Genomic DNA, 72,089 nt, shown 5'->3' on the forward strand with positions numbered 1-72,089 from the left:
CTGCCCCCAAATGACCTGTTTCCCTGTCTTTTAATTTCTCCACCAGATGGAGCATTTGCTGCTGGTGTGGCGGTGCAGGGCTGACTAGGCCCAAAATAATCTTTTAACCCCATATTGTCCAGTGGGCGGGGGGGAGGAGTTGTATATCCCACAAGTATCCTTAATTCTGAGGGATTTTAAAGCACTTTAGGACCAGGAATCACTACATTGAAAGGCAGTCATCTCTACGGTAGAAAGTTGCAGGCATTTCCAGAGAACAGCAATACTGTACAACACTGCACAATAAAATGGGAAGAAGACTACCACGGAAAATTGATGTCAGTGCAGTTGCAGCAGGTATGAATTATGTTTCTTGTACAATGTTTGCAATGATGGCTATATTCCCCCATATTCAGCTAGTGAATCTACTCAGTATGGTATGGTGCTGAGGCAGAAAATTCTTAAGGGAGCCCCTTGTCAAAATTCTGACAGCACATCACTGCCCTAGAGTGAAATATCTTTTCTCTAAGTGCAGTTGCAAAGAATGTGGAAGCCACTGACAGTGTTTAAATAATAAGCTCCCAAACCTGATCCCATTGAAGCCAGTGGAAGTTTGAGTCAATCTACTCCCCCTACAGATCATGACAAGCAAATTAGCTTATTAAAAAAAAAGTTGCTATAAAAGTATATATAACCTTGCTCTGGTTCTTTTGTTGATAGATTCAACTAGCAGGTGCTGAGAACCTAAAAAGAAGTGCAACTTGATTCCTTCTGATTCCTAGACCTTGTGGCAGTTGTAACTTGTTAACTCCACCCTGGGTTTATAGTGGTATGGAGTAATATAAAGTCTGAGGGTCAGGAGGTATGGTTGCAGCATGTAGAGACATACCAGAGCACGCTTTGACCAGGTATGTCTACACATGCTGCAAACCTACCTCCCAATTGTAGTGTAGACACACCCAGAGTCTGATCAGTTGTCAGGAGAGAAACTTAGGAATACTTTGGGGAGCAGACTTGAGCTGGAGTTTATTGTTTATTTTGTGCTAACTTATTAATAAAGCCAAGCCCCGGGAATTTTCCCCACTCAGCGCACGTTGACTGGGTTGTGGGACAGGGTGGGTACTTGTAAGCTGCTCACACCAATATTGATTGAACCTGCTAGCAACTGCACAATATCCAGCGCTAAGTCAGCGGGCTTGTGAAAAAGAACAAGTAAAGGAATTCAAACACACAGTTGGGACACCGAGTCACTCATCAAACAGGAGCCTGACCTATTTTTGCTGGCTCAGATCTTTACTTTGTATAAAGTAGGCACTAATCCGGTGGCTTTTGCTGTTCTTCGGGCCATGACAAGGAGCTCCTCCAACGTACCATGCTTAGAAGTGTATCACCTACCCCCATGTGTTATCCCGTTACCCAGAAAACAAACAGAAATCCTGAGCCTGTACAAAATGTGTTCACTGCCCCACTCTGACAGAATTGTGCTATTTACTTCAGAATAATTTGTGTGACTCTAACATTGTGTAGGTCTGACATTTGCTGTCTGCAGTCCAACAGCGCAGCCTGTTCGCTTTTCTGAGCCAGTCCAGAAAGCAAGGCCAAAGCTGTATTGAGCAAAGACGAGATCTAGATCATTACAGGGAGGGGCAGTCAAGGGCCAAATTAGCTCAAGGATTCTGTTATGGAATGTTCCTTGAGGGAAATAACATGTTCTTATAGTAGAACAAAATGGCAAAGAATGCCAAAGATAAGTTTTAACCAAGGACTAGAATCTGATCGTGTTTATATGAATGCAAATGCTGAGTAACACCAATAGTTACTCCAGATTCACCCCAGTGTAAAAACCAAAATGGCTTTAAGTGAAATTGGAATTTGACCTCAGGCTGTTGTGATTCCTGTGGCTTATTTGCCACCACATAGGCATTGTGATTAAGGAATAAGAAAGCTCCCTCAGTTCAACCAGGTTTGTATAATGATTATTCTGCAGAAGAGGCAGTGATTTGACTCAGATCAAAATGAAATCAAGCTGGAGGAGGAAATTAAATCTGTTTACAGCCATGCATGTAGAAAGATGCTCTTTGTCTCCCTCTAAGCAGGCTCTCACATGCCAGCATCCTTCCCTAATGGCAGGGCACCGAGAATTAAAAGCATAGATTAGTATAAAAAAGGATTGAAATGAATCCCTGTGGAATAAATTAAATACCTCACCCTTGAAAGGTGATTATGTTCTTTTCATTTGTGAAATAGGCCCGTTCACACTTACAAAAATAACATTGCCATCACCTTTTGCAGCTGAGCTAGGTTAGTTTTAACTATTTATAGTTGTCATTGTTCTATGTACTGCCGTGACTGGCTATCATAGCATTTCGTGACAGCCATAGATCAGCTCCTATGAGATTGTGAACTCAAAATTAGACTGAAAATTCATCAAAGCAGGGATTGCATCTTTCTTTGTGTTTGTTAGTACAGTGCCTAGCACAATAGGGCCCTAAACCCCACTAGGGAATCAAGATACCACTGTGATACAAAGAATAAATCACATTATTCTATTAGCTAGGTTTTAGAGATAGGCCCACTCCACTGGATCTGAATACTCTGATGGTTGGGGAGATTTGGAACATGAACCCAGATATGGCTGCCACTTTTCTCTATTTGTTTACCAAACTGTCTATCAGCTTCTTACACCATGCATATCTCCATGGTATTTGACACATAGCATCTCTGTAATGAGTTGAATCAATGACCTGGGTCTGAAAACTGCCTCTCGCTCCCCAAGCTTTGCATCCCAGGCCCATTTCTGTTGAGACTAAATGTGATGCTTTAGTGTCAATCAAGCATAAGGACAGCTACACTGCTGAGTGCTGCACTCTGAAGTATAATTGGTACAGCCTGCTAAACTGACCCATTGATCTATCAAAGAAATAAATCCAGGGTCTTGACCATGTCTGAAATGATCGTTAAAGCTCTCATGGCTGATGTCCTGGCTAAGATCATAGAGTTTGTTGGATTTTTAGTCCAATAATAAATCCTCAGATGAAAGGTGACAGTAAGCACCAGCTGTTGTTATTAATGATCATGACAACTACAGCAGATGCTTAAGCTTTAATTATTTTATATTTACTGTATATTCTTTGGTACTCATGATAGATCAGTCTGGTAGGAGATGTCTTTTGTATGTGGGATCCAACAAGAATGACCTACATTTGACCTACCTTCCCTTCCACAAGAAAATAATCACTATCAAAGCAGCTTTGTATCTGGTGTCATATATGAGTCAAATGCATGAAAAAAGGGAGAGCCCATTTTTGTCCCTGACTTTTTCAGAAAGGTGAGGGGACAGCACAGGCCTAGCATGACTTTGGATACAGAGGGTGTGTTTTGACTTCAGCCCATATTTCTAATTAGAGAGCCAGTTCCTGTGGTTGCTCTGGGATTGATAGTTATCTTGGGTAGCAACTAGCGTGATAGACACAACACAACAATGAAGTGGACTCTAGGAGGGAGAAAAGAAAGGAGTGGGTGGAATTAGTGTGTGACCGTCAGGGTATGAGGCCCAGTCACTGGACCTATGAAATCTCTGCACACTTGAGGTGTGCACGGGCCTCCCAAATAAGCTTTATTGTTTTAATTTTGGGAAAGAGGGTAAGGGAAGCATTTAGCACCACATTTCTCCGTTCCCCAGTTAGGGTGGCCAGGTGCCCAGTTTTCAACCAGAAAGTCCAGTCACAAAGGGGACCTGATACTGTCCGGTCAAATCTCCTGACCAGACACACAAAGCCCGGTCACTGCAGGTGGGGGAGGCGGAGAGGCACCAGGTCATCACCCGTGCCAGCCCTACTCAGCAGGGGCCACCTCCTGCCTGCATCAGGAGGCTGCAGCCTGCAGCTCCCAGCTGCAGCTCCGCAGGCGAGGCCCTCCCAACCCGGGCAAGGGAGAGAGGGGAATAGCAGCGAGCGATGGGGGAAGACGAGTGAATGGGTGGTGGTGTCTTGGGGGGAAGAGGCAGGGCAGGAGAGGGGAATCGGGAGGGGGGAAGGCAGGGTGGAGTAGGGTCCGGCACTCCTGCTGGGGTGTCTGGTTTTTAAATATTACAAAGTTGGCAACCATATCCCCAGTGGCAATTCCAGCTAATTCAACTGGTTCCTACTGGCTTCAGCTGGCAATTAGGTTTTGGAACAGAACATCTATTAGTTACTCATTTCTGGAGCAACTGGTCCTTAAGATGAAATCACTGAAGGTTAATAGAAATTAACAACGGAGGCCCAGCGAGCCCAGGTGAAGGACTCTAACATAGTTTTCTGAAATTTCCACTAGGGTTCGCCAAACTGGCAATAATTCTCTGGTTCTAGAATCTGAACATGAAATATCAACCTCCATAAACAGCTCTTGCAGAGATCTCAGGGAAAGCTTATTTCCCAGGCCCATACTTACATCATACCTCAATGTTCCCAAGGTAGAATGCCGAACTGATGCTAACTATGCCCTGCCCCACCCTATCCACAAGCTGATCTGAAGGGCCTTGACTGTAAATCACAGTGTAGAATGGAATAATCTCATTCCTCAGTACTTTTATTTCTTTCAAGCTACAATTAAACATTTCTAATTTCTAAGCTGCTTTGGAGAATAAGGATAATTAGTAACAAGGCACATGTGTTAATAACAGGCAATTATAACCCACTGGGTTATAATTTATGTCTTATCCTTCTGTGTGAAATAATTAATATAGTATAAGATGATTTATGGCTAAGTGCTTAGACGGCAAAGTTAGCTGTGCATATATAATGAAGCCCAGCTAAATGATTACCTGGTACAGGGACAGGAGACTTACTAATAAGTCTGTACTTCTCTCACAGGCTAAACTGTACTTAGAACTGGAGTGAAGCACTTTTTAGAAGAATTCTTGATATAGATTAATAGACTTCTTGACACTAAATATTCTGCGCACCTGAAAGTAAAATGCAATGAAAAATTGTCATGGTAAAAATGAAAGGCTATTAAATGAATAGGCTGCAAGCTTAGCTGTAAGAAGACTGGTGTGACATGTTCCCTAGGCTGGATACTGCCTATGAGGCAGGCAGCTGCATTCTGCTGCAGCAGTAGCTTTTGAGTGGCCTTTGTAACCCTAGGCAGAACATACTGCAGGACTGCAACCTAGATATCAGGAAGACTTGGCTCATAGTAGCAAGGTCCAGATCAGAGAGGAAAAGTCAGAAACATCTAACCATGCACTAATAGGAATGGTCCTTCTGGCCATCAGCACCTCCTATGACTTCAACCCACTAGCATCACCTTTGTCTTATCCGGATTTAACTAGTCCAGCTCACTCGCCGCCATGTCACTTCTCAGTCAGACAATGGAAAAGCAAAGACACAGCACCATCTGGGTCTGACCATAACGTGCAGCGGCCATCCTCACTCTGATGGTATTGCAGGCCCAGTCCCCTCATGAGCTTGCCCAGCAGCCTCATAGTAGAGGGGGGGCTGACAAAACAGAGCCATCCACAAGAGAGCCATTGGAGCAGACAGACATTTGCCCTAACCACCTCTTCCAACCTGTTATCCCTATAGAAGAGGAAGGCCCATGTAGCTACGATGGGATTTCAGCCTCTCTAGTACTCTGGCAAGACATGGGAGATGGGCAGTGCTGTCTTCAGAGACAGCTAGAGAGAGGTACAGGCTCCATAGCAGAAAAACAGGAGGGCCTGATCTGTTTCAAAGTGCTTTTACTCTGGTTTCTTATAGAATGTTAGTTACCTAAGCCAGCCCCCTTCTCCTTCCTTCCCACTACAGGATGGGCACCTATGGAGTTGTGACCGGTCTGGTGCAGGACCAAGCAATGCTGTAATGTTCATTCTGCACAATCACAGTCTGAGGCTGCCACTCTGATCCCTGGACCAGGGCAGGGTACACACTCTCCAGCACACACACTTGAAGTATTTGTACCTATACAATCACGCGTCCATCACACAAACACTTATGCTCATACAGACACTGCAGGATCTCACCAAAACCAAACAAAACACTTGGAAAGATGAGCTCATAGGTGCCCGGCTTGCCCAAGAGTAACTGGAAGGGTGTCTCTGCTCTCTGAAGCAAAACAAAGGCTCTGCTCTATTTTATGGATGCCATCTGTCGCCCCAAGCCAAAGCTCTGTCACACAGACATCTGCGTGTGCTGAAGCCTTTGGCACATTTTCTGCCCAGACAATGAGGAGACATGACCTGCCTTCTCAAAGCATAAGGGCATCTTCAAACATTTAACATAGGGCTGGTGGGAAGTCATGGAGGCTTCTCAGAGGGACAAGATCACTGAGATACTGAGTTCTTAGTGCAACGATACAATAGACTCTCCATTGCACTTGGCATACACTTGGTCAGTATACACCATTCATTATAAAGGATAAATGGAGTGTGGTCGAGTGCCTAGGGAACTGGAGGGGAATCAGGACACTATGCTTCTATTCCTGGTTCTGCCATTGACCTGCTATGTGACCATGGGCAAGCCATCCTTCCACCCTTTGTGTGTCTTGTCTATTTTGGTGGTAAGGTCTCTGGGGCCAAGATCATCTCTTGCTGAGTGTGTGCAGCCCCTAGCACAATGGAGCCCAGATCTCAGCTGGGGGCTGTAGGCCCAGCTGTGCTACAAATAATAAATACAAAATGCATAAACCTAATGTACTGAAGCCCCATAAAGACTGAAACAACATGGCATTTTTGTATTTTTTGGTGCACTCATGCACTGTTGCCTTGCAGAGGGTATCAAAGAGCAAATTAGTGCGGATGTAAAATAGAAGAGTGGTGTGTTTCTTTCCCCTGCAAACGAATCATCCTGTCGCCAAGCAGAGATATTTCCTGCATTATGTAAGCCTCTCTCAAATTGTCAGTATTTCCTGTGGCGCCTGCATTGTAATGATTGCCTGCGTCCTCACCTTCTGCAAGCGTCAAAGGAACTGCCAGCAGATTTATGTTGTAATGAAAGCCACTCTGCTGCATTCAGTGCTCTAACTATAAAGTGAAGGGAGAGGAGACAGCATAGAAAGGATGATTAGTCAGGGTCTGGACTGCATGGACTTCTAGGGGAATGGCCACTGGAGTAGGATTTCTGCCACCTTTTTCATAAACTCTACCACCCGCCGGACCCAAATATAACCCCCGCAACCAAACTAGTGCTGATGTGGGGAAGAAGGGGAAGCTGTCATATTTCTATCATCATGTTGCCCCGGCTCCTTTTGTGAAACTGGCATTTCTAGCAGTGCTAGAGTTGGGCTCACTGCTGGGATTCTGGCTGGCCATTGCACCGGGACATGAGGTGATCAGAAATGTACTTGCACCATCCCCGCTCTTAGCACTCCCATGCGGGGCCAGTCACAAAATGGCACATCGTGTCTAGTTTCTAATTCCAGTCCTCACAATGGTTCAGCATTCCAAAATACGCTGCTCTCTGGCCTTGTTTTTGTGGAAAGAAGGTGGAAGGCCCATGGCTAATAAATCATTATGTAATGTTGTAATATTGTCATATAATATTGTCGTTTATCTCCAGCAATGGCACCTGATCAACTGTGCCTACAGCACACTAGCTCTGCCGATATTCCCATCAAAATCAGATTCGCCTCTTTTTGTCGGTTGTCTTCATTTTGCTGCTGTTGTCGTTAAAGTGCAGCTGCTGGGGCAGTGTGCATGAATGGTAACTACCTTAATTGGATGACATATCTTCCATGGCTGACAGCGCTTGCGTTTCTGGTGGTAATTGTTAATACGCTGCTTACGCTAACGTGGTATTAAGTATCCTAACAGATGGAGAATGTGCAGGGAAAGGATTCAAATAAGCAGATACAAAATGCATTTGTTTATTGAGTTATGCTTTTTTCCTTGCCAAAGAACAACCATATATTTTTAGCCTGAGTGACTTTTATTTTAGAGGAAGGGAAAACAACAAAAGTAACATCTCCGTAAGAATGAGAGAGCGAGCAAAGTAACATGCCACATGAGCACGGCTTCCAAAAATGGCAGCTGACGCCTAGAAATGTAAAAGTGCAGTACCCAGAAAACAAACTGGAAACGTTTCCCAGTTACATCCATCAGGGACTAGACTTTCCAAAAGAGCTTAGCTCCCATTTCCATTTCCAAATAACTGTTCGGGGTCTCAAAATGGTGAAAGCTCAGCTTTTTGAAAATATGGCTCCGTGTGTGATTGGTTTCATTAAGTCATAGAGAGCTTGTCTTTGGCAATTTACTGAAACCTAGACCATAGTACCCAGAGCCTGCTGTCTGCAGTTCCCCAATTTGCCTGCAGTCCAGTGCCCTGCCTTCTGAGGTTAAGGATGACCTTTGGCCTCTGCAGTCACACCCCACACTCTTCCCCAACAGCAGCCCCAGTTACACCACAGATCATTTTTCTATAGCATTTCTCAGGGACGGGGGCTCTTGGGAGGACAGGGGTAAGCAGATAGCTACAGTTCTAACAATTACAGAAAAACAAAATCAGTATGTAATTGCTTCATGTCTCACTTTATCCAGCACAGGAGTTCTCAACCAGGAATACACATACCCCTGGGGGTATGCAAAGGTCTTCCAAGGGGTACATCAACTCATCTAGCTATTTGCCTCGTTTTACAACCGGCTACATAAAAAGCACTAGTGACGTCAGTACAAACTGAAATGTCATACGGACAATGACTTGTTTATACTGCTCTATGTACTATACACTGAAACGTAAGTACAATATTTATATTTCAATTGATTTGTTTTATAATTATGTGGTAAAAATGAGAAAGTCAGCAATTGTTCAGTAACAGCGTCCTGTGACACTTTGGTATATTTATGTCTGATTTTGTAAGCCCGTAGTTTTTAAGTGAGGTGTAACTTGGGGGTGTGCAAGACAAATCAGATTCCTGAAAGGGGTACAGTAGTCTGAAAAGGTTAAGAGGCACTGATCCAGTATGTACCCAGTCCCATTAAAATGCTTGCGCTCTGTGGTCCTATGCGTAATAGGTCCGTGGTTTTCATAACTGAAGTCTAAAGGCTCTATCCATTTCCATTCAGGGAGATGTACAGCTCTGCACTGTCTGGACAAAACTTGGTATGAAATCAGGATTTGTTAAAGAATAATCTGGGTATTTGGCTTCCCATTCAGCAATTACTTTCCCCAGCTGAGCATGAGTCTGAAACAAATGAGGTAACAAGGGAAAGGCTGAACAAGGTTACGGGCTGTTCTTAACTAACAGCAACATGGAGAAATAAATAGATTCTGGGGAAAAACAGGCACAAAGACCACAACCTGGCTATGAACCAATTCAAAGGTGGGCTGGGAAAGGGGTTGCTGGTCAGACAGAAAAACAAAGGGAAATATGGAGCTCAGATAACAGCACCGCAAAAATGGTCATGCTCAAGTAAGTTTAGTAGTTTGTGATGCAAATTAGTAATAATTTGCTTTATCTTAGTATCTTGTGCTTGTGAAACATCTTTTAGCAGAGGGTCTCAAAGCACTTGACAAAGCAAATTAGTACCCCCCCAGTACCCATGTGAATAGGAAAGCATTATTATCCCAATTATTCAGATGTACAGAAAGCTTAGGAGATTTGCTCATGGTCGCACAAGAAGTCAGTGGCAGAGCCAATTGTCATGCTCTCTGGAGTGGCTCACAACTGTGAGTGCTGACCTCAGGGCAGACTGTCGCAAAACAAGGATAGACACCCCAAACTGGTGACATAGTCCATAAATTAAATTTCACCAAGCCAGTAACAAATGTGAACTCCTGGATCCCTATACCATTCCTACCATGGAGTCACAGGCAGTCCCCTTAGACTCTCTCGTCTATCTTGCCACCCACGCAAACTAAACTTCGTGATGAAAGGTCACTTAAACCTAAAATCACACCACATCAGGTTGTTCCCAGTCCCAAGAGATCAGTCACTTACCCCAGATCGATTGGTACCGTGAATCTTACCCCAAAGACAAGGCTGGTAGCAAACTAATTATAGGTTTAATCGCTAAGAAAAGGAAATGAGAGTTATTGAAAGGTTGAACCAGGTAAAATATAATAACAGGTGAGTCACAGTTTGTAATTCCAAATGGTAACAGAGCTGTAGTAATTGGCCAGTTTCCCAAAAGTCTCTTGGGGCTACCCAGAATAACGCTGGGGAGCTCCGTCTTCTCGCTCAGTTATTCTGCACTGTCAGAATCCAAACAGTCGGGAGATGAAGGATCTTTCTTTGAATCCATATTTATCATCTTCTCACACAGAAAACAAGCTGACAATGGGCTTTTCCTTTGACGATGATGACTGAGGAATGCACTTAGCCTTTGAACCGCCGACCATCGCATAATGGCCATTTGCTTTGAAATTAGCATTTTCTGTTTAAGATTTTAAGTCCTTTGTTAGCATTTCACAAGCTTTCTTTGATGCTTGATCAGTTATTTAGTTACAGGGGTATTTACCATGTAAATGTTTGCTATTACATTATGACAGGAACAGATATGTGAAAACAATGCATGTAACATCCCATTAGTTTTATGAAGTGTAAACACTAATCACTTTGATCTATACTAATGCACAAGTGAATTGACCTGAATCCACACTAGCATGACCTGGTTTGCCAGTGTCAGACCAGTAATTAAATTTCTTACTCCTGCTCCTGTGTTCTAACCTCGCTCTCAGTGGGGTATCTGGGATCCTGCAAAACATTACACATTCCAATGTCTAGACTATAACCAAAGCTGGGGGGATACTTCATGTTACCCAGAACAGGTTTGTATCTACCCCAGTAACACTCTCATGCATCACGATCTCATCTGATTCCCAGGGTGCAGGCACATAAGACGGGACATCAATTTGCAATCAGCATTTCCAGAGCCATAACATTTCAGGGACAGCAGTTATGTAATTCAGAGACAAAATTCCTATGAACAGTATTACAAACACAGTGCCCTCACGTTATGGTTAGCTGACAATATGGATACAAATATACCAATTGATCAAAGTACCTCCCATGTTTAGAAGTTCCCAATGGTCATTTAAAGGGGAATTTCATTCATCTCTGCTTTCAGTTGCCATTACAATACACTTATGACACTACAACAACTGGAATACCCAACAGGTTAGTGCAGCTAGGAATAGTAGATGTGCAAGGACCAGTTGAGAAATGGTGTGTGTACATGCATGCAGTTCTCAGGGCTTTCAATGGGGCTTCTGTCTGCTGACAGCAAGACTGAGTTTGGCCTCAAATCTACAATGATCACTCCAATAAGTTATAAAAAATACCACGCTCCTTGTGCAGTATTATCATACTAAGGATGGATATGGTCTGTATGATCCTTAAGCAGAAAAAATAGCTATATTTCAAGAAGCAATACACATGATCTGTGGCCTTGTCAATCATAAACTATGGACGAACTGAACCAATGAGAGGAAACATTATCCTCATGCTTGTGGAAGTGATAGTCGTTATGTCACACTTCCCTCTATACTGGGCTCGCCTCATGTGTCTGATCATCTAGCAGGTTGGGAGGCCAACTTCAGATGCTTTTCATGTTGACTACGAGTGACCAGCAATTCTGTTCAACTCAGTGTATTTCATTCGTTGAGACTGCTAAGCAGTCAGATTTTTCTCAGTGTAATCGGAGTTAGGCTTTATGGTGGGATTGTCAAAACCACTCAGTGCTGGCTGGCTTAGCTCTGCTTCCATTGGGCCAGTTTCTCTTTCACACCAGGGCCCCTCTGGGTATGTTCACAATGCTGCTGGGAGTAAGCCTCCCAGCCCAGGTAGACAGACTCGTGCTAGTGGGGCTTGAGTTAGCATGTTGAAAACAGCTGTGTGGAGACTGTGGCTTGGGCTCTCAAGCCCACCTGACCCCCTAGGTTTTGAGAGCCCAAGCTGCAGCCCAAGCCGCAACATCCACACTGCTATTTTTAGCGTGCTTGCTCGAGCCTCGCTACTGTGAATTTATCTACACAGGCTGGGAGTCTCGCTCCCATCTGCAGTGTACACATACCCCCCTAAGCACTCTTTTCAGTGCCGGGGCTGTCTACAAGTATGTCTACATCACAAAAAAGGTGTGTGCTTAACTCAGGTTAGCATACACATATTAACTAACTCAGGTTCAAGTAGCAATGACGACACAGAAACTCAGCTTTTAACTCGGGTTAGCAGCTCAAGTTCAAGGAAAGCCTGGGGCTGAAATCAAGCTGTCTTTAGTGTAAGATCCAAGTTAGAAGTTGAGTTACCTTGTCTTCATTTATATTTAACCCATTAGCGAAGGGTGGGTTAGCTAACCTGAGTTATGAACCCACAAACTATTTCAGTGTAGATATACCTTCAATAGGCCTTAGTGTAAACGAGACTCTGGCATATCAGCTTCAGTGGTAAAACTCCCATTGCCTTCAGTGGGAGCAGATTTAAGTCAATGCTGAGCAATTTTGAAAATACCACCCTACTACTGTGGTCTTATCCTGAGCCAGTTTTATGACTGCTTCCTACCACACAACACGACTTTTCACTGCAAACACAATATTGTCAAGGTTCACAAAGGGTTAATTTAATTATTGAAAATAGTTGAGAAGTACTAGAGGAGAATCTGGCAAACACCTTAAGTACCCTACTCCAAAGTAGCATCAAATATTTTCACTTCTGCTCACGTTAACAGCCTGCCTGCATCAACAATTTTCTTTATGACCTTATGTCTGTTGGGAAAACACACTAGCATCTCTATTGTCATTGGTCCACTAATTCACTTATGTAACATTCAAGGCAAAGTCCCTTTTTTTTTTGTTTTGGTTTGTTTGTTTTTCCCTTAATTCTGACTCATATGTTGGTTTAAAAGCTAAAAAAATGGGGGCTGTGATTAAAAATAGTGCTTACTACTAATAAGCAGATAACGCAGGTTTGGATTTTTTTTTGTCTTTTCTCCTTCAATGATTCTCTAAAAAGAGTAAGACCAGTCAGCACATCCTTAATGGAAACACTGAAATGGAGATAAATCTGATGTTAACCCATCATCACACTACAGCAAGAGAGCCTATGTTCTTCTTGCAAAGCAGTACAGAGGGCTTTTCATTCCAGTAATGAGTGGGAACAAGGGTCATATGCTGGGGTAGGAAGTTAGTAAGAGTCGTGCATTTGTGCATTTCAGGAAGGGTCAGGGAGAAGGAAATCTCTGAGGGGAAGACATTTCCTTGGCTATCTTCACAGTCCAGCCAGAGTGGGACACTTTTCACCCCCGCCAGTGTCACTAAAGTTATAGCCCCTGTCATGAGTGAAGCAGGCAAAGCCAGCTACAGAAATTAAAAACAAGCCAGACTGCGAATAGCGAATTCTCAAAGAAAAGTACCCTGTAAATTTCTCCTGTCTCGTTGCTTCAGTCTCACGATGCAGACTGTAATAGGAAATGAAAGTAGGGAAAATATCATAGCGATGTTCAAACTGCAGCTTCACAACCCTTCTCATCACTGGTGTTTAGATACAGTGCCAAAAAGACCACCATCTTAAAAATGCCTAAGATAGACAGAAACAGAGGAGCCTGAGGCAGAAGAGCCTAGAGAGCAACTCAGCAAAGACCCCAGGGTTTTTTTTTAAATCACTATCATCATCCATATTTATTCAAGAGAGAACACTAAATTTACAGTGAGCCAGAGTCTGCTGTGCCTATTTTCTGCTCTGTACAGCAGAGCTGGGGAGGAGGAGGTGGCTCCCTGATTCTCAAGGCGAAGCTGCACTGTTTTGGGCTCCAGCACAGGTTAGAAGGGCCTTGAGGCTGCTCTAAATTATGCCAACTGTCAATGGTTCCTCGGATAATATCTGTCACCTGACATAGCCAAAGCACTGAACTCTCTGAGCAAACCCCGGCTCCAACATCTCCCCGGGCCTGAGAGCGGGGGTGCAGATCTGGCATAGGTAGCCTCTGAGCTGAGAGCTCGCCCATGCTTGGGAATGTCTTAGCTGGCCAGAACAGGCTACTTTCCAGTTCACAGCAGCGTGAAGGGGCTAGAACACAGCTGAGAATCTGGCCCAGTGTGGTTAATTAATAGCATCGCTGCATTGTTGTTAAACTAGTCTGCTCACTGTGAGCAGTAACAACTCTGAGGCGAGTACAGATTCAAACCCCTAGGCTCAAGAAACTAAGCATAAGGAACAAACCATTTGCAGCATTTCAGTTAATCCAAAATGAATCCATTTATTCTAATGCCCAAAAGCATTTTTTGCATCTGATCTCTTAGCTTGATGATCTGCAGTGCAAGAATGGCAAGAGATTGACGTTTCTCAAGACAGTATGCTGGCCGGGGAAAGGAGGTAGGAGGCAAAACCACTGAAACCATCAGTTCAGTGCACAGCAGCAGTAAAAGAAATAATGAGAGAGGCCGGGGAAAGAACACAAACCAAGAGGTGGTACTCACACTATAGGCTATATGGCAGTGCTCAGATTCCCATCTGAAACAGTGTACAGCATGGGGCATTAGTGTTACACCTGAGCATTGAGCAGCAACAGTGATGCAGGGATCAAGGATCAAAATTAATAAAGAACTGGTTGGGCAAGGTGGGGTTCGTTCTCCCGCAAAAGAGAAGCCTCCAGGGTGACTTGTGGACAGCAGTGATGGTAAAGCCACTCCCCAAGGTATGAACATAGACTTTGCCCTGCCTCTACAGAACCTCTATTAGCTCCCAGGCATGGAGCGAAGGACCTTCAGCTGAGGCTCACAAATAGGCAGCTACAAGAGGCCATGTTCTTTGTAACAGTCTCTTTTAAAACTTAGAGCAGGAAGAACAAATCAAAGCATTTGCCACATGAAACAAATCTATACAGATTAAAAATAGAAAAGAGCAAGCAAAAAATCCACCTGTATGAACAACATACCTGATCTCTTTAAGGGGCTACTCCACTCTCCCAATAGTCTGGGATTTCCCAGATCTGTGAAGAGGGCGGAGCCCAAAGTGTGCATCAAGAGTCCAGCCTCCATCTAAAATATACTTCTGAAAAATAAAGCAAGCCATTTTAAAGGATGAGATTTCTCATCAAATTAATGATGGGAAAGGTTTGGCACGAGTCCACTTTAGTGCCTGTGCAGGATTATTCCATACAGGACATTTACTAGTGCTTTGACCAGTCTTGCTCTAAATGTCCTAAGTGGTGGAGCTTCCACTCCTACCCTTCGGAGATCTTTCCACTGCCAGGAAGCTTTCTTAATTTGAGCCCGTTGTTCCTAGTTCTACACCCTGATTACCACCTTATATAATTCATCTTCCTGCCTAGCATTCATACCCTTCAAAAATGTGCAGGTGGTTATTGTATTCCCCAATCTTTCCCCGCACCCCTAACAACCCGGTCAGCTAATGTTTAGCCAAACTATATAAATTTGCTAAAGTGAGTTTAATTGTTCCTTGGTCCTCATAAATTGATTGCTGTTGCTCCTCTCTCAACTCCAGCAGGTTTGTGTGTGTGTCTTTCTAATAATTTCAGTGGCCAGCATTGAAAGGTTTATAATGGTTAGTTTTCCCACTCCATAAGATATTGAATCTTTTCAATTTCCGCTGCAACATATGTCTTTTTTTAAAAGCTATATACAAATTTCTGTGTAAAACTAAACTGTAAAAAAATAGATTGCAGGTTCAGTTAAATACAAAGCTGCTGCTTATGCAAATTTGCAAAGAATGTACAAGGACCCTCAGGTTTTGTGAAGCTCATCTCACACTTGCCAGTTGTTTACATCCCTACATGTTCATGAATTCTGCATCAGTTGCAGAATTTATTTATTTATTTATTAACAGAACACAAGTTGAGTGGTGATATTCAACAGTCTGCAGACAGTCCTGTAGTCCATCAGAGGGCACTGCAGTAACCCCAGGAGATTCTGCCATGAAAGGCATTAGGACTTACTTCTTCGTCATAGTACATGGTTCTGGCAGAAATTAAAAGAATGCTCATTAGTAACCTCACTTTTCTTTCCAAAAGGATGCCAGTTATGTCACTTTGTGCATACACGAGATCCGATAGCTCTGGAAAGTCACATAGTCAATCAGAATAGCTACAAGACTAAATGATAATAAACTTCTATAATGCTGGGTGTAATATACAGCAATCGATGTGGCTTTCCCTCCTGTGGGTGAAAATGGTCATAAACCTTGATTTACAAGACATTGCAACAAGAATATAAATGCAAACACACAAGCTTTTTCTCCAGCTAGTTCTCCTGCAGGGTTAAAGGAATACACATGTTTATAAGCCCAGAGCATGCCCTTCACTGGATTTTGCAGCATATGGTGCTGATGAAGTGCTCAGTGATCCTAAAATGACCATACTCTGGAGACAATCTTCAAATTTCTAAGGCCCTGCAATAGCCATGGAGAAGAACTCAGTCAGCTCAGAACTCCATATTACTACAGAACAATCTATATATACCACTCACCGCCAGCTTTATCGGAACTCCATCTAGGGATACACATGCTAGATGGACAAACTCTATATCTTTTCTAGGTTTGGGAAGGGAGAAGCTCCTATATTTAAGGTTGGATGCAAGGGCCACAGTTGCAGCACCTCTCCTTGCTTCAGCCTTGTCCCAGCCTGAGACATTTTAGATAAACACTGCACATGGGGCTCCTGTTTCTGTACCAGTACTGCACTGCTCCAGCAATTGTAAAGCAACCATAAGCTGGCATAACCAGCCAGCTGAGCGTAGCAAAGCAGCCTGACACACACTCCTGAATGTGGAAGTGTGGTCAAGTAGATGGTGCAGTAGAGACACAGAAGACCTGGGTTCTATTTCCTGCTCTACCACTAACCTACTGTGTGGCCTTAGGCAATTCACTTCACCTCCCTGTCCCTCTGTTTCCCCATCTGTAAAATTAGGATAATGATACTGCCCTCATTGGTAAAACACTTTGAGATCTGCTGAGGAAAAATGCTAGATAAGAGTCAGGTGGCATTATTAATGGAGATATAGTTTACGTTCAGAGAATGCATGAATATTTTCCTTGGACCAAATTCATCCCCTTATTTCAAGGGAGTTACAGTGCAGAGGAAATTGATCTCTTGTTCTTTGAGCCTGGTCTGCAAGGAGACTGTAATTGTTTCTATGATCATTGTAGCCCAAGTTGTGCTCTCAGTTACACCCGTGTAAATCTAGAGCAACCCCACCTGACTGGAGTTAGCCCAGATATCTAACAGTAGTTGGGGGCAGTCTTCAGTTCCCACTGTCGACAGAAAAGTGGGAGTTCATGTGTATCAGTCAGAGAAGTTTGGACCATGTGGCCACTACACTGCCTTCTTTTTTAGGAGAGTATCCAGGAAAGCTCATTGTTTAAGGCAGCACTCGAGCTCCACTCCATATGGATTTGCACTCTGCATGATGCTTTTCACTAACATTATGGGTTTGGGATGTTTTCCGGCGAAGCACGAGAGCCAGGTACAGATCAGCATGGCTGCAGCCGCTCCACCTCCCATGCAGTAATATGCCCAGCCAAGTCTGCAGGTTCCTGCAGAAGGAGAAAGAAGAGGCGAAATCAGGAGCCCAGTACATGTTGTAGTGCTGTGTCAGTCATGAAACAGCCCTGTATTATCTCTGCACCTCCCTGGCCTAGTGGGGAAAAGATGAGGGTGCAGCCTGGCGCATGGGGTACCTGGATAAACTTTTAATGAAATCATCTTTACATCCAAGGCCCTTTGTGATCTTTCAGACACTATGGAGCTGCTGACTCCTGCCATCCTTCACTTCCCACTCGTTAGATTTTCAAACAACTCCCTTTGTGCTTTCTCCCATGCTGCTTCTCAGATGAGCTTCCTGTACACACCCGCAAAGCCACGGCAGTGTTCCCCTCCAAATCTCGCCTTAAAACACTCCTCAGCAAACAAAACAAAAGCTCAGCAATGGTTTGGTCAGACCACTACCTACCATGCCAACTAATATCACCTCATTGTTTCCTTGTGCTCCCCGTCTCTCTGTTTGTAGCCGTCTCCTGTCTCTTGTCTTATATTAGAGTGTAAGCATCCTGGAGCCGGTACCCTCTTCCTGTAATTTGTTTGTCCATGATTGAGGTGCTTAGGTGCTCCCCAATACAAATAAATAATAATACATAATCTACCTGTTTATTGTCCTGCTTTCATCCTTTCCATGGTAAGACAAATCAGGGTTGATTTCAAGTATATAGAGCCTGATTTAAAATATATCTATCTCATAGAACTGGAGGGGACCTTGGAAGGTCATCGAGTCCAGTCTCCTGCCTTCACTAGCAAAACCAAGGTTGTTGGGGTTTTTTTTAGTCCCCACTATTTTAGTCCAGTTCTACACTTATTCCTAAAGTTAGTATTATTATTTATTTGTATTGAGTAGCATCTAGAGGCCACTGTGCTAGGAACTGTACACACATATAACAATGAAACGTCCCTGCCCCAAAGAGTTTATAATCTAAGCAGAGAGCAGTAGATTTACACCAGAGTAAAGCTGGGGTAATTCCATGGTGAATCTGGTCCTATTTTTTTCAATGCATCTTTTCTTTTCTTTCTGTTTGTTTGTCTGGTTGATTGGTTAAAACTTTACTATTTTATACTTAAATCAAATCAGTGACAGAGCTGGCACCGCTTTTCCAATGGGAACCATGGCATCTGGTTGCCGTGAGCTGGGGAGACACTCAGGGCAAAAATCACACTGTGGCATCTGGTCACTTTGAGCGGGTGAGACAAGCTTGAGGCAAAAGTTAAACAGCAGCCAGGAGGAAAATCCAGGTCATTAACACAGTCAGTGGAGGCCTAGGGATTAGCTTCTCTTCTCAGATGCTCATGGCAAATTCTTATATCCTGCATTATGGACGGAACTCCCTCTGGGTTCTGCATGAGTGGATAGAGAGGAGCGGCCAAGTCAAGATCTGCTACATCGGTCTGAGTTGAGAATTTTGCCCTGAAAGCAGAACAAGTTCTAAGAAGAGGAAATAAATCCTCCAGTTTTGGTGCTGGAAATCCAAGTTCCACTAAGCAGACAGATCGCTATAAAGACATTTGATAAAGCTTCCACACCTGGTGTCACTGCTTTTGTACAACACCAGAGCAGCCCTAACTGCAAACCCCCAGCAGAAATTTCATCCAACAGAAAATTAGAGCACCAGCAACTGTGAGGCAAAGTTAAGTTGCATAAAATGATGATCAGGGAACTAATTTTTCTATTGAGGGAATTATGGCCTAGCCATTAGAAAGCCTTCAACACAAGCATGTATATGACAAGATCAGCCTCAATGCAGAGGGATGGGGAATAGGTGAGTCCCTGAAGCTCTTTCTCCTATTATTGCTCACTGTAGGCCAATGTACACAAATGCAAAGGAACCTGGTGTTGGTGAAGACAATTGTATTCATCGGGCTAGCCCCAAATGTAGTTTATTACCAGATATGGTACAGGCCATGCTCGTTTATAACATATGTGATATTATAACATGTTATAACATTGCCTGTGATACTATAAACCTCCAGGTTCCTGCCTTAATTCCAAATTAGATAGTAATATTCATCTGTCCTTGAGTTCCCTTCACCGACCAATCAGTATCCATGAATCCTGAGGTTGGATAGACAATCAGAAAGCTGAAGGGGAGGGGGGAGGGGGAGACAAAACATGGTCCAGGAATGGAGAGAATTGATACCATAGTGGCACTCGTGGTTGTGTGCTTTACCCAGTAATACCTTGTCATAATTTCAGTAGTTACTAGGGCAGACAGCTGAAAGCAACCGTAACTAACACGTGGCATATTAATTCACATTAGCACTCTACATTAGGTCTTTTGCATGCTGAGAGTAACTCATGTCCACACTGCAGTGCTGGCGTCAATGTCATATTAGCGGGAAGGAATGTAGTTCATGTTGAGGGAACATCTACAGCAGGTGACAATTACACTTTAGTATGAAAGATTTTACAATTTCTAGAGTCACCAAATTACACAAATTGGCCTTGGTTGTACACGCTGGCTGAAGCTAAATCCTTTGAAATGATGCCGTGTTGCTCAGTGGGCAAGACTCACTCCAAGGAACCCTCTTTTCAGTCATGTGCACTGCAGTACAATAAACTCTGCCAAATTCAGGGCCATGAAAAACGCGTCACAGACCGTGAAAGCTGGTCTCCCCTGCCTCGCCCTCTCCAGCCATGAAATCTGGTCTTTTGTGTGCTTTGACCCTATACTATACAGATTTCATGGGGGAGACCAGCATTTCTGAAATTGGAGTCCTGACCCAAAAGGGAGTTGCAGAAGGGTCACAAGGTTATTTTAGGATGGGCTGGTTACAGTAATTGCCACCCTTACTTCTCCGCTGCCTTCAGAGCTGGACAGCACAGAAGGAGGAGTAGCAGTACTGCAACCTCCACCACACACAATAACCTTGCAAAAAACACCCCACACACTCTGTTTTGGGTGAGCACCCCTACAATTCCAACACGGTGAAATTTCACATTTAAATAGCTGAAATCATGAAATGTAAGATTTTTTTAATCCCATGACCATGATATTGACCAAAATGGATGGTGAATTGGTAGGGCCCTAACAATAAGGTTTGCCTGTGTCATGCAGTCTCATAGTCATGAAGCCCAGCCACATGGAGCAATTGGACAAGCCAGGGAGAAAGGAATCTCAGTAGTCAAACACACAATGCCCTAGTTTAAGAAAGATCTGAGCTGGATTATTCACTCCCATCCAAAAAGCTGTTGTACTGGGTTGGGCAGATTGTTTTCCCCTTCAGGAAGCATGAAAGCATTGGAGCTGGCACAACAGAATTTGCAAAGATCCCTTAATAGGAAGGAGTGATCGTTGAACAGATCAGGCTGAAAATGAAGGACTCCACCACACAATTCACGTCCTGCACCACATTTCAAATCCTTCAAAGTGCGGGGCAGTTCAGAGCCGGAGTTTATGCCAATCTCTGATTTAAGGTAATCTGCTAAGGGACACCCTCCACCCGCCTGCTGCCTCTCTCCTGCTCAGTAGGCATCCAGTCAGTAAAGATGGCAAATGTCAGAATTAAAAGTAACATCTCTCCTAAACTGTTATCCCCTGCTTGTGAGCTAGGTATTATTATTATTATTATTATTATTATTGTGTGACCAATTCAGGCCCTCTGCTGTCAGACATCCTGCACTGCCTAGCCAAAAACAATTAAAAATCCACTACAAGGTATTATAATGCAAACACGGTGATCAAAAAGAGGCTTTAGCCAATGTACATCCCCATGGTTCAAGGGACAGATGTGCAGAGCTTCATGGGATTCTACGGATAATTTGCACTGATGAAGGAAAGTGCTGGCTTCTCTGCTTGAAAACAGCAAGCATTCAATAGAGGTCATCCTTCTAGGCTGGATTGTTATTGGCAAAAGCAGATCTATAAATACCTTGCACATTTTTTACTGTTCTTAGAGCTAGTCTCTGAACAAGGCAAGTAATGTGTAGTTTGATGTTCTCTGCACTGTTGTGCCAACGGTCAGCTTTGTTGATTTAATCCAGCAAACTGTGCTGCTATTTGAATATTCTTTGTGTAACTCAGGACTATGTCTAGCCCTGTTATTCTGTTGGACTGTGGTTTATTTCATATATTCATGTATCTGCATTGTTTACCCAGTTTGTTCAAGTCCTTCAGGAAGGATTGCTCCCCACAATTACTGAAAAATCTATCCTTGCACTACAGCGAGCCCAAGATTAGTTGTTTCAACATCCCTTTCTGAATCTGATCTATGGGCCCAGTCATACCTTTTTGCATAAAGATGTGCACAGGGGGAAAAAAGATGCACCAAAACAATGCAGCTCCATAGGGTATGGATCTGAGTATCCAGCCTAAGCTAAGTAAAGCTTAGCTGTGGAAGTGGTCTGGGCTCAGGGCCGGCTTTAGGAAGTGCGGGGCCCAATTCAAACATTTTCAGCGGGGCCCTGGCAGGGATGACTAAAAAAAAAAAAAAAAGCCTTTTGTTTCTTCCACGTATTATTTACTTTCCATAACTATATAAATAATACAATTATATATTATGTACATTGCATCATATATGCTGTTGATTGCTTATTAATGACCGCCATTTCATATGTGTGGGTTCCTGCCACTCCCTGCAGGTGTGCACATGTGTGGGTCCCAGCTGCTTCCTGCCCCCCTCATTGAAGCAGGTGTGCAGGGTTACTGCCCTGGGAACTGCAGGGCAGCAGTGGACATGAGGCTGGTTGGAGGCAGGGCAGGGGCTGACTGGAGGTAGGGTCTAGCTGCAGGCAGGGCAAGGGGTGCAGGGCTGGCTGGAGACAGTGGGGTGTGGGGTGGGCTGGCTTCAGGCAGGGCCGCAGGGGGATGCAGCAGGGGTTGAGAGGGCTGGAGACAGAGGAGTGCGGAACTGGCTAGCTTCAGGCAGGGGGGTGCATCAGGGATTGGCTGGAGACAGGGCAGGGGGTGCGGAGCTGGGTGTGGGTAGGGCAGGCAGGGTGTGCAGCGATGGTGCGGGCAGGGCTGTGTGTGGGGCTGGCTGGCTTTGCGCAGGGCCACAGAGGTGTGTGGCAGGGGTTGGCTGGAGACAGGGCAGGGGATTTGGCAGGGGCTGGCTGCAGGCATGGGGTGCAGACCTGGCTGCAGGCAGGGGGGGCAGGGCTGGTGTGAGCAGGGCAGGGAGTGCAGCAGAGGCAGCTGGAGCCCTTGCCCTTTAAAAAGCACCCAAGGCTCCCACTATCCCAGGGCTCTGGGGGTTATTTATAGGGCCTGGGGCTCCCCTGCTTCTACCCTCCCCCCTGGACCTTTTAAATAGCCGTAGGAGCCCTGGAGAATACATGGGGGCAGCGGGGGCTCCGGTGGCTATTTAAAGGACGGGATGGCAGAGGCAGCTGGAGCCCCGGCCCTTTAAATAGCCCCTGGAGCCCCTGCTATCCCAGGGCTTTAGAGGCTATTGAAAGGGCCCAGAGCTCCAGCCAGGAGAGCAGGGTGGCAGGTAGGGCTTGCGCTCTGGCCGGGAGAGCGGGGTTGCCGGGCGGCTTGCCACGCTCTGGCCAGGGCTCTAGCAGGGGCCGCGGCGGGGCTCGCCCCGCTCCAGCCGGGGCTCCGGCGGGGAGAGCGGGGCGGCGGGGCTCGCCCCGCTCCAGCCGGGGCTCCGGCCAGGAGAGCGGGGTTGCAGGGCGGCTTACCCAGCTCCGGCCGGGGCTCCAGCCAGGGCCGCGGGGCGGCTTGCCCTGCTCCGGCTGGGGCTCCAGCCGGGAGAGCGGGGCTGCGGGGCTTGCGGCGCTCCGGCCGGGGCTCCAGCTGGGAGAGCCGGGCTGTGGGGCAGCCGCACTCCCACTGGCGCTTTGGTCAGGGGAGCGGGGCCCTGGAAGACGTCGGAGCAGATCGCAGCCAGGGTAAGCAAAAAACATTTAAAAGGCGCTTAACGCGCGGGGCCCTCTTAGGCGCAGGGCCCAATTCCGGGGAATCGGCCTAAAGCCGGCCCTGTCTGGGCTCATAAAAGGATGAGCAAAAGTCTGCTGAATGTGCTTCTGATCTGACTGCCATCTGATGATCCAGCTATGCTGAGCAGTTGAGCAAGCAAAGCAAGGGTGCGCAGCACACAGGAGAGCTGCTGATGTGACTAGCCATGCAGGTTTCCCCAGTCGGGGCTACAACAGGTGGTGAAATAAAGCTCAGTGACACTCCCTTGATTAGCTCTGGACAAACACGACAAACATTGTCCACAAATATTCTTTTGCATTTTGAAATGAATTCCCCTTTGGCTGAGTCTCTGCTTATCAGGAATGCTTCAGCGAGTGATATTTTTGGCAGCGATGTTTATGGAGATGGTGAATTGTAAATGTTTCAAATTCCCAATCACCAGCATTCACACTAGCAACATGTTTCAAAGAGCTACATTCATCCAGTCGGGGAGCAAAATGGGCCCCTACCAATCAAAACAGCTTGCATGTGCCCATGAACAGATCACAGAGGAATAACAAAGACATCACATAAATTATGGGTTATGAGTTAGTTATTTGCCCACCTCTACTCAAGCTCCAACCATTAGATGAGGACACAAGACTGAATGCCCCAATCTCAGTCAGTCCTGATGTCACATGGACATTGGCACTGAGGTGGCACTCACATGTGATATGCAATTGTGCATGTATGTAAAGGCAGCAGATTCCCCCCCACCCCCAAAGAACATACACTTTAAGGCGCTACAGTGTATACACATCTGACCAAGTCTTTACCTCACTGATGTGCTCTTGCTCCATTGATGTGTGCGAGACTGCGCCTGGGAAGAGAACCACTTAGTGACCCTGCTCACAGCTACAGTCCTGTGCCTCCACTCAAGACAGACAAGTGTAACCCTCATCCACCCAGAGATTTGCCTCTGTGTTGTGAAAAGTGGGTGTATAAAACCTGCTGGAAGCAGCTTTAACCTATATACCATGGGCACCATTGTAACACTGTGATGGCATGTGGGACGCATGTGGGATAAAAGATTTTCCACCTCTTTCTGCCACACCTCCAGAGCATGTGACCCTCACATGTAAGCCCTTCTCCAGCTGTACGCCCACTCACAACTCGTGACAGGAACACAGGGAATCGTACCTGGTGTACAGGGCCAGCTCGAGATTTTTTGCAGCCCCAAGCAAGAAAAAAACAAAAACCTCCGAGAGCGCAACTGCCGAAGCAAAAAAAAAAAAAAAGTGGCCAAAATGCTGCCCCTGAAATTGTGCCGCCCCAAACACATGCTTGGTTTGCTGGTGCCTAGAGCGGGTCCTGCTGGTGTACCTCACCTTCTGTTTACTCTAGGTCCTGTTTCCTTGAGGCACATGGCACAGGTCAATTCGTTCCTGAAGTATTTTATCCTACAAGAGTGGGGGGAGGTGAAGGAGTTGTAAGAGAAAGAGAAAAGGTTTCCACAACAAATAAGCTTTTAAGCTAAGTCGGGAAGGGATAAAAAGCTCATCTTGTTCCTCTTTGATAGGTATCATTGCTAATAGGCTCTCACTGAGTCACTCCATTCGAGTGTTGAGATTTGCTGTGACAGGATCACTCATAAAAGTTATTAAATCATCACTCAGAGATGGGCCTGACATTTCAATCAGAGACTTTGCTTTTATTCCAAGTTGCAAATCTCATTGATTTGGAATGTGGCTATATTTCCTTAGATTCAGCAGTTCATTAGACTGCATTGTTAACATTAAGCGAACTAAGCCACTGACTGGCATTTTAATCTCTTGCTCATCTCTGGTTTTTATAAAAGTCCTTATCACCATGGTATCTAAGCACCAGACAGAATCAAGGATTGAAAGCGCAAATCACAGAAGTGTTTTCTTCTATCCCTTCCACCCTGCTCTGCCCAGTCATTAGTATATTCCTGTTCCCACAGGATTGAATTGGGATTAAAAGAAAGCCCTGGTAAAACCATCAAACTCTGCCCTCAAACCAATCCACAACCACCTGAAATGCCCCTGGTACTTGATAGTCGATATCTGAGTGTATCCAACTGCAACCTCCCTTCCAACTATGCTAGAAACCATCTTGTGCAAAACATTTTGCTGGCATCTGACAGCTACAATGAGCGTGTGCAATGAGTCCATACACGTGTTGGGATGGAGACCAACGGACACCCAAGACTTAAAAGTAAATTTAAATACTTTTGTAGCAAAAAAATAAATAAAATGCTGTTCCAAAAACAAGTCTGAGACCCTGGATTGTTAATAAGATTCATTAGTCATTCAGATACCACAGTGATGGGTATGGTATAGGGATAGATGGATGTCTAAGTTTAAAAACTAGAGTAGATGGGAATCTTCCATCAACATTTTTTTTCTTTTATGGAAAATAGAGTTTCCGGGAAGATTTCTGTTTTGCCAAAAAAAGCCCATTAGGAAAATCATAATGAAATATTTGTTTCTGATCAGGAGGACCCAAATTGAAACATTTTGGAAGTTTGAACTGAACTGAAACACTTCATTTCCAGTCAGTTCAACATGAATGTGTCCACCTGAGCTGTCGCCGGGCCTCACGGAAGGTATAGTTCTGCTGTCTCCTGCCCCAGACTGGATTATAACTCCCATAAGAAATTCTGAGAATTTCTATTTTTGACCAGCTGTACCTCAAACATCACAATTCAAATATTTTAAAGACAATTTTAAAAGCTTATTTACCTGTTGGGATCTGAATTCAGGCACTCTGGGTTCTGTGCGTTTCCCACAACATGTGATAAAATCATAAGCACCTAAGACCTGATCCAATGCCTATTAAAGTGAATGGGCCACTTTCCATTGACCTGAATGAGCTTTGGATTAGGGCCCTAAACAGGTCACCTATATAATTTCCTAAATGGATTTAGATGCTGCATTAGAGACATCAGCAGGCTTGCAGAGGCAGTACAAAACACAAGTCTTGGCAGGTAGATAAAGTAGGAATGCATTTTGAAATATTTTGTGTTACAATGTATTTAGTTGCAATGTTAGGTCTACACACACACACACACACACACATACACACACACACATTCTGTTAAGGACTTAAGAGTTTAGCTTGTTTTCCATTTTTTTTTTAAAAAAGGCTTAAATGCTAATATTTTAAAGGTGACAGGTAGGCCAGAGATAGTGGGCAGAGGAAGGATGGCCTCTGGGTAAAGCACTGGACTGGGCCTCAGAAGAGTTGGATTCAGTTCTCATCCTGCCTATAGTCTTCTTGCAGGACTGTGCATCTAGCTGCAGTTGGAATGTTTTTGGATTTCAGTTATCTAATCAGCGAGTGGATGGGCACCCCAGAAACATGGCTCTGGATCTGGTGGTTGGTGAACCACACAATCTCCTTAAAACTCTAACACAACCCTTTGGCACAGCCATTGCTGTGTGCTGTACAATAATGTTTTCCTAATAATGGGTACTCCTGGAGAAATTCTGTTCCACTGCACATGTGCAAAATTCATGTCTGGTGCAGAATTTTTTCTTTCTGCACAGAAAATACATTCTGCCAGAGAAGTGCCCTTCACCCACCTGAGGCTGCTGTGGTGCTAGAACAGACAGTAGCAGCTGACCAGCAGTAACAGTTGGCAACTAGCTGCATTAATCGCAGCACTCTGCCCACAGATCCAGGTACGGGATATGCGGAGAAGACAGATGGGGACACACAGGGCTGCTGAGGAGTCACAGACTGGTGTTCACAAGTGCTAGAGGGGGGACAGACTGGGGTGGGAGCTGAAGAGCTTGTGGGGTGACAGCATTGAGCCAGGGGCTGAATGGGAGAGAGCTTTAGGACCACATGGGAATGGAGGGTAGGAGGCTGCAGGACCACATGGGGACGGGGGGGTAGGAGGTGCAGGGACACACCGGGATGGGGGGGGACTGAATGGGAGAGGCTAGGGGTCTGTCAGGGTCATATGGGGGAGGTGCCACAACTCCCTCACAAATCCTCCCCCAACTCCCAAAAAAACTGTTCCAGACTTCTCCTACCTACACCCAATAACCTCTAGGTTCACTCCCAGATCCCTTCCCTCTCCCTCAGCTCCTCTGTTACCTCTGACTCCCCCAAGCCTTTGCACTGCTTCTGAGGGGAGCAGGAAATACATTTCTGTATTGCAGTTTAAATTAATTCCTCAAAGTTCTGTATTAATATGCCTAGGAAGAAATCTATTTGTCACAAAAAAAAACCCCAACATTTCCTGGATTTTTTTTTGTAATAAATTACCAAAATAATTGAAACTGGTATAATTACACTGTGTTGTTTTGACAAAATATGCAAAATTTTGCAGAATTTTAAAATATAGTGTGCAGAATTTTTAATTTTTTAGGGCAGAATTCACCCAGGAGTAATTGGGCCAGAGTCACCCATTATAGTGTACAGCAATTGAGTAGTACCCTTTAAATCAGAGGTGGGCAAACTTTTTGGCCTGAGGGCCACATGGCGGTTCTGAAAGTGTATGGAGGGATGGTGTAGTGTATTAAATTGCTCCCCATAGGAATGTGCTACTTATGGTTTACTGCTAATAGCTGCTAGTCCTGGTGCTCTGAGCAGCATGGTAAGGGGGCGGGGAGCGGGGGGGTTGGCTAAGGGGCACGGGGCTCCGAGGCGCAGTCAGGGGACAAGGAGCAGGGGACGGTTGGATGGGGCAGAGGTTCTGGTGGCAGGGGCGGTCACGGAGCGCGGGGGTTGGATAAGTGTGGGAGTCCTTGGAGACCTGTCAGGGGCAGGGGTGCGGATAGGGGTCGGGGCAGTCAGGGGACAGGGAACAGGGAAGATTGGATGGGGGTGGGGTCCCGGGGGGGCAGTTGGGGTGGGGGTCCTGGGAGGGGGAAGTCAGAGGACAAGGAGCAGGGGGGGGGGTTGGATGGGTCAGAGGTTCTGAAGAGGGCAGTCAGGAGGTGGGAAGTAGGAGGGAGCGGATATGAGGCGGGGGGGATTACAGCCTTCCCTAACCAGGGTGTAGTATATTAAATTGCTCCCCGTAGAAATGTGCTACTTATGAAGCACCAGGACTGGCAGCTGTACGTAAGTAGCACATTCCTACGGGGAGCAATTTAATACACTCCACCCAGTGGGTCACGCAGCCGTGCTGCCTAGCAGGAACTCACAGCCCCGCCGCCCAGAGCACTGACGGCACAGTGAGCTGAGGCTGTGGGGGAGGGGCCAGGGGCTAGCCTCTTCAGACAGGAGCTCACGGGCCGGGCAGGATGGTCCTGCGGGCTGGATGTGGCCCGCCGGCCGTCTTTGCCCACCTCTGCTTTAAATAGTTTGGGCGCCCTCTAGTGGGCTCCCTGTCTTCTATTGCAGAAGCCACCAGAGCGTAAGAGAGTAGTAATTTACACGCAATGCCAGGCATTTTGTGTGCGCTAACGGGATTGTCTATACTGGCAACTCGCTGTGTAGTCACGGCAGAGCTCTAAAAAAAACCACCTCCATGAGGGGCGTAGCTCCCAACACTGGGAGCATGGTTCCCAGCGTTGGTGCACTGTCTACACTAGCGTTTTACAGCGCTGAAACTTGCTGTTCTCGGGGGTGTTTTTTCACATCCCTGAGCAAGGAAGTTGCAGTGCTATAAAGTGCCAGTGTAGACAAGCCCTATGTTGGACCAAATTAATCTATGACCTTTGATGGAGTTACATGCCGGAGGAGACACCTTCTTTGTTAGAACTGCACATTCACTCCATCTGCTGGGAAAAGCTTCCTTCTTACCAGACCTACGTCAATGTAAGCCTGTTCCCAAGCCAGACCTAATTCGAAAGCATTTCCATAATGCTGTGCAGCTGGGTTTGGCATTCAGGTGATTCAGCTTGTCTCAAGGCAGTTCCCTTCAGTGCTGGGAGTTCTGATTTCATGACACGACACAAATACATTTTGCATTAGCAGTAGCAGCGGAGCTCAAAGGAGGCTGAAGGTCCCATCTGTTCAGAAAAGTGACTGTTGAATAAGTGCTTCAGCGTGTGCTGAAGTTTAAACATATTTTTCCATGCAGCCAAGCTAAATGATGGCAGGGTTAAGGAAGCTCTCCCCCGACAGCACTCAAGTACTAGTAATTTTAAAATGAAAAGCCAACGGCCTTGAGAGGAGTGACTGCCAGAAAGCACAGCAGAATGGCAATCAATGGGTGAGAGTAGGGGGACCGGCATATTTTGCCGGACTCTGGATACTACAGAGATAGGCACATTCCAAGCACTCGGCTAGGCAGAGACAAACAGGAAAGTCTCCTCCCTCCTCTCCCCAGAGAATGGAGGGTAAGTCAGTGGGAGAGCTGGATAAAAAGATGAAAGGGGAATTTTTAGAAAGATTTGAAGTTTTCAAACAGAACTGAATAGTTCAATAGTCACCTTCCCCACCCTCCTTTATTTTTTTTCATTTCCATTTTGCTGTTGAAAAAGGGAAAGAGGCAGGAAAAAGAGAAAACCCCAAACACTGTTTGTTTTTGAACAACAGGCCATTTTTCAAGTAAATCATTTGTGTTTTTTATATTTGAAAAATGGTGACCAGCTCTCATCAGGAGCATTCATGGGAGTTTGAACCCACTGAGTAGGGTCTGAAGACCATGCACAGGATCTCACAAAGGGCCACTGCCGTTTCATGCCAGTCTTTGGTGCATGCAGACGGATAACCTATCTTCAGCAATCATAATACATAACGCTTCAGAGGAAGATGAAAGATGCATCAAGCCAGTGGTGTATGAGTGTATATGGAAGATGGTACTTCTCTGGGATTCAATCTACACTCAGTCATCTGACACCCTGAAACATGAAACGTGATCCCTTTATTATCATATCTTGTAGTCTACAAATGCTATTAAAGAACATTAATTATCCATCTCATTACTGAAATCTACAGCACTGCCTTAATGTAAATGATCCTACCTGTCTCACTTCCACTCCAGAAGGGATTGTTTTGTTGGGTGGGCAAAATCATTCCATTAATTAAATGCTCTGTAATTGTATAATGCGCTTTGAGGCTCATGGAAGGTGCTATACAACAGTAAGAACAACATGCTGCTATAAAACACAGGCAGAATAGCTAGAATTATATTAGACTAACTAACTAGTAGAACTACTTGAAAAATTCCCATCAAAACTGTTTTTGACAGACAGGGCCGGTGCAAGGATGTTTCACACCCTAGGCAAAACTTGCACCCTGCGCCGCCCTAAGGTGCCCAACCTCCGCCCTGAGGCATTCCCCACCCCAGCTCACCCTTGCTCTGTGCACAAGCACCCCGAGCATGCCGTCACTGCTTCACTTCTCCCGCCTCCCAGGCTTGTGGTGCCTAAGCTGATTGGTGCTGCAAGCCTGGGAGGTGGGAGAAGTGAAGCAGGTCACCCCTGCCCCTACTCCTCCCCGAGCACGCTGTCACCTCTTCACTTCTCCCGCCTCCCAGGCTTGCGGCGCCAAACAGCTTAGGCGCCGCAAGCCTGGGAGGCGGGAGAAGTGAAGCAGCCACGACGTGCTCGGGAAGGAGGCGGGGCAGGGGTGAGCTGGGGCAGAGAGTTCCCCTGCGTGCCGCCTCGCCCTCTTACTTGCTGCAGGTGGCCCTCCCGCGCTCCCCTGCCCCAGCTCCCTCCGCCTAAATACCAGCGGCGACCGGGGTAGCCGAAGATCTGGCCACCACAGTCGCTGCTGAAGAAAATGCCACTCCCCAAATCCCAGTGCCCTAGGTTACCACCTAGGTCGCCTAAATGGTTGCACCGGCCCTGTTGACAGAAAATTGAGTGAAACTTTTCATGTTAAGTGCCTGCTTTCCACAGAAAACTACTAATACTTTTCAAGGAAAAAATAAACATCCAAAAACCAAAAAAATTCTTCCAAAAACTGAAAATGTTGATTTGGAAATGTTGTGCAGTGCCTTCTGGGTTACCAGGCTGGACTACACCACCCACAATGCACCAGGGTGACTCAGCAAGAGCATGGTACCATGGTGCATCAAGGTAGATGTAGTTTGGACAAGGAGGCCAGCCTATAGAGAAGAATGGGGGTATGAGAAATGCAAACTACAACTCTCATGCACCATAGCAGCATTTCCAAATTTTAAAAAAGTCAGTTTCCATCTGAATTTATTTGGTTTTCAATTTTTTCTAAAATGTAAAAAATGTATGTGAAGAAAAAATTCATTTTCTAATCAGCTCTACTAACTAGCAGACACACTGCAAGAAAACAAGGCACAATCAATATCAATTTGTTAGATTTGGCACTTTGATTAGACATAGAGAAGAACCTCAAAGATACGAAAACCAGAGTTATGGACTGACCAGTCAACTGGATACCATGTGAAATTGGAAGTATCCAATCAGGCAGCAGTAGAAACAAAATTTATAAAAAAGCAAATCCTGTACTGTGCCTGTATTGCATCTTAGGGGTAGGCAGATCTGGGCTGCCTGTCCCCACCGCTATCCCTGTCCCCACCCTCATGCGTGGGGCACACACTTACACTAGGAGTTGAAGAGGCTGCAATTCAAAGCCAGGCACAGGACTGGGATCTGCGCTGCTTTTGTGTAAGCCATGGGTGCTGTTTTCACCCGCACTTCCCCTAGCTGGTGGGGGGGGGGAGGCTGTTTTCACCAACACCACCCCCGCCAAGAGGGGGACTCGCTGTTTTCACCCCCACCCTCAGCCAGGCGGGGGACAAGCTTGCCCTGCCTGGGAAAGAAGCTGCCTGCAAGGAAGCTGCCTAGCTGCCTCTGGAACCTGGCCCGGAGTATGAATTTCTGAAGCCGGAGCTGTGTTTTGTTCAGAGTTAAGAACATTTTGGAGTTACGGGCAACCTCCATTCCCGAGGTGTCCATGACTCTGAGGTTCTATGTAGTTGTCTGCATTCAGCAAGGCTCGTATGTGAAAGAGACAATCCACCAGGCAGAAGAAAACCCTGATGGTTCTGGCTTCTCCTATTCCCCATTTCCTAAAAACAAACAAAAAAATTACTGTGTAGTCTTTGCTTCTGTGGAAAAGGGTTTCGAGAGCCCTTTGAATATCCACAGCCTTGTTGGATAGATGAGAACTGGCAGTCAGTAACACTCAGAGGCAGATTAGAACTAGAGTGGAACCCAGAATCAATACCTCCTGACTCACTCACCACATAAGATCAACACCTCCATCCAAAACACAATGCTGATCGAGGCAGTTCCTTCCCCATCTGCTGCTTGCTTGTAGCAAAGAGGAGGGTCTCTTTAGTGCAGGTGTGGGCAAACTTTTTGGTTCAAGGGCCACATCGGGGTTGCAAAATGTTATGGAGGGTCAAGTAGGGAAGGCTTTGCCTCCCCAAACAGCCTGCCCCCAGACCCCTATCCAGCCCCTCCCACTTCCCGCCCCCTGACTGCCCCCCCTCAGAACCCCTGACCCATCCAACACCCACTCCCGCTCCTTGTCCCCTGACCGCCCCCTTCCAGGACCACCCCCTGCTCCCTGTCCCCAACTGCCCTGATCTCTATTCACACCCCCGCCCCCTGACAGGCCCCCCCCCGGGACTCCTATGCCTATTCAACCCCCTCCAATTCCACCCCCCGAACCTCCACCCCATCAAACTGCCCCCTACTCCCTGCCCTCTGACTGCTCTCAGGAGCCCCTGCCCCTGCCCCTTATCCAACCCCCCTGCTCCCCACCCCCTTACCATGCTGCTCAGAGTGGCAGGACTGGCTTATCAGAAAGCCTTGGAGGTGGGCGTGTGCAAGCCACGCAGCCCTTCAGGAGCAGCAGGCTAGAGCGCTCCCTGCGTGGCAGCATGGCTGCAGGGGAAGGGGGGACAGCATGGTGGGACTGGAGGCTAGCCTCCCCAGCTGGGAGCTCAGGGGCTGGGCAGGATGGTCCTGCGGGTCAAATATGGCCGTAGTTTGCCCACCTCTGCTCTAGTGCCTTCCTCCTAAGGCAGGCAAATCACCTCTGGATCCTTTCACAGGTAAAGTGCTTCATGCTCAGCCCTCTGGGACTGATCACAAGCAGAGATGGTCTGCTCAGCAGCAAGGCAGATCAAGTCACAGTGGGAGGTCTCACACAGCGTTGGAGCCCAGTACTTCATGTTGCCAAATTTGAAGGCCACAGACCCTGTTGCTCCATCAACTCCTAAAAGTCAATTCCTTGGAAGTGGGCTGTAGCCCACAAAAGCTTATGCTCAAATAAATGTGTTAGTCTCTAAGGTGCCACAAGTACTCCTGTTCTTTTTGCGGATACAGACTAACACAGATGCTACTCTGAAACTTTTAGGAGTAAGTCCTCTAGTTGTTTTTTAACCTATCTTTGTTTGAAATTACACATGCTTCACTGTACCACACTTCAGTTTTAATTACCTATAGCGGGGTGGTCCCACACTCCTGCCCAGAAGGTCTTAAAACAGCCCTGGCAGAGGGCTGGGGCAGGGAAAAAACTATGCTGATTGGGGAAGTAAGCACAGCTGGGAGCCACGCCCCAATCAGGCCACAGCTGGCCTGTATGAAAAGTCTGGGAGCCAGGAGCTCAGCAGTCTCTCTCTGAACACTGAGAGAAGGGCCTGGCGGCAGGAAGGTTAACCAGGTATCTGGAGTGGAGCAGGGCTGGGGAAAGGCCAAGGGAGTCAGGAAGCTCCAGCCTACAGGCCTGGTAAGGCTCATTAGGTACTGGGTCACAAAGGCAGCCCACAGATAGTCAGAGGCAGCAGGTCTGAACCCCTTTGCCTGTGATGAGTGGCTTATACTCCAGTCTGCCCCAGTGAATGGGGGTTAGGTGGAGATTGGGCAGTAGCCAAGACTGAGGCAAAGTAGGGATAGTGGGTGGGGGTTTCCCAGGGAGGGGGACACCCAGAACTGTGGGGGTACTGCCAGGGGGCAGCACCCAGTTAAATGGGCACTGGGGTTCTGGAAGGGACATGGGGGCCAAGCAGCAGTGGGACACCAGCCTGCAGAGGGCGCTCCAGAGGCTGGAAAAGAGCTAATTCCCAAGATGACCAGCAGAAGGTGCCACAGGGGTGAGTCCTGCATATTTACATTACCCTTCTAGCCAAACAAACAGTGCTCGAAGTACCAATAAAATATACACGAAGTGCCACTAGAACAATGGGGGAACAGCTTGTGTGTTCACAGGACATCAAGGAACAATTGATCTCAGCCAGAATAAGCAGACCTGTTCCCTTTGAAGGAACTCTGAATGTACCAACAGACCCTCCATCTCTGTATTCTCTTAATACACATGCCAGCAGAAGGTAGATGGTATAAATTGTAAAGTGGCAACTACTGGAGCTACCAAACCACAACGAAACAGACCGAAGATCCAGGGAGCACATCCATGAAGGGGGCATTTTTTCAGGATTTGACTAGGCTTTCAAGCTTGATATTGGCTGAGAAAAGCAGCCTGGTAGCCCCTTAAGAAGCTAGGGTGCTAGGAAAAAGCAATGGGAACCTGGAATTCTCATCAGACCCTGTCTGCACTAAGAAAATTCATTATTACTTTGCTCTCCTGGAAACAGCAATGGCGAATAGTAGTAATATCGAGTATGTAGTTTTACCACCCTTCCTCTAACCATTACCAGAGCTGGTTTTCACACAGCTGTCTTCTTTCATCTACATTCACTCCAGAGCCATTTGTCCTTCCTTTGACAATAAAAATCAGAAGTAGAAACCAGCTGCAAGGAAAGAGAGCAAAGAAAGCAGGATGAGTATAAGAATGCTGCAAGATTAAGAGACTGGAAGGTCTGGAGCAGCTGATTAAATTATCTGGCTATACTGACATCTAGAGTTTACTTAGGATACAGTCAGGTGTAGTGACATGCTGCTTGTTCCTTCGGAGGTGGGGAAGTGTGTGTTCAGTAAAGCACTGCGAACCCACAGCAATGGAGGATGCATGTATGAGAGATGCCCCATATACCAGTGGCTCTCAATCAGTGGTCCGGGGACCTCCAGTTTCAGGGGGGCCTCCAAGCAGGGCCAGCATTAGACTCACTGGGGCCTAGGGCAGAAAGATGAAGTCCCACTGCATGGGAGTAAAGCCCAGGTCCCTGAACCCCACCATCCAGGGCTGAAGCTGAAGCCTGAGCAATGTAGCTTTCTGGGGGCCCCTGTGGCATGGGGCCCCAGGCAAATGCCCTGCTTCCCAACTCCTAATGCCAGCCCTGACTTGTATATGTAGAAAACCAGTTATTGTGACACAGGTGGGCCGTGGAGTTTTTTTTAGCATGTTGGGGGGGCTCTGTATCACAGTCTTTCAGATATGAAGTATATAACAGCCCCTCACTCGGGACTACAGCTTTCGTCTGGATTTCTCTATGAATGTACTTTTTGTAATCTTTGGGAATGGAGCCTGGAGACAGCCTTGAAGACTGACATGGTCCAAGAGGCACAGCACAAGTGCGAGCAATGCAAGCATTCCACATTGCAAGATCACCCTGAGCTCGAAACCTCTGTGCATCATTCTGAGTCCCCTTTGACAAAGCTTATTCCTAAGAGCTTTTTACTTCTTTTACTTTATAATAATACACTTGATTTTTTTTCCCAGTGTCATCACCAAGCCTATGAAGAGTTTCCAAATGAATGATGCCACTTGTCTATCTGAGATTAAAGACAGGGAGACAATTCCTGGGGCTACCTCAGTCCAGTGGCTAGAACTAGCAGATTCATCCCTATACTGATGCAGGCACAGAGGGGAGGCAGACTGCACCTCCACTATTCGGATGCTGTAGGGTCTGGTGCAGTCCCCAGTGCAGGCCAGAACTTGTACCCCTCGCAATGGGCAGTGTGGGCCCCTGCAGGGGTGCAGAATCAATAAGGTGCAGCTCCACCCTGGCCACAACTCTTACTTCTATTTGCCTCCTTCCCTGCCAGCCCACCTCTGTGCCATCCCCATGCCTCTCCCCTCCCAGCACAGAATGCCCCTGCGTGATACTGCATGATTGAATATGACCATTTATATTGATATTACCACTGTTATACAATTGCAACAACTCCTGTACAAAGTATATACTATGTAAGGTATCAATGGAAAAGTTATGATTTGCTATGTATGATAGAATAAGGGCCTCGCCAAAAAGACTAGGCCCTCCATGGCAGAGGCTGCCCCCACTGCTGCAGCCCCGCCACCGTCCACGGCGTCCCTCCCTACTGCTCCCTCCACCAGCTCTGCAGGTGCTCCTCCCCCAACCCCCCAGGGCATACGCCCAGGTGGCGGTGGCCCCCACACACACCTGCCTATACATCATCTCTCCCGGCCACCACATCTGTTCCCATCTCTGGCGGTCACGGCCCCTTTCCCACCGTGACCAGGAAAAGATGATAATAATAATAATCCTGTCTATATGCATGTATCATCTTTGTATCTGAAGTTATGAATATTGGCCACATTTCTATCTCAAATGTGTTTGTACACGAGTGACATCTCTCAGATAGAGTTACCTCTGGCGACACAAATGTGTGTTGATGGCCCATTAAGGTCACTCAGCTCTAACAATGGGCCATTGAAGAAATGTGCTGCCCAGATAGCTCCTCCTAAGGATGCCTCAGACAGCCAGGGGCCAATGGCCGTGCCAGTGAGTCAGCAAAGCATGTAAGGACATGTGATGAGGACATGTGACCTGAGACTCCATTTTCTCCCAGACCCTAGAGTCTATCTTGGGTTAGTATCTGTCCATGCACATGTGGGCTTTGTTTGGAACAGTAAATTTTCATGCATATGGCAGAGGATATAAAAAGGCACCTGAGACATCTCCATTGTGTCTTCATTTCTCTGGACTGGATTTCTAACAAGGAAGCTTTGAACAAGGACTGAGGACCCCCAATCTATTTGGGTGATTCCAGAGAGACTTTTGCAAACCAGCAGTTTATTCCACCACTGCCAGAAACCTGATACAAGGACTTTCCTATCACTTGCACATATATGATCTATTAGCCATTTATAACTCTCTTCTTGTCTTCTATTATTAAATCTGTAGTTAGTCTACTAAGGATTGGCAGAAGAGTGATATTTGGGTAAGATCTGAGATTCATACTGACCTGAGGATATGTGTCTGATCCTTTGGGATTAGAGAGAACCTCACATATGGTGAAATGGGTTTTCAATAACCCCTCACTATATCAGACTTGGTTGTCTGGATGGGAGCCAAGGGGTGGAATGCCTACAGGGGACTGTGTTTGGCTTCTGGTTAGCCAATATGGTGCTGCAAAAGTTCTTTTGTTACAGGCTTGATGAATCTAATTATAGAATAAACCACCCTTTTGGGGATTGTGCTATTCTGTGCAATCTGCCTTGAGTGTGGAGTTCTCAGTGAGGCCCATTCCAGGTACCCAGTCTCACACTGCACCCATAACTGCTATAGATCCTGCTCCCTGCCTTAGCACAGGGGGTCCCTGCACCATGGTGTTCCTAGTGATTCCCAACATTCTGTTACCTTTGCACCAGCCAATGGGCATCACAGGGCCACCGTGCAGTTATGAAACAGCTGGGCCCAGAAACTGCTGGAGCTGGGTAAACTCAGAATAGAAAGTATTGCAAGCGTTCTTACAACTCAAGCCAGCCCAATCCATCCCACCCCACTGGTATTTGTCCTCTCTGTACAGACAGCTTAAAGGTTAACACCAACATTAGAAATAAATACACTTCTATAACCAGCTGTCCTTTCTGGACAGCTGCCTGAAACACAAATTCAGGATGTAATTGGGTTACCAGTTGCTGACTTGAAAAGCCTTGTAATAGCACAGGAAACGATGGGAGGAGAGGTTGATTGTGCCTTTCTTGACTTTTCCCAGAGTGTGCCAGATCCCAAATGTAATTTGGAGTACAGTAGCTACACGGATCTATGGTCAGAAGCCCAAAAGAAGAGACGTGTCTTGACAATTCAGCATGTTTGGGCCTCTGAGAATTCTCTTGCCCAGGATATATGTAGCCAATTAGGCAGAGATTTAAAAGGAAAACCAATCAACCAAATCACTACTTCTTGTGCTTGCTGTGGATCTTCATGTGCAATATGACAAGGATAATAGTGCTGAGACAACCTTATGACTTTCCTGAATATTTCTCAACCTTAATGATACATTCATGTCACTTTTGAGAAGAGATCATGTGTATCATGCCCAATTTCCTGTTCATCGGTCTTACGTCACGTCCTTAAAGCAAGGCTATGCTCAGAAAATAGACTGTGCGAAAAAGGAACCTTCTTACTCAATAGATATGTAGATGGAGTCAGATCTCCATGTGTAGATGGAGTCAGAGCGGCTTACAATAAAGACCAGGGCTAGGATGTTCAAAAGCTCTAAGGGAGCCAGCCAATGGGAGTTGGGTGTCTTTCAATGGGAACCAGGTGTCTAACTCTGTTTGAAAATCCCAGAGTAAAATAATTTAAACAACTTTCTACTTCAGTGAGCAACTGAGAAAAGTCACTGGTTTTATTTTCGAACTGAATATTGTGAATTGTGAATCAATTTGGAACCTCAAAATGCCTCTTTCCCCTCCCCCTTCCCCAAATCACTTTTCCAAGTGTTGCTTCACCTTAAGGTGAGAGCTTCTCCATTGAGAAGCTCAGATACCATGGGAAGAGATGCGGTACAAGGGCCTAACCAGAACAGACCGTGTATCTGACATTAACAAGCAATCAGCAGTACCTCTGAGAGCAGCAGACAGCAAGTTAAATGCTATTTTATGGCTTAATTTGATTAAGAAAAAATAGGAGAGATGCTTTGATCGTCTGTAATTGGCCTCAGCCCATTCATCATAAGCTTCATGCCCCTGTGATCCATGTACACTGCTACCCTGATCTGTTGCTATCTCAGAGGAGTCAGCAGCAAAGAGAGCTCTACCAGAAAGAAGTTCTTCTCCTCCTTTCTCAATCCTCCCCGTGTGTTTGATTAGGACAGCACATTGTACTCAAGGGAGCTGAGACAGTTTACAGAAGAACTCCACTGTCAGGAATAGTTTTCCATGGTGCTGCTCCTCCTGAGAGGGAGGTTTTGCATAATGTTATCCGTTCAGGGTGCATTCTCTGTCCCTTCAAAGCCACAGTAGAAAGTGATCCCCTGATAGAAAGGATTATATTCAGCATGTCTAGATCAAATCACCCACAAGGCCCTGATTCAGCAAAGCCCTTGAGTGCATGCGTAACGTTAAGCATGTGCTTGAGTCCTGTTGAGTCAATGGGATTTAAGCATGTGCTTAAAGATAAACACACATCAGACGCTTTGTAGAATCGAAGAAAGGATCCCCTTCTGCCTTAGAAAGGAATGAGATGTCTCTGGGGTACTGGGTGACACGGGGATGATAATGCAGTATAGAGTCTTTAACTGGGTTGCCAATTCAAATCTGACTCAAATCAATAGTTGTTAGAGTTGAGCCAACACCCAAGCCCTGCGTCCAAGCCCAACAGGTTTTTTGAGGGGATGGGTTCAGCTGTGAATCCTTAGAGCCAAACCATCTCTCTATGATTTTGATTCCCGATCAGATGCCAACGCTGGGACCCACTTTGAAGTCCAGGTTCAGATGCAGCCCACAAGGGCTGTAAACCTCAGGAGATCAGCTGATCTCAGAAACTTCGACCACTGGGGAGCTGAAATCTCATGAGAACTACTCAAAAGTTTTTAACACCTTATACCCAAACCCCAGTTCAGCTCCAAACCCAAACACCAGTCCTAAGCCCAAACCTAAAACAGATTCAAACACAGCCACTTCTAAAAATGAGCAAAAGTTAATATCACTGGAGAGCTGCTTATTGGCCTATGTGAAATGAATTTGTGGTCTTAGTGGACAAATGTCCGTATTACAGAAAGAGCCTCCACAGTTGATGCTAATTGCCCTCATTGTCAACTCTCCCAATGAACAGGCCCAGGAGCGAAGAGGGTTGCCAGTTTTGGTTGGACATATTCCTGGAGGTTTCATCACGACATAATCTTTAATTAAAGATTATTCTTTAATTTCCGGATACTCCAGGACAATCCTGGAGGTCTGACAACTCTAGGAGAGAATGAGCCATGGAAACTGACCTCCTCTTGTCACAATCCAATGACCCTTCCCCTTAGGCTCTCCAAAGACTCTCTGGCTGAAGCTGCTAATGTCGCTCAAGCACAGTATGGCGCAAGACTGGAGGGGAAATGCCTTAAAAACAGTGCATAGTCCAAATAACCACAGTAGGGCCACAGCAAAATACCTGGTGGGTGGCCCCGAACCTCCCCTGGGCCCCATGGAAACAAACCCTGTTCCTCCTGTGGTGGCCTAAAAGCCCTTTAACAAGTATTAGCAATCCCTAATCCCTGAACTCAATATTGTTGTTGTAACCTCCTAAACCAAGCAAACAATATCCATAACAAAAGCCAAAAAGGGCTGTAACAAAACAACTAATAATTTTTAAAAAATTATTCTTTGTGCCTCAGTTTCCCCAATAAATGAATTTGCAATGTCCTTTTCCCCTCCCTTTTGCTTTGTTAACAGGGCAAGGCAGTAATAGCAAAAGCCCAAGAACACCCCGAACAGGAGTGGTGGACCTGCTCTTGCTGCTTCAGGCCTGCAGAATTCGTTGGTAAAATACAATGTATGTTTGGTGGCACATATACCTCTACCCTGATATAACGCAGCCCTCGGGAGCCAAAAAATCTTACTGCGTTATAGGTGAAACCGTGTTATATTGGGTAGGGAAGGCTGTGCCTCCTTAAACAGCCTGGCCCCGCCCCCATCCGACCCCCACCTACTTCCTGCCCCCGACTGACCCCTCAGAACCCCCAACCCATCCAACCCCTCAGCCCTGGTCTGGCAGTCTTAACACACTGCTTAGAGCCGTCCCTAGAGGGATGCGGGGTCCAGGACAAATAAGCCTCCCTGCTAGTCTCCTCACCATCCACCCAGTGCTCCCAGCCGCCGCTCGCCTCCTCACCCCACCTACCTGCCTGCCCACCGCTCGCCTCCGTGCTAGTCTCCTCACTGTCTACCCAGCATGCCTCCCCCATCCGTTGACAGCTGCTCTCCTCGCCGTCTTCCCGCCTGCCTGCCTCCTCACCCCCCTCCTGCCTACCGCTCACCTCCCCATTCGCCTCCTCACCCCACTTGCCCACCTGCCTTTACCGCGTTGTATGCGAACCCGTGTTATATCGGGTTGCGCTATATGGGGGTAGAGGTGTATCTATAAAAATCCTCAGGTGTCCTCTTTTGTTAAGTTTACTACTGTCCAAAACTGGACCTGGTTAAAAAAAAAAAAAATCAATCAATTATCCACTGGCAGGAGTGAGGGGGAGGGCAGTTGTTGCACATCATCCTAAAAATGTAACACCATGTATTACTTGGGTATCTTCCCCAGGGAGGCCCCCTGCCAAGAACCCTAGGTCTCCTGGCCCTGTGTATCCCTCCCCAATTAAATCCCAAACCCTAACACGCTTTCAGGTCTCCACCTTCCTCCCCAATTTTACAAGGAGTGGACACCCTCCAACTTCCCCTCCTTACACAAATGTGTTTCCCTCCCCCGAAAAAAGCAAATCCTAGTAAGTTCCTTGTGGAATGGAGCTAATTCGGCAGTCAATATTTAAACTATTCAATAAAGGGCCATAAAAAACAAGCAGTTAAAACAATTTTAAAAGGCCATAAAACTGGTCACAAGTGCAAATCTCACTCATCCAACAGTGGCCACTGCCACCCTCAAACGTACTGCCAAATTGGCCCTCCACATGCAAAATACCTTGCAAAAATTAATTAAAACCAAAATTAAGGCCAAAAACCAACTAGCGTAAAATTCTGTGTATTCCCAGCTCCAACAATATTTAACCCAATAAATCCACAGCATCCAAAAAAAGTACTCCATAAAGCCCAAATCATCCCCTGTAAAATCCATTCCCACTCAAAAATTCCCCCCAAACAATGGCCTTTTCGCCATTTCTAAAGGCTCATTAATTAAAAGTGCACAGGCAGGGCCGGCTCTAGCAATTTCGCCGCCCCAAGCACGGTGGCACGCCACCGGGGGCGCTCTGCCGCTCGCCGGTCCCATGGCTCCGGTGGACCTCCCGCAGGCATTTCTGCGGACGGTCAGCTGGTCCTGCGGCTCCGGTGGACCTCCCGCAGGCGTTTCTGTGGAGGGTCCAATGGTCCCGCGGCTCCGGTGGACCTGCCGCAGGCGTTTCTGCGGAGGGTCCGATGGTCCCACGGCTCTGGTGGAGCTGCCGCAGGCGTGTCTGCGGGAGGTCCACCAGAGCTGCGAGACCAGCGGACCATCTGCAGCCACGCTTGCAGCAGGTCTACCGGAGCCGCCTGCCGCCCTCCTAGCAACTGGCAGAGCGCCCCCTGCGGCATGCCGCCCCAAGCACGTGCTTGGCGCGCTGTGGCCTGGAGCCAGCCCTGTGCACAGGCATAGCCTGCTCCTTCACGTCTTCGGTCCTATAAAAAAAAGTGAGGGCCCCTACTATAAAAATCCAACCATGCCTTTAAAAAGGCTGCTTCTAAAACTGGGTATTCCATCATAATGTACAAAAGGTGGTGGCTCCCCCCTAAAAAACACTACTAAGCAATATGTGCTGACTGCATCCCCGGACTATCAGCACATATGAATTGCAAAGGGCAACACCTGGCAACTCGGGCCTGTGGAGCCCCCTCAAATAATGTGTTTTTTAAAAAAAAGGCAATGCCAGGCCACTTTTATAAGGTGGGTCAACACATCTGTTGGGAAGGGGAGGCATCAAAATATGCTCCCACTATAGCACATCTGTTTACCAATACCTCAGCGTGTGTTTAAAAAGCCATCAACCCCAGGGTGCCTCTCAATTTACTGTTAAAATCACAAACACAAAATTTTCCAGTGCATTGGCCTGCCATTCTGCAACAAACTGTTAACACTTCTAACTATGCCGTGTTTAATTTTTCATAAATAACACCCAATGTGTTTTTCCCATTGGCACATACCCAAAAGCAACTTTCCATATTCCAAACAAATGCCGCCTCCTTCACAATGTTAAAACACACATTTAACCTAAAAAAAAAAAAGAAAAAAATGCCTTTGCCACAGCCATCCAAATAAGCCATCTATGTCAACAAAAAGTATGTTATGCTTTGTTACTAATAAGGCTAAAAGTCATTATTGGCTAGTGTATGCAATTGTTGTTGTCCTAACAATCTGGTGCATGCTTTATTGCTGTTTAGGTAAAAAACCAACAGTAACCCTCGCCACCACGTGAGACGGAGGGTAAAAACCTAAGTAGTGACCCCTCCCAACAAAATGTTGATTCAGGGTCAACGGAGGGAATGTCGCAATCCAATGGACCCCTCCCCTTAGGGAGTCCCCTGGGAAGGCAAATCAGCACTGTATATTGCTTATGCTGTTGCAAGCATCACAAAGCATTTGGGAAAGGTCAAAGGTGTGTGAGTGAAAAGCAAAAGTTTCCTTACAAAGTCCAAGGGGGGGCAGGGAAGAAGAACGGGTTAACTCAACACTGTAGCTAGCAAGCTCAGTCCAAAAATAAAAAGCTGACTCCCGCACAAGGCCAGTTGCTATCTGCCAAAACAAAAGGGGAAAAGTCCAACCCCCCCACAACCACCTATTAAAAAAAATGCGAAGTTGCAAAAATAACAACAGAAACAATAAAAGCCAACCAAAAAAAAAATGTTTCCAAAGCCAAAATGTTTTAAAAAACAAAAAAGACCACAGCAAGCCTGTTTAAACTGGTACAAAGAGCATCAGGCACGAAGGGCCCTAAATAACAACACCCCAAAAAAAAACCCCAAAACTTAAAACCCTACCAAAAGCTAAAGCAATTCGAAAATTACTGTGAATTTGCCCTGGGCCCAGGGCAAAAACTCCCATCCGCCCCTCTCCCTCTTCTTCTTACGTTACACCCAGGCCTGGCCAGTTTTGGGTAGTGCATGTGTAAGTATAAAAGTGGGTTAGGTTCTTTCTTCCCCTGAGTGACATGGGAGCGTTCCCAGCACACTCTGCTATATTGTCTATTTTATTAATAAATCTTTAAAACTTAAACCTTTTTTATTTATTTTATTAATAAATCTTTAAAACTTAAACCTTTGGTGTGCTTCATCATCTTCTCCCAAAAAAAATCCTGTGGCCCAGCCTAATCTACTGTGGCCCAGGCAAATTGGTAACAAAAATCTGTCATACTCGGTCCCCAGCAGAGGTGGTCCCTCCAAGTCAGTCTAAGGGTACGTCCAGACTACCTGCCCTATCGGCTGGTAGCAATCGATTTACTGGGGATCGATATATCGTGTCTCATCTAGACACAAAATGTCGATCCCCGAACTTACTCCCCATCAACTCCGGAACGCCACTGGAGTGAGTGCCGGTAGCGGAGTCGACAGGGGAGCCGCAGACGTCAATCCCGCGCCGTAAGGACGGGAGGTAAGTTGGAATAAGATACTTCGACTTTAGCTACAGTATTCTTGTAGCTGAAGTTGTATATCTTGCATTGCCCCCTCTAGCCCGCCTCCCAGTGTAGACCAGGCCTAAGCTTGTGAGCTCTGGGAACTTTGGCAAAGAAGTTTGCACAGTTGCTGCCTGTGCTGCATCTGTCCTGTGGATAAACAGAGGGCTTCATTCTCTGTTAGATCACAAGCATTTTGCTTAACAAAATAAGAAAGAAAGAAACAAAGAAAAATATAAACATATTATGGGGTTCGCTATTTAATGTTTGTATGCATGACTTTGAAGATACAGGGCTACATATCTACTGGTGCAGCAGAGAAGCACCCCTTGCACCTGGGTGGGGAAGTGGCAGGAATCATGTCTGCCTAGCTCTCTGTACACAGCATCTAGCACAATAAGGCATCCATCCGGATAACAAGTGCCCCAGATCAACTTTTCTGACACACTACGTATTGTTTTACCCGATAGTCACAATCAGCTGCGCCAGTCATCAAAGAAAGATCGTTAGCAATAGGGCCAGGAGGTAGCTTTAAACACAAGAAAATGAAAATCTGACAAATTGCAGAAGGCAGAGGTGTGATATGACCCATGATACTGACAGCAGCCAAAATAGCTGGACCTACCAGGCCAGCATAGGTCCTGGCTGAGATGAATAACATCATTGTCATTGATTCAGGACTCATCTACAGTGATTAACTAGAGAGAATATGTGTAAAAACCCATTAGCCATTAGATGTTCTCCTTTCCAGGGCTGCCTTACCTAACTGAAATTGATTGGAGGCATTCCCACACGTCTGCTGTATTTCTGGGCTGTTCCATCCTAAGGGATACAAAGCACAGCCTGAGCTTATCAACAGCCCTATAAAAAAAGAGAGAGAGAGAAATGTAAAGACGTCCCACAGAAGTTTTAAAAAACCAAACAAAACTCCACCACTCTGGGGTCGTCATGACAGGATGCCTAGAAACAGACTTTTAGGCTGCTCATTTTATTTCATTCATCATCAAATAGATGTTTCTGAAAACCTCACTGAAGATTAACAGGGGACTCGGAATTGACACAATTTAATAAAAAGCCTCAGTAGAAACAAATGCGGTTTGAAAGCCAAGCTAGTGTTCTGAGAAATCAAGATCTCCGACTGCTAAGAGAAAGGACACTGAGACTGTGTCTACATTGCAGTTAGACATCCTTGGCTGGCCCCTCACAGTTGACTCACACTCGCAAGGCTTGGGCTGCGGGGCTGTAAAATTGTACTGCAGGCATTTGGGCTCTGGCTGGAGCCTGGCAGAGTCCCAGAGCTGAGGCTCCAGCCTGAGCCCAAACATCTCCCGTGTAATTTTACAGCCTGGAGCCCCATCAGCTGGTACAGGTCAGCTGTGGGTGTTTAATTGCAGTGTGGACATACCTATAGAGCTCAGCCACACTGGCCCATGTTGCTATGTGACTGAAAGGTGATGCTGCTATTCTGTCTCCTGTGTACTGCGCCATTAAGTGTAGAAGGGCCTATGGAGGCAGCTGCCATGTATTGTTACGTTTCAGACACGCAATGTTAGAGAGGGAACCACTGAGTTCTCGCTCTGGTGGTGACTTTGGGCCATTGATTTACTCCTGATTTGACTGAAAGCAGAACGGGTCTCTGGATAGTTGTTGTTTCTTGCTTCATATAAAAAAAAAGTCAGCTAGACAGAGAAACACATAATGTGCCATAACAGGCATTAAGGACCCTACAGGAATGTGTACAGAGTTGAAGCAAACTCAGTTAAAAATTCAAACAAATATTCACCAAAAAATGTTTGGACTATGCATCCAGCTCTGGCCAAGAATCAGAAGAAGGGGAGTACATGTGTAGTGCTTACAGTGGTCTGAAAACTTTTGGGGGCTGGGAGGGTCTTTCATAATCTGGGAGCGGCAGCTTTGGTAAAACACTGCTTAAAGTACAGGCCTCAGTGACCCAGCTTGATTACTCTATTTATTTATTTATTTATTTGTTTGATTGTTGTCCCTAGTCTATGACCTTCTCCTCCAACATACAAACACACACTGTAAGCCCAGCATGTATGTGTGATGTGTAATGAGCCATCAAGAGGATCACTGGCAGCATTGCAGAAAATTGTGCCTGCACCCAAAAATGATTGCAACTATTTGCTCTGTAACGACAAGGTGGGATTGATCAGAAAACCTGTCCAACTGAGCATTTCTCTGATTTGGGTTTCCAACTCCTGGGCTTTAGGTTGTTGTTGTTTTTGTTTGTTTGGTGATGTAGCAATGCAGAAAAGCTCAATTCTGGTCAGTAACTGGTTCTGCCTTGTGTAATCTGTGCTGTCATTGTCTTCCCTGGACCAACTCGGCAGTCACTGACCACTGTAAGTGGCTTGCCAGGATATGTGTTTCCAGTAGATAATCACAGAATGTAACAATCTAGCAGAAAATGATAAACACACTATGCTCGTTCGGATCTCCTGCTGGGTCCATCATCATTCTCAGCTGTTTAATGATGCAAAGTTGCATTGAATTCTCTCGGTCTCTCTTCTAGGACAAATGCTTTGAAGAGCTGCCTACTGCCTGTTAGTAAAGGATGCTAGTGAGTAACATACAAACACACACACATTCCCCATCCCCCTCAGTATCAAAGCTACAATTTTCTAACCAAGTTTACAAACAATGGGCTCCATCCTGTCAGGTGCTGAACTCTCTTAAATCAATGGGATTTAAGAGGCTCAGTACAAGGGAGGTGAATAATTTGGATGTGTGTAGTTTATACAATTAATGTTCCTCTTTGTCTGTTCGGATTATCTAGAAAAGGAACATGATTTTCTAAAATTTCATAATTATTCAGCCAATGATTTTTGAATTTTTGAAGCAAACAGCTTCTCTATCATTCAGTAATTGACCTTTGAAATACAAGTTGTTTTGATTGGACACATAGGTCATCTGTTAGGTTTCTGGTCCTTGATTGGATGAATGTTATTCTTAGGGCTGGTCCTCATCTGGTGTAAATGGGTATAGCTCTACAGAAACCAGTTGCGCTATGCCAACATGTGCTATGACACAGCTGAGGAGCTGCTCCTTCCACAATGCAGATTACAAATCTGAGATTCGCTTGCTGCCACTATCCTCCAATATTTGCTTAAAATAGGGCTGTCAAGTGATTAAAAAAATTAATCACAATTAATCGCACCGTTAAACAGAATACCATTTATTTAAATATTTGTGAATATTTTCTACATTTTCAAATATATTGATTTCAGTTACAACACAGAATACAAAGTGTACAGTACTCACTTTTTTTTATTACAAGTGTTTGCACTGTAAAAAGACAAAAGAAATAGTATTTTCAATTCACCTAATACAAGTACTGTCATGCAATTTCTTTATCATGAAAGTTGAACTTACAAATGTAGAATTATGTACAAAACACTGCATTCAAAAATAAAACAAAGTAAAATCTTAGAGCTTGCAAATCCACTCAGTCCTACTTCTTGTTCAGCCGATCACTCAGACAAACAAGGTTGTTTACATTTGCAGGAGATAATGCTGCCCACTTCTTGTTTACAATGTCACCTGAAAGTGAGAAGAAACGTTCTCATGGCACTGTTGTAGCCAGTGTCACAAGATATTTAAGTGCCAGATGTGCATGCTGCAACAACAATTCCAGGGGACATGCGTCTATGTTGGTGACGGGTTCTGCTTGAAAACCATCCAAAGCAGTGTGGACCAAGGCATGTTCATTTTCATCATCTACGTCAGATGCCACCAGCTGAAGATTGATTTTCTTTTTTGGTGGTTCGAGTTATGTATTTTCCGCATCAGAGTTTCCACATTAAGACTTATGAAAGCGTGCTCCACACCTCGTCCCTCTCAGATTTTGGAAGTCATTTCAGATTTTTAAATCTTGGGTCCAGTGCACTAGCTAGCTTTACAAATCTCCCATTGGTACCCTCTTTGTGTTTTGTGAAATCTGCAGTGAAAGTGTTCTTAAAACGAACAAAAACATGTACTGGATCATCATCCGAGACCGATGTTATATGAAATATATGGCAGAATGCGGGTATAACAAAGCATACAGTTCTCCCCCAAGGAGTTCAGTCACAAATTTAAATAATGCATTATTTTTTTTAACAAGCATCATCAGCATGGACGCATGTCCTCTGGAATGGTGGCTGAAGCATGAAGGGGCATACGAACGTTTAGCATATCTGGCACATAAATACCTTGCAATGCTGGCTACCAAAGTGCCAGATAAATGCCTCTTCTCACTTTCTGGTGACATTATCAATAAGAAGGGGGCAGCATTATTGTCCATAAATGTAAACAAACTTGTTTGTCTTAGCGATTGGCTGAATAAGAAGCAGGACTGAGTGGACTTGTAGCCTCTGAAGTTTTACATTATTTTGTTTTTGAGTGCAGTTATGTAACAAAAAAATAAATCTACATTTGTAAGTTGCACTTTCAGGACAAAGAGATTGCACTGCAGTACTTGTATGAGGTGAACTGAAAAACACTATTTCTTCTGTTTATCATTTTTATCATACAGTGCAAATATTTGTAATCAAAATATACACTGATTTCAATTTCAACACAGAATACAAGATATATATATATATAAAAATGTAGAAAAACATCCAAAATATTTAATAAATTTGAATTGGTAGTCTCTTGTTTAACAGTGCGATTAAAACTACGATTAATCATGATTAATTTTTAATTGCAATTAATTTTTTTAGTTAATCACAAGTTAACTGCGATTAATTGACAGCCCTACTTAAAAAAATATCACTGTCTGATGACATTGCTGCCAGTAAACTCATTCACCAGAATATTCACAGAACCCAAAGACAAAAGGGGCAGCTGCCCAGTTGAATCACATTTATTTACAATTTAAATCAGTTAGTGGAGCATTTTTTCCCCTCATTTGATACTATCAAAGCCTAAAAATTAGAGCCGGAAAAAAAAAACCCTCAGGTGGAGTGTATCCAGATACAAGTCATACCAGGAGAATAACAGTATGAACACAGCTGGACACTAATGCAGTCTGGGCTGAGAAGCCAATGCATCCTATCGTGGCAGTCAGCCATATCCCCCGAGAGCTTCTCCAAAAAATACAATATACATGTGCAGCCGCACCCCCATGCACAATCCTTTTAGAGAAGTACAAGGCACTATGCCAAAAATGTATTTTGTGGACTCATAACTGACAACTAATCCCATTATACTCGATCAAAGGGCTAATGGAAGCCCTTAAGGACGTATTCTTAAAAATGAAGTAGTAAGTAAATTATGCTGCAGTACATTTGCACTTTTCCGCATTTCCTATGTTACATTTTATTAGAAGGGGGAACTGATCAGTTTTCCCTGGTGATGTCTCTTTCTGATGTCACTGCTTGAAAACTAGGGTGATACCCGACAGACAAATACACCGGGCAGGAATGATGTCAAACCCATGTGTTTAGCACTGGCTGCATGTGTAATAATTAGCAATGCTATCTGCCCAATACTGACTGTGAACCTGGATAGTATGGAAAATATTATTTCCTTTGCTATAAACACTTCCATGAAATAGTGCATCAGCATTTCAGTGCTAGCTACTAAAGCCTATGAAGGGTTGCAGAATTTGAGTCAGTAGGAGGGATGCTGGAACCAAGGATAAGGTGTAAGGAGGGGGCAGGCCACCAGGCTTATCTTGCAATGGGAATGGGAGGAAGCTAGACCTCCAGGACAAAGTATGAGAAGGCCTCACATTGGCAAAAGTGCAAGGATCATATGGGCATGATGCTAGGATCATGCATTTAATATGCACGCTCAACCTTAGCTAGAGAGGATGTTTGCGTTAATTGAAACTTGCCATGACTTGCACCATCCAGGTGTGATCCTTGCACTTTTGGCAGGTAGGGGAAGGAGGGATGCCTGGAACTCTGCTAAGGCTGCACCGTGGGCATGTTTCAGAGTGCAGCATTGAGCACTGAACTTTGAGAACACCAGCATTGTCCAGGTGCCTGGCCATAGGAATGCTTAAAGGGGGGAATATCAGATATATTTACTGCTACTATACAAATATTATACATACAAATTGCCAGCATTTATGTGGGAAGAAAATACAAATGAAAAATGTATCACATTTCTAATGTATTTTGTATGTTCCCCTTACAAGGCTGGAAGCCTAAAAACTACTAGTGTCCAAAGGGTTAAAGAGCAAAACTCATCATAAAGCTCTGTGGCCTTTTCGGATGGAGAATGTTCCATGTCAGTGAATGGAGGGACAAACGGCCTGTTTCTATCACCAGTAAAAGGAGCACAAAACTAATGTGTGGAAGTGACATATCTAGTCTCCTGGGGATATTAGAGACAGGCCATCACTGCAGAAGATTAACCTCGGCAAACCGCTGTTTACTCTGATAGGACATACTTGGAGGGGCCCTGCTCTCTGTCTCTGTGGTTAGTAAACAAACTGCTGAGTACAGCTGGGCTCAAAGCAAAAGGAAAATGTATCTGAGGTCTGGGTCTTAATGGGCCCATTTTCTCTGCACTTTTTGCCATGCTGAGATTGCTCTGACTGGAAACTAATTGCACTTCTCCCCATTTCAGTTAATGCACCTACTGCCGAGAACCTTCTATGCCTGTCATAAAATCCATAGAGTTTTGCAGGCACATGTGACTCAACATTGTGAGACGCTGTACAAGTTGAGAATCAGTGGACATCAGGAAGGTCTGGGGGCAGAGACTACTTTTTATTCTAGGTTTGTGCAGTGCCTGGCACAATGTGGTTTGATCCCTGGTTGGGGCCTTATAAGCACTGTCATTATACAAATAATATCATTTAAATTACAAATCTAGTTTCTCCTGCAACCTTCTAAAAAAAACCTGTAAAACTGCTTGGTGGTGAAATATTTTCTTTTAAAATAACATTACTAGCTCCTTTATCTGTAATGTACATTAGCTCTGTAATGCAGCTGGTAAGGATAGTACTTAAAGCAGGCTTTTTGGTTTACCTGTGCTGCTGTATGAAATGATTTAAACCTGAGTCTACGCTTGTGTATCACCAGTGCATTGATCTATGACACTGCTATTAGCTGGGCAGTTACTGGCTAACTAGTGATACTAATTCTTCCCAAGGAAGGAAAGAGACAAGTTGATTCATCCAATTACAGTCTTCTATAACCTGCTACCTGCATGGCAGGATTGTCAGGAGACAGTAGCCACAAGCCATGTTGATTTATCATTGTTCAGGAACACATGTTGCTCTTGGGCATATTTTTATGTAATGTTGATTGATTTTTAATTGTTACTAGGGGAATTCACCCCTCCTTTTATCTATTTGGTGCTTAATAGCCCATGACCTATACCTAGTTAAGATCTACTAAGAAGCATTTGACTGGAGGAAAAAATATATATTTAAGCAATAACCATACGAAGGATCACACACAGGGCTTAAATTCAGCAGGAGCTGCCTGGAGCAGAGCTCTGGTAAATATTTTCAAATCTTGACACCAGCCTGATGCTGTTGTGGTTCTCAACCAGGGATCTGCAGTCCTCTTTGGGGGGCATGGGTCAGTTTCAGGGGGTCCATGGGGCCCCATGGCTGAAGCCTGGAACCCCAGCATGCTCCGTGGAGAATGGTGGTGGGGAGGCATGGTTGGCGTCAAGACATACTCTCTGAGAATTTAAGCCCTGATCACACATGATGAAACATTGTGAGTGGTGACCTTTCAAAATAAACTCTGACCTGCAGTTTTCATACAGTTGTCTTTTATTTTTTGGAAATGTAGGTTGACACCTAAAATACTGAGCAACAATTATTTTTTGAGGTATGCTTCAACGGGATAAGTAGAAATGGAAATTCAGGTAAACAAATGTTCAGCAACCTTAATAAGACAAGCCCAGACCAGATCCCCACATAGAGAAGTATTCTGAAGCAGTTCATATCCAGACCTGAACTTCATGGTTCTGACCAATCTTAAATGTAAAAATAAAACAGCCTTCAATCTCTCACAGGGCTGGGTAGTAATGCGAACTACCTTGAGAGCTAGCTAGATGGCGGTAGAACATACTCAAATGTTGCTAGATTAGTATGACGAATAAATCCTTGTGGTCAGAAGTTCCTATTCCTTGGTCCTGAAGAAAACATATAACAGGCTTGCCAACAGACGTTAAGTAGAACAATGCAACATAATCTGAAAACTAGTTCTTCAGCAGGAATAGTCACCCAGGGAGTGATTTCTGCTAATGTACATGCAACCCAAAAAAACCTGCAAGCATATATATCTTACATCAGTCTTGTTTCTCACATTGTAGTATAGGACATGAAACTATATGGTACCAACATCAAAAGATTGCATTTAAATTGAACAATTAGGCAAACACAACCGTAGTGGGGAATTGCAGACTCTGCCCAGAATGTAGCTTGGCAGCAAAGTCCCCTACCCTGCACATGGAGGGCACACTCCATGAGTGGATCTACCCTGGTCTACATGGAAGGTGGAGGTGGTTGAACTGCTCCACAGGGAACTGAGAGTGAGGAGTGGTTTGGCATGGAGAAGATCAAGGACCTGTCCAAGGGAGGCGCAATCAGCCATACGGGAGATCCATGGAGAGGTCAAAAGCTGAGTCAGCCCTGCTGGGATTCCTAGTCTTGATGGCAGGTACTCTAGGTATTTCAGACCTGATGCTTAGACCTCTTTGCCATCCTCTACCTCTGTTCATCTAAATCTGTGAAGCCTGCAACTCTGTCTCCACTCAACCATCATCAAAGAATAATGTGCCTGATTTGCTGGTCTGGCCATGCTGCACTTGATGCAGGACCAGAGAGGGGCTCCCCTGATCCTGGGGCCAGCCAGGGCCGGCGCTACCATTTAGGCAGCCTAGGCAATCGCCTAGGGCGCCAGGATTATTCGGGGGGGGGCATTTTGCCGGGGGGCAGCAGGCAGCTCCGGCTGACCTGCCGCAGGCATGCCTGGGAGGGTCCGCTGGTCCGTGGCTCTGGTGGAGCTGCCGCAGTCATGCCTGCAGGCGGTCGGCTGCTCGCGCGGCTCCGGTAGACCACCCGCAGGCATGCCTGCGGCAACTCCACCGGAACCACGGACCAACCGACCCTCCGCAGGAATGACTGTGGCAGCTCCACCGGAGCCGCAGGGGGTGGCGAAATGGCCGTGCACCTAGGGTGTGAGAAACCCTGGCGCCGATCCCGGGGCCAGCCCACCCTCCAATATAAATTACTTACACTCCCCGGAGCTAGTCTAGCAGCCAGGACCCACTGGAGTATATGCTCTGTACCACCTATGGATTCTCCTTGTACAGAGATGAATCTTCTGGGTTCATGGCTGTTTTGCACTGATAGAGAGATGCAAAGCAGCCCCAGCAGAGCCAAGAATCTGGACTATTTATTTTCCTTAACTGAAAATTATCACATCCATCACAACAGGAGGTAACATCCATTGGTTTCAAGATTTAGTGGTACATCTTAATGAATCTGGCCTTCATTGCTGTAGGATTCAAGCCCTTCACTAACATTAGTAGGCTCTCCCCCACAATAACTTAAGGAAATATTATTGTTCCTATTTTATAGATGGGGAACCAGAGTGCAGGGAGATTAAGTGTCTGACCCAAGGTCACACAAAGAGTCTGTAGCAGAGTCAAGAGTTGAAGCAAGATCTAATGAATACAGTCCTGGGCCTTAACGACAAGCCCTTTCTGCTTCCCCTTTGTACCACTGTGCAGAACACGGCTACCCTGCTGTTGTAGTCTGATGTCCCAGGGGGAAGTTGCCTGATTCTGCAAAGAGCTGTTGAAAGCAATTTGTACTTAGTTGCTGAGGATGATTTGCCTGGATGGGAGGAGATCCTGGAGAGAAATGCATCTATTACAGAGCTCCGGAGGGTGAAGGGACTCGGACAGCAGTCAATTAAAACGTTTGGACTCTGACACCATCCCTGTAATATCTCCCCTACGGTTCTTGCCCATAAAGCTGGATGTGCATTTTTAAACAATGCCTCTTTGTTTTGTTCAGTTGGAAGTGGTCTCAAACAAACACAACCAGCTGCCTAGCCAAGCCCATTGCATGCCAAGCTAAAGCGTAAAAGGAGGAAATTACGAATGTTCCAATATTTATCATATTTTTTAAAAATAATCCAAATGCAACACTATTCCCAGCAACAGTTCTTCATCCTTCGTGGTGCTGGTTTCAGGGGCTTGTGCAGCTGAAAGCCTCATGGCAATGAGTTATCTAAATTATGCACAGCACACACAGATGAGGCCATCTTAATACAAAGGGATGGCCTTAGAGAAAATAGTAGTGAGCTGATTTTCGGAGGTGCTAAGCAGTCACAGGTCCCACTGACTTTAGCTGCAGTCAGGACCGGCGCTAGGGTTTTGAGCGCCCTAGGCGGATGGCAATTTCGCCGCCCCATGTGCTGGTCCCGCGGCTCCGGTGGAGCTGCCGCAGTGGTGCCTGCGGGAGGTCCACCGGAGCCACACGAGCAGCCGACCGTCCACAGGCACGACTGCGGCAGCTCCACGGGAGCTGCCTGCCGCCCCCTCCGAACACCCTGGGCTGCCGGCTGCCGCGGCGGCGCCCTGACCCTGGGGACACCCTGGACTGCTGGCTGCCACGGTGGCGCCCTGACCCAGGGTCAGTGCACCTCTGCGGCAGCCGGCAGCCCGGGGTTTCCCTGGGCCAGGGGACCCCCGCTCCTGGGCTGCCGGGGCGGCGCCCTGACCCAGGGGACACCCTGGGCTGCCGGCTGCCGCGGGCAGCTCAGACTCCCTCTCTGTTCCAGCAGCAGCGGCTGCTCAACCATTTAAAAAAAAATTGGGGGGGCGCTTTTTGGCGCCCTCAAATCTCGGCGCCCTAGGCAACCGCCTAGTCCGCCTAAATGGTTGCACCGGCCCTGGCTGCAGTGGTAGGTCCTCGGCATTTTTGAAAACCAGTCTCCTTAGTTCCCTACAGTCTGGCAGCCAGATTCTGATATCAGTGGCATTCTTTGGAATTCCTACTGACGGAACGGAGAGCAGAACCTGGGGGGATGACAGCCTAGTGTAATCATAGATTTCACATGTGAATAGAACACCCACAACTGAGATTTATTCTTAACTCCTTGAAGGTTCCTTTGTTTAAACTTCTCCCTTAGTCCCAGCTCAGCTTTGTGGACAGGAACTCCTGTTTGCATTGCTTAGATGGCTGCTTCCAATCCATCACATCATGGTTTTATATGTATAACCCCTCATGCTTATAGCCCTCCTTTGTGAGAAGGAAGCAGTTGCACACTGCTCTGCTGTGGTCTCTGTGGTTTTCAAGCTATTGTGTAAATAAACTAGCAGTATCGCACTGGGGAGGGGAAACAAAGATGTTCCAGTTTATTACAAAAATGCAGACAACACACTAAGGCCTTGGCTACAGTGGCGATTTTGACTACTGGTGCAGCGGTGCAAACCTCCAGTGTAGACATGCAAAGCCACAGGCCATAAGCCATGTTTTGCTCCAATGTTTGAAACTGGGATAAGTTGCCACAGTGCAAAACTACATTTCAAGGATGGGTTAGCGGTACCGGGGCAAATCACTGCTGGTAATTGTACACTAAGGGACCTCCCACTGGGAGCAATGCCACTGCAGCTGATGGAAGCTTTGCCTTTTATTTTCCATCAGTCATCTACGGTAATTTACTAGCAGGCACAAGGAGAGTATGGAACCCTCCGGGAAGGAGAGAGAAGGGAAGATGGAGGCATGGTGGGCAGTCTCAGAGAGGGAATGAAGGCAGGAGGGTAGGACGCCTGGGGCTGAGAATGGAAGACAGACAGGAAAGGGCCAAGTAGTTGATCAGTTTGGACTGAACAAAGCATGGGGGAGAGAGGACAGAGAGAGAGGCAGGATTCTTTTGGTATCCCACAGTTCTGGAGACAATGAGCCTAATTCACCAAGGTGTCACTCCAGCTTCACACCAGACTGATTTCAAAGGAGCGAAGTGGGTGTCAAACTGGGGTAACACACTGGTCCACATGTATGTAGGAAGGACATTACGGACACGAATGTGTTCTGGCTAGGGCACTGGACGAGGATTTGGGTGACCTGAGTTCTGTTGCCAGCCCTGACACTGGCCTGTTGTCTGCCACTAGGCAAGTACCTGCCCCACTCTGTACCTCAGTTTCCCTTTTATTGTCTTCTCCCTTTGGATAGTAAGCGCTGCAGGGTAGGTTTGTCTCTAGCTGTGTGTCTATGATGCCCAGGACAACTGGGCCCCAGTCTTGACACATTCCTGCAATACAGATAATGATAACAGAATTGTGGAGACAACCGAGGGCAGGACCGATAAAATGCCACAAGGGTTATGCTAGGTAGAAAGCCACATTAGGAGAACCTCTCCACAGCTATAGCTATAGAGGTGCATTTGTATGCAGAGATAGCTAACCTCAGAGAGCTGCCACAATGTAACAGCCTTGTGGAGTCAAGGCATAGATGGTTCTCACCTGAATGTAGTTAATCAAAGCTGACATTATATGCCCTCCCTTGGGTGGACCTCGATTAGCTGAGGTGAAAACTACAGTGTCCCATGTCCGCCAGGAGGGAGCTATCTCCCCGCTTCCAGAGGCCACTAGCATCCCACAGGTAAAATTATCCTTTTTTTCTAAAAAAACCGCCTACAAATATCCTCTCTGTCTCACAAATTACGGCAGGTCCCTGCCAACTTCCCTCCCTCACTCAACAAGACAGCATCTCTTGTTTGCAGTGAAGACATAGCCACAGGATTGTCTACACAGCAAGCCATTTCTACAGCGAGAGGGACCTGGCCTTTCTGAACTCTCTTAGGGCTTGTCTACATGGCAAGTTGCCGAATGGCAGGTCCCAGTGTGAATCTACAACTCCTGAGCTGGCTGCACAGCAACGTCCCATGCAGACATGGCTACAGCACAGTGAAAGTGCCGAAGCGAGGCTCGGCCAAGCCGCACTCTGGGACTCTCACTGTGCTGTAGCAGAGTCCACACAACAAGATGCTACCGTGCAGCAAGCCGAGGCGCAGTGGAGTCACATCCTGGCTTGCCATGCAGTAACTTGCTGTGCAGTCAAGCATTCAGTGGGTTCAGAAAGGTCAGGTCCTCCTCTTTCTGGAAGAGGCATGACTGAAGTAATCAGGGGTGTCAAAGACAATAGTGGAAATAAAGTACTGCAGTTACTGTCATCAGGGGACGTGTATTAAAGAGAAAGCACCGTGACCAGCGGCTAAAGTAGGCAGAACATTCTCCCACAGAGATTCCTGGCTTTTGGGGAATGTTACAGCTCTGGGCCTGGTAACAAACCAGAAGAACATTTAATGTACTGAGAGTGTCTCTCGTAACAGACAAGGTATTTATGTAGAGCCTACAGGAAATTAAAGACTATACATAAAACAGAAGGGTGAAGTACTGGAATAAAAATCATATTCATGCTACTGAGATTTACTTCAGATGTTTAATACAGATGTCTCCAGCACAGTGGATCTTTGCTGTCCTGAGCAGTGCTCTGAAGATCACTGCACAGTATTAGCATATGCCAATCACCAACCTGAAGCCACTCACGTATGTAGCATAATGCAAACGATTTCCATTACCTCCTACAAACTGTGCTGCCCCCATGAAGCGTCCCATCATCCGAGAGATGAGCTCTTCCACACAGCAACCCAGGATGGCTACTAACGCCACCAGGAGCAGCAAGGCACAGCCAATTCCCGTCACCACGGTGCAGATCTGCCAGGATAAGCTGGGGATAGCCCCAAAAGTGGCATACCTCCCACATTCTTCCACCATCACCAGGTGCCTCTCTTCCGTCCGAGCTGGGTACGTGCACCGTCGGAAGGTGCCAAATGAAACCGGCTTCCCCATCTGGGAACCAACAAGCCAACAGGGTACAAAGTAACTGGCCGAGCTGGCAACTGCTGTGAGAAAGGATAGGAGAGCCCAGAGGGCCCCAACCAGCGTCAAACTGCTGCCCATCTTCTTAGAGCTCTGGTTAGAAGTGAAATTGAAGGTAGCTGCCTCAAGGCATGTAAAGTGTCTCCCTGTCAGTGGTCTTCACAAACCTCAGAGAGAGACAAAAGAGCGGGCAACAGAAGGGACTCAGCCCAGAGAGAAAACAGGAACAGTGCATCAGGTCTGCCTCTCAGCTTTCAGAGGCCACCAGCTTCCTCCAGGCAAAATTATCCTTTTTTTCAAAAAAGTCTTACAATATTCTTATCCTCTATATATTGCAAATAACTATGGGTCCCTGACAACTTCCTCCCTCATGCAACAAGCCAGCAGCATCCCTCTTATTTCACTCCATTGTGTCCTTAGTCCTTTTCCTGAGTGCTGGGCCCGGCCAGGCCTACTAACTGATACATTTGGGCCCAGAGACAAACCAATGTTTCCAACAAGAGACTATTATTTGCTCAGGCTGCTGAAAGTTCAGATTCTGTTGTGCCGTTGTCAGTCGACCTCCTAGCTGGCTCTGACAGTGCTAGCGGGTCATTCCGATGCAGTTGCTATGTTCAGCTGCAATCTCTGAAATAGAAAAGCCACCCAATAAGATTACTGGTAGAGCAATTTCATACTTCACATTGTAGGTTTCAAAAAATTTTCACTCCAGAAAAGTGTTTAGGAATTAATGTTACTTAAAGGTCCTCCTATATATGCAAACCATGGGCCCAGTCTCGTACCCTCATAGTTAAAAGTTAAACACATTAAAAGTTAAATGAAATTAAATTAAAAATTAAAAGCAAATTGCAAGTCATTGCAAATGAAAGAAATTAGCAACAAATAATCATTTGCTTTTTGTTTCAGTTTGTTCCCTCAGTGCCTGTGGCCTCTCTCAGACACAAGAATGTTTCTCCTATGAGTCGGTTTCACAGTATTGACCGTGTTCCTTTAACCAATCTGAGACTTTATATAGCAATGTGTAACTCCCTCACTGAGCACTCTAGTCACACAGAAGAGATTGCACTGTATCTGTACAGATAGTTTTATGCCTTCTAGCTGACAATTGCTTTCTTTACTTGGTGGCCTCAAAGCAATCTCAAGATGAATTGTACTTAGCTGTCTTATGTGGTTGCCGTTACCATAGTATCTAAGCACCTCAAAAACTTTAATATATCTACCATCACAGCAGGCCTGAGAGGTAGGACAGTGCTATTATCCCCATTTTACAGATAAGAAATTGAGACACAGAGAGCCTACAGGTACATCTATGCAACCTGCAGCAGTGAGCAACCCAGCCTGGGTTGAGAGACTTGGGCTTGTGCTAGCACTCTGAAAATAGAATCCCAGGGTTGGAAGGGACCTCAGGAGGTCATCTAGTCCTACCCATTGCTCAAAGCAGGACCATCCCTAGGCAGATTTTTGCCCCAGATCCTTAAATGACCCCCTCAAGGATTGAATTTATAATGCTGGGTTTAGCAGGCCCACGCTCAAATCACTGAGCTATCCCTCCCCCCTGCAAAGAGAGCTCTTTGAATACACCCAGCTTAGGCTGGAGCTTGGACTCTGAAGCTTAAGGACGCAAACTCGTCTCTCAGCTCCGGCTGGGAGGCTTGCTGCCATGGGCTGTGTAGACATACTCTTAAGTGACTTGTCCAAGGCCATCCAGGAAGTCTGTGGCAGAGCAGGCAATTGAAGCTGAGTCTCTCAAGTCCCCAGCTAGCACTGGACCATTCTTCCTATCACAACAATGGATAACAATCCCAGTTCCACACCAGCACTACCATGTCTCTCTCCCCGTCAAACTCCTTTCCCTGGAACTTTATTACTGGGGGGGCGGGCCGGCGGGTATTTTTTTAATTAAGGAGAAAGAGTCCTTTGAGGACATTCATGAAATGACAGCTAGGCTGGAACTCTGCATTTTAATAACAGAATTTCAAACAGATGTTAAAGGCTTTTGACTTGGGAAACTTTTTAAGGTTGTTGGGTTTTTTTTAATTAAAATACAGTATAGCAGGAGCTGTCATTTCTGCTCCTGCTCTTCCCTGCCAATATGCTCTGGTTGTAAATGTTTCATCAGTTACATCTAGGGAGGGAAGGGGGAGAAAGTCAATCTTCCAGTCTAGTGGATTGTGCTTTCTTCTTATTAATTTTAGTAAAAATATTCAAATTGAGACCTAGCATAAATGAGGTTTTTTTAAAAGCAACCCATGTCATTTCTCCAGGATCCATCCCCTCTACACACACCAGATATACGACAGGTCACTAAGCACCCAGTATAACTTTGGAATGATCTCTCTCTTGCTTCTCCAATGAACGACAATTAAAAAACAGAAGAAAGCTAAACAGATGAGGCAGTTGCAGTAACAAGTCGTCTGGTGAATACATTTTAACAACTGAGTGGGCTTGTGTGGCTCTTTTGGGCTCTGGTTGCTACATCTCTAGGCACTCTTTCCTCCCCGTTCCCTGTTCCCCATTGCAGTGGAGAATTTCCTCTTCCCCACTGAGAAGCAAACTAAATTTGTGCTGTGTCTGCATGAGCCCTAGGCAACTTCAGACTAAAATCTGTTGGTTTGTGCTTCATTTTGGAACCAAGCTTACCTCTGTACCACACACTCTTGGTGCTATTAATAGGGGAGCCTGAAGAGCTCAGGCAGGCAGTAATACTGTAGGCTATGCAGTCTTTGGGTAAAATACTGGCCCTATTGAAGTCGATAGCAAAACTTTAGTAGAAAAAAGATTTCGCCGTTTTAATCTACTTCACTGGTCCAGATCCAACCCAGCTCGGAAGTGACTGGAAGTTGTTACCATCTGGTGGCTGTTCTGTGTCCTCTGGTAAATGAGTTTGCGGTCTCCATTTAGTTCCTAGTGTCCAGATGTCTATGTCACAGGACAACCATCACAATTACCCTAGCTGGCAATCTGAGTTGGGAGGCCAAGGAGTGAATGGGCATGGAAAAGAGAGTAGCCTTTTGCCTTTAGAGGTGACCTTTGCAGTTCAGGATAGAGTACTGAGGGGAGGTTTGCTGTGCTGCTACTCATGCTGTTCCTGTTCTGCTGACCGAGGACTTCAGTCTCTGTGGCACTAAATTCATACGAAACAATTTTTAAAAGGAAATAAAATGACCCCATCATGGTTTCTGCTGAAATTGGGGTGCTAGCCACTATGACAGCCAAAATAAAGTACAGAATATTACATTATATCCCTGCCTAAATTCCCTCCTCTAGCACCTGTTAGATACTGCTAGAGATGGGCCTGAACTGGAACCCCAGATGCAAATACCAGCAGGGGTGGGAGACATTCAGATCCAAATCCCAACCTGATGCATCAAACCAGGGCAGCCCAAACCACCACATCAAGTCTAGACACAGCTGGACACTGGAAAAATTCCATTTTGGATGCAAACTCTGTAATTTAGATCTATCTCAACATGCACTGTTCTTCTCTTCCTGTGCTAAAACTTGGGAGATGTAATGTTGTATGCTGATAAACAGCTGCTGGGCTCCACTCCAGGGAAGAAGTGCTTTCTGTGTCTACTCCATGGGACATGTCCCTTTGAACATACCTGCCCAAAAACTAGGGTCAGATTTTCCAAAGTGCCTAAGGGAATTGGTCAGATTTCCAGAAGCTCTCTGCATTCCCCCAACGTGCTGAACCCCTTTGAAAATCTGCACCCTTCTTCTTGGTTCCTAACTGGGAGCTGAGCACTTTTAAAAATCTAGTCCTTCCGGTGCAAAGTAAAAAGACTCCAAGCCCCAGAGCAATATTGTTCTGCCTTCACCTTCCCTTCCCTCGGATATACAGCGCTGTGGGGCACCCGCCAAGAGATCATTATACAGGAACATGAATAAATAAAATACAAATGAGTAACCTAAAGCCCAGATCTCTTCCCTTCACTCTTCATGCTCCCATGGCCCTCAATCTGCCTTTCTTTCTACATCCTTCCTGTAACACAACGGAGGATAGCGGTGCCAGCCAACTCCTCCTAGCAGCTCCTGTGCCATACTCTCCGAGGTATGAGTCACAACCCTACAGAGCAAGGAGGCAGGCAGCAATGCACAAAGACTAGCCAGGTGATGTCCACTCAGCAGCAGTAGAAGGCAGTTTCCCAAGTGATGAAGGCAGACGCAGTGGGGCAGGTGCCACGGTCTATTGCTGGAAGGACCCTTTGTAGTTTACTGAATCCCTGCTCAAGCAGGAAACAGCAGAACTCTAGAGTGAAATGTCCCCACATGACCGATGTGGTGGCGAGGCCTATGATTCTGTGGTTGTAGAAGTCTCTGCCATCATTACCCATTCCACATTCTGTAGCCGTGTGGACTTCATGGTCACAAGCAAGCATAGACCCCTACCACAAGATCTATGAGATAATCATTACTAGTTGTTCCACTATTAAGACCTTCATCCTCTGTGTGCATTCACTCCAGGCAGAACAGAAACATATTCATATACAGTACTTGAGACAGACAGAAATATACACACACCAGCCATCATATTGCAACTGCCTCATAACTGTGATGTAACGTGACACATAAATCATTGAATTATAGAGCCAGAGCCTTTCTTGTTATCAATTTCCTTTGAGCTGCTCTGGTGGCCTAATGGGGCAGGAAAGCCACCAGCTTCCCCCAGCTGGTGATTCCCACCACATGGGGGAGTTCTCAGCTGATACAAAGCCAGTGTAGCTGGCTGCTGTGCCACACATCCTGTAGTCACCAGTGAAGGGGGCATGTCAGGGGCAGGAAACCGGGGGAGGGAGCATGACCAGAGCACTATTACCTGCCAGCAATCCACAGGTGGTCCTAGTTAGCTTGCCTACTTTAGATCAGCTCCTACATTATGCTAGAGCCTGGGTCACTGTAGGACTGGATAATACCACCTAACTCATAGATAACATATTTCATCCATAGATTTCTCAGCACTTTTCAAAGAAGGTCAATATTATTATCCCCATTTTACAGAAGAGGAAACCAAGGCACATCCAGGGAAGTAACTTGCTTACGTTCACCCACCAGCAGAGGTAGGACCGGCTCTCCTGAGTCTGGACTAGTGTTCTACCCACAAGGCCATACTACCTCCCGAGTTTGCTCACCCACTTCTACCCAAAGCAGTGTTTTGAGCCCTAGTCAAGGAGCTGTTCCAGAGACTCCATGAAGTCCAGTAGGAACAGCACTATTGCTATTCATTTTACATGGAAGGTGCTCAGATACTATGGTGATGGGCAGTCATATAAAACCATAAGATAGACAGACAGACCGATCGATCTATGGCTTTGACCTTCCCCTCCTCTGCACCTACCAAATACAGCACAGAGTCTAGCCCATGTGCTAGAGATGAAAAAGACCTATTAGCTCATATAGTGCTAGTGCAGGGCTTTTCCATTCTGAATATTTCATGGCATTGTCCAACCCTGGAGTAGTTGTAAATGCAAAAAGAAAGGTTGCAAGTAAACCATGTTTTATAGAAGTCCCTTTGCAAACTTCTAGAGTAAGGAAACGATTGGAAGACATTTAAAATGTAATTATTTTATAACTGTACTTAGTCTTTTAATCTCTGCTCTTTGATTTGACATATTATGTTGCTATCAGCAGTCATTTCCTTCACTCCTTTACAGACCAAAAAAAAAGAGAAAAATCACATAAACCAATACAGAACGTCTGGTTGTTAAGGGAATACAAGCAATTTTAAAGCAGTAAATGTGAAATCTGTGTAAACTTCATTTCACTGAAATGTAACTTTCATATTTTCAATAAACATTGTGCATGATTAAGTCGATTATCTGAACCAAGTTCCAGTGGATACATTCATTTAACTCCTGTAGTGTTATTGCATTAGGAAATTCTCTCTTTTGGATATTCAATCTCTGGTCATTTTACCTTTAAGTCTTCAATGTGTGTTAATGGGAAAGTGAAATCCTGATTCTAATCCCAGGTAAATATTCTACAAACAATAGGAAAACAGATGGGATTAGGAAAAAAAACAAACACACTATGACATTGCTCTTGTTAATAAAATAAAATAAGAAAATAAAATTTAACAACACAGAACAAATGAATAGACTGGGGCTAAGATGCTGTTAAAGCCCTGAGCTTGTAAGAAACTTCCTTAAAGGCAATTTTAAATGCATTTAGCTCAGACTGCAAATTAATCTTCTTACCACTAAATCAGTCTCTCTCCTGTCAGGTTGTGATCTGAGAAACTTCTGCTGCTCCCCGACATTCTGCCAGTCGCACTGGCACTGTAATGAAAGCTCCTCTCCTCTCTGATGCCTGTGCGCAGCCACTCACCTTTGGGAAGGAGGGGAGGCGTTCTCAAGACTCATTACCTAGCAGGATTTAACTCTGAGCATGCTGAATGCTTCCAACCAGGGCTGCTTGATGATGCTGGGTAGAACAGGCTACTGTCCTCCAGACAGCAATATCAGGTACTATCCAAGAAAGTCACTATTATGGTAAAGGGCTAATGCCAGACATAAAAGTTAGGGCATGGGGAGGGGTCATGAGGGGAAGAATTGGACCCCTTGTTAAAAATATCGGCTCCATTTGTTTAAATCCAGACTAGGTTTTGATTGTCTATAGCAGCTTTCATACTCAACTTGAGGTGCTTTACACTGATGAGTTAGAGACCAGCTGTCCAGGGACTATAAACCAGTACAGCAGCCAGTTTGTGCTCAGCCATAGCTCACCTTGTAAATAAAGGACCAGATTCAACCCCGGTGTAAGTCGGCCACACTGGAGGAGGATATGGCTCTATCTCAGGGAGAATTTGAAAATGGAAGGCAGCTTGAGTGAAAGTGATCATGAAATGATATCGTTCATGATTCTAAGGAATGGTAGGAGGGAGAACAGCAAAATAAAGACAATGGGTTTCAAGAAGGCGACTTTAGCAAATTCAGGGAGTTGGTAGGTAATATCTCATGGAAAGCAAGTGTAAGGGGAAAAACAACTGAAGACAGTTGGCAGTTTTTCAAAGAGACATTGTTAAGGGCACAAGAGCAAAGGAAAGATAGGAAGTCTGGCAAGAGACCACCCTGGCTTAACCAGGAGATCTTAAATGATCTAAAAAAAATAAAAAAGAGTCCTACAAAAAGTGGGAACTAGGTCAAATTACAAAAGATTAATATAAACAAACAACACAAGTATGTGGGGACAAAATTAGAAAGGCCAAGGCACAAAACAAGATCAAACTAGCTAGGGACTTAAAGAGTAACAAGAAAACATTCTATAAATACATAAGAAGCAAGAGGAAGACCAAGGATGGGGTAGGTCTATTACTCAATAACAGAAAATGTGGAAATGGCAGAGAGTGCTCAATGACTTCTTTGTTTCAGTTTTCACCAAGAAGGTTGGTGATGATTGGACATCTAACATAGTGAATGCCAGTGAAAATGAGGTAGGATCAGAAGATGCTAAAATAGGAAAAGAACAAGTTAAAAATTACTTAGACAAATTAGACGTCTTCAAGTCACCAGGGCCTGATGAAATGCATCCTAGAGTACTCACGGAGCTGACTGAGGAGATGTCTGAGCCATTAGCAATTATCTTTGAAAAGTCATGGAAGATGGGAAAGATTCCAGACGACTGGAAAAGGGCAAATATAGTGCCCATCTATAAAAATGAAAATAAGGACAACCCAAGGAATTACAGACCAGTCAGCATAACTTCTGTACCCAGAAAAATAAAGGAACAAATAATTAAGAAAACAATTTGCAAACATCTAGAAGATAATAAGTTGATAAGTAAAAGTCAGCATGGATTTGTCAAGAACAAATTGTGTCAAACCAACCTTATAGCTTTCTTGGACAGGGTAATAAGCTTCATGGATGGGGAAAAGTGGTAGACATGGTATATCTTGACTTTAGTTAAACTTTTTATACTGTCCCACATGATCTTCTCATAAACACACTAGGGAGATGCATCCTAGATGGAGCTACTATAAGATGGGTGCAAAACTTTCCCAGAGAGTAGTTATCAGTGGTTCACAGTCATGCTGGTAGAACATAACGAGTGGGGTCCCACAGGGATCAGTTCTGGGTCCAGTTCTGTTCAATGTCTTCATCAATGATTTAGATAATGGCATAGAGAGTACCCTTATAAAGTTTGCGGATGATACCAATCCGGGAGGGGTTGAAAGAGCTTTGGAGGATAGGATTAAAATTCAAAATGATCTGGACAAACTGGAGAAATGGTCTGAAGTAAATGGGATACAATTCAATAAGGACAAATGCAAAGTAGTACTCCATTTAGGAAGGAACAATCGGTTGCACAGATACAAAATGGGAAATGACTGCCTAGGGACGAGTACTGCAGAAAGGAATCTGGGGGTCATAGTGAACCACAAGCTAAATATGAGTCAACAGTATAATGCTGTTACAAAAAAAGCAAATATCATTCTGGGGTGTATTAGCAGGAGTGTTGTAAGCAAGACTCAAGAAGTAATTCTTCCGCTCTACTCTGCGCTGATTAGGCCTCAGCTGGAGTATTGTGGCCAGTTCTGGGTGCCTCATTTCAGGAAGTATGTAGGCAAATTGGAGAGAGTCCAGAGAAGAGCGACAAAAGTGATGAAAGGTCTAGAAAACATGACCTATGAGGGAAGATTGAAAAAATTGGGTTTGTTTAATCTGGAAAAGAGAAGACCGAGAGGAGATATAACAACAGCTTTCAAGTACATAAAAGGTTGTTACAAGAGGAAGGAGAAAAAAACTGTTTTTCTTAACCTCTGAGGACAGGACAAGAAGCAATGGGCTTAAATTGCAGCAAGGAAAGTTTAGGTTGGACATTAAGAAAAACTTCCTAACTGTCAGGGTGGTTAAGCACTGGAATAAATTGCCTAGGGAGGTTGTGGAATCTCCACTACTGGAGATTTTTAAGAGCAGGTTAGACAAACACCTGTCAGGGATGGTCTAGATCAGGGGTCGGCAACCGAGTCTTCATTTGTTCACTCTAATTTAAGGTTTCACGTGCCAGTAACACATTAACATTTTTAGAAGGTCTCTTTCTATAAGTCTGTAAAATATAACTAAACTATTGTTGTATGTAAAGTAAATAAGGTTTTTGAAATGTTTAAGCAGCTTCATTTAAAATTAAATTAAAATGCAGATCCCCCCCAGACTGTTGGACAAGACGCGGGCAGTGTGAGTGCCACTGAAAATCAGCTCTTGTGCAGCCTTTGGCATGTGTGCCATAGGTTGCCTTCCCCTGGTCTAGATAATACTTAGTCCTGCCAGGATTGCAGGGGACTGAACTATATGACCTCTCAAGGTCCCTTCCAGTCCTCTGATTCTATGATTGTTTTCACCTCAACTTGATTTTACACCAGAAATTTGCCCTTCCTTTTAGCCACATCTGGGGTTCATTCTCTCTCTCTCTCTCTCTCTCTCTCACACACACACACACACACACACACACACACACACACACACACACACACACACTTTTCTTTATAGGAAAGGTGCGGGGAAAGAACAGCTTGACAGCCCTGGAGAGTTCAGGCCTCCATTTATCCCCAAAACCAGCCCAGCACAGGCAGCTGCAAGATGAACTTTCCCCACACTGCCCTGCTGCCACGGTGCCTCAGCCTTAAGCTTGGAGGATCACTTTCAGGGTGGCTTTCTTTCTTTTTTGCCCTCTCTGCTAAGACTGCCAATGAGGATGCCAGGTGTGGAGGGAAACTGGCAGTGCGGGTGCTTAGAGATAAACTCATTGCGGAGGGATATCTAGGAAGTCTGAGGCAAAACATGGCCCTTGTCCTCTACCAAGGGAACTGATACCAGCAACTCAGCTCAAATGGGCCACTAAACACTTTCATTGACCTCGGTCAGATCTGAGCTAGTGACTTAATGGTGACAGAACTCTGCGCCATTATTACTAATCTGGGGTCTTAATTTCTTCCTGGACAGCCCCTAGAACTGTGCAGAAAGTGTCTCATATCTCAGGGGCAGGACACTCACTCTAATGCTACAGCATGCTCTCACTAACCTCCCCTCGCAGCTCTGCAGTGCTTGATAAGCACAGGGTAAAGTGGGGCGTGAAAATATCCACTCTGCAAATCAGAATGTAACCGACTAAACCACAGCAATGTTCATTTTAAATAGAGCTTTGCAAACATCATAGCAACTCAGGCAGGGTTTTCTGATTGGAAGAATCACAATGATGATTCCAAGATGGTGTGAGAAAACAGCCTCATTCCCTCATTGCCCCGAACCTGTGCTGCATTTTCGCATTTTCCCTTTTTACCTGCCCGCTGTCCTGCAGCATAGAAATATTAAACCAGGCAGAAATTTCATTTGATTCCTAATATAACAGTCAAAATTCCTTTCCCTCCCATTTTCTGTAATTTATGCCATATAATCCATGTGTGTAATGGAGAGCAGAATCTGGACCCTTTTCATATTATTCAAACCCTGGAAAGCACTTTGGGATACACTTGTAGGGAGGACACTGTTCAAAGGATCATTGCATCACACTATGCGGATGTGACCTTCATCAGAGGTTATTTTGACTCTTCCTGCATTCCTTTTTCCATTCCCTGACGTGCAGTGCAACGTTAGGCAAGCCAGCCACAGGAATCATGCTTCACTGATTAGCGCTTAACTAAGCTATGGAAATGGAAAAGCTGGGTTAGAAACAGGGAGGAAGCTCAGTTTGTGAGAGCCAAGAAATGTCAGCATACAAAGGTGTTCACCAGAAGGGCTGCTGTTTGTTGGACAAGGACCTCTACACCTTGTAAAGCAAAATAGGGTTGATTTCCTTTTCGACCTCTTGCAAATCCCATCTCTTCTTCGCATCCTCTACCCACCCAATGAGCCATAAAACAAAGAGATTCCAATTCATGGTCTCACTGCTAGACCTGCCTGGACTGAACTTCTAAGAGCATGTTCTATAAATGTTGTCGTGGACACTAGGTTGGAATTACTTAAAAGGCCACTTCAGAAAAACAATCATTTCAGTGGGCCCCTTTGCTGAGGGCTTTACCAATGAAGCCAAAGCCTAAAAGGACCAAAGAAGGTCCTAGGACTCTGTGAGAGCCTGGGAGAGCTGGACTTTTGCAGGGCACAGTATGCGGTTTCAAGGGAAACTTTGTGAGTGGCATTTTTGTTGAACTACAAATAACTCTTCACAGGGTCCCATGTAACCCAGGAGGGAAGCCTGCCCCACACCACTGCCACCACCAGAACCCAAACAGCAGCTGGCTTACCACACCCATGTGGGTGGTGGGGAGCAATTTCTGCAGAGAGTTTCTTCCTCTTGATGCTTGTACAGTCCCACTAGCTGAGGAAGAAGGGCCCATGACAAGAGCTTAGATGGCATCCCAGAGCATCTGGAGACCCCTAAATCTATGGGAGCCAGGCAGAGCTCTGCAATGAGGGTGAAATCAGTCCCTACTTGCTTTTAACACGCTGCAGAGTCTTATACAGTACTGCAGACTGACTGAATGCAGCAGCCTTGGTGGTGTCTGAAGAGACAGCAGGAGTGGGAACAATGCAGGGTCAGTCTGTCTGTCTAGGTGGGGATTTAACAAGGGAAAGAAAATCAGCCTTCTGGAAGTGTACAGCCAAGATCTCATGCCTGCCGCTACCACAGGGGGTAGATGTTTTGTGCTGTTAAATCTCTGGCCATGAGAAAGCCTTACTCTCGGGGCTGGTGTAAGCTCAATGGCAGGCGCTGCAGGAGGTCTCAAGCTAAGTTTAAAAAAATCAACATGAAATCATGTAAGATTTATAAAGAAAAGAGAAGACAGCAATCACAGCAGAGAGCAAGGGGCTTTTGCCAGGAGCACTAACCATAATTGTGAGATGCAGCGAATCCAGAGTACACATGGCATTTTAACCTCAACATGGGTGTGGTATAGGAGGGATGAAGTCGGCCACTGAAGTCCTGCAATGTAACACAGCATATTCACTAGCTTTTCCCTGCAGCTTTCAAACTAACCGACTAACACTGCTGCTTATAACATGTCGTGCTTCTGACAATCCCAGGTCCCCTGAGGCTAGAAGAGGGACTGGCAGGTGGAGAAGGCAGAGTTTCAAAGCAGGCAGCTGAATTAGAAATGAGGCTTTGGGTAATTAGGCAGAAAAACTATTGGTCTGGGCTTGAAGCAGCACAAATGCCCGTGGCACCACTAGGGCTTTTAACTAGTGGAGGAGAGCAAGGGTGCTAGCTATTCAGGTGAGAGGCAACAGATCTACACTCCATTGTCCCATAAGCCTCTCTTTTCTCTATGTAATTACCTCTGTCTGTCTGCTTCCCCCATCACTGTATCTGCTCCCCTCAACCTGCACTTATTATTATATGGAGATATACCTATCTCATAGAGCTGGAAGGGACCTTGAAAGGTCATCGAGTCCAGTCCCCTGCCTTCACAGCAGGACCAAGTACTGTCCCTAACGGATTTTTGCCCCAGATCCCTAAATGGGCCCCTCAAGGATTGAACACACAACCCTGGGTTTAGCAGGCCAATAATCAAGCCACTCGATATGGGGCCTTCCCATGCTCCCTTTGTACGTGCACCTTGAACTGTATACTCACCTTGTTTGGTACCTTTGCATCCAGCTATACCTCCCCCTTATAATACTGTACCCTGCACCTGTTCTCCCATGGTCACCTTGCCACTCTGAGCCAGCCACCAAATCAGTGCTGTCCAGAACAAGCACATCTGAATCTGGTCACAAAGACACCGGGTTTATCATGGGGGAGAGAACCCAAGAACTTCAGCAATAAAACTATAGCCTCTGCCACTTGAGATGAAGAAGAATCCTACAGGTGGTGAGCAAGTTGCAGGCAATTATATTCAGTGGGGCCAGCCACTAGATGGAGACATGATCACACATTAAGCTAGCGCTTTATATTGCAATCCACAGCAATAGGACAGAGGTTTGGGGAGCCATTCCTCCTTAACTCTAACAACAACAAGCACCAAAACCCCTTCTAGTTATGCCAGGTTGTAGAGGCAGGCCAACAATTACCCTCTGGGTCTTCCACTGCTAACTCATCAAAGAAAGTCTCCAGCAAACCACTTTCCCCCAAACAGACTAATGGCATAAATGTCTGACACAACCCCTTAGGTAGCTTTGCAACTGTTATGCAAATTCAGCCTGTTCCTCTGCCTTGACTAATGGAGCCTAGATCAAAAGAACATTTAAGGACAGAGGTCTCAACAATGGAAAAGAGTTAACTTTCAAAGAGACAATGAGAGGGGGAGTGCTGGAGCCTTGAACATGGCTGTTGCTGATTCACTTCAAAAAATGTTTGTTTTCAGTGAGCATGGAAAAAGCCTGAGATGTTTGTTTAACCAGGATAAAAATGTCCTTTCAGCAGTTTCTGAACATAAAATGGAATTCAAAGGAACTGGCTTATTGAAACATGATGGTGCTTGGTTTGAACATTTGCATTTTTCCCCTAAAAAGAAAAGGGAAAATAATCCTGTTTCTTTACATGTTACATCTAGTGTTTGCGTGAATTGAGCACTAGTGAAGGGTACCAGAATGACAGCCCCAGAGAATGAACTTCTGGTTCTCTACAGTA

At 45.6% G+C, this 72,089-nt stretch overlaps 1 protein-coding gene across 2 annotated transcripts; it reads right to left on the bottom strand.

The window, feature by feature from the left end:
• Positions 1 to 17,229: 17,229 nt before the first annotated feature.
• LHFPL1 (LHFPL tetraspan subfamily member 1) lies at positions 17,230 to 60,525 on the bottom strand. 2 transcript variants are annotated; one of them, XM_050966229.1, is made up of 4 exons: positions 60,508 to 60,525; positions 58,226 to 58,607; positions 45,417 to 45,515; positions 17,230 to 17,439 (listed from the first exon to the last, which is right to left on the bottom strand). In XM_050966229.1, the coding sequence occupies exons 2-4, from the start codon at positions 58,605 to 58,607 to the stop codon at positions 17,258 to 17,260; spliced, it is 663 nt and encodes a 220-aa protein (XP_050822186.1). In that variant the 5' UTR covers positions 60,508 to 60,525; the 3' UTR covers positions 17,230 to 17,257. The 2 variants fall into 2 exon arrangements, with proteins under 2 accessions (XP_050822186.1, XP_050822185.1); XM_050966228.1 differs by lacking the exon at positions 60,508 to 60,525 and having other exon boundaries at positions 58,226 to 58,717.
• Between the last annotated feature and the right edge of the window lie 11,564 nt (positions 60,526 to 72,089).

This window comes from Gopherus flavomarginatus, chromosome 8 (genome assembly GCF_025201925.1).
Source record: "Gopherus flavomarginatus isolate rGopFla2 chromosome 8, rGopFla2.mat.asm, whole genome shotgun sequence".
NCBI classification, from domain to species: Eukaryota; Metazoa; Chordata; order Testudines; family Testudinidae; genus Gopherus; species Gopherus flavomarginatus.

Excerpts from the sequence above, each read along its gene's own strand:
- LHFPL1 (XM_050966229.1), bottom strand. The coding sequence starts at position 58,607 with ATGGGCAGCAGTTTGACGCTGGTTGGGGCCCTCTGGGCTCTCCTATCC. Across the intron at positions 45,516-58,225 it reads GGCAGCACAGTTTGTAGGAG|GGCTGTTGATAAGCTCAGGC; the intron begins GTAATGGAAATC and ends CTTTTTTTATAG. Across the intron at positions 17,440-45,416 it reads CTCCAATCAATTTCAGTTAG|GAACCTGCAGACTTGGCTGG; the intron begins GTAAGGCAGCCC and ends CTCCTTCTGCAG.